Here is a 72,089-nt window from a genome sequence, read left to right as displayed (position 1 = left end):
AGGGGATTTGGGAGTTATTAGTATTCCTCTGAAGCCTGATGTGAATCCTATTAAGCAGAGGCCTTATAGAATGAACCCAAATTATAAGGAAAAGCTAATGGAAGAATTCGACAAGATGAATTGGACAAGATGTTAATGACTGTGATAATTAAACCTATTGAAGAGTGTGAATGGGTAAGTCCCATGGTAGTTCAAGAGAAGAAGGTGAAAGGGGAAATTACAATCTGTGTGGACTTGAGGAAGTTCAATGATGCATGACCCTTTCCCTACACCATTTACAGATGAAGTGTTGGATGATGTAGGAGGACAAGAGGCTTACTCATTTATACATGGATTCTTAAGGTATCATCAGATAAGAGATGCACCAGAGGACAAACATAAGGCAATGTTTGCCAAAAAATGGGGCTCCTATAAGTATATAGTGATGCCTTTTGGGTTCAAGAATGCACCTGCTATTTTTTCTAGAGTTGTAATTGCAACTTTCAAGGAATATATACACAAATTCTGGCAAGTTTACTTCAATGATTGGATATTATTTGGTCTATTAAAGAAGCATGTCATGAACTTAAGATTGATGCTCGATACATGTAGGTAGTATCATATATCGTTAAACCTAAAGAAGTGAATTTTTTTGCACCATTTGAAATAATGTCAAGACATGTGGTTTCTAAACAAGGATTGATGGTAGATCCGACGAAGATCATAGTCATTGTGAACCTACCAATACCAAAAATAGTAAGACAACTATGTACAACACTAGGACACATTATTTACTGCAAGAATTTTATAAAAGGATATGTACAGACAACTACGCCAATGGAGAATTTTTTGGAGAAGGATGTGACTTTCCAGTGGGATGAGGAATGTTAGAAGAGCTTGGATGTGTTGAAATAAAAGATGGTAACTCCGTTGATTCTAGCTTTCCCCGACTGGAAGAAAGAATTTCATGTGCATGTTGATGCATCTTTCATAGCTTTGGGAGTAGTACTACTATAACCGAGAGTAGGGATATTGATCATGCCATAGCATTTGCAAGTAGGAGTTGTCTAAGGAAAAAAAGAATTACAGCATGACAAAAAGGGAGGGGTTATCCATGGTGTATGCACTGTAGAATTTCATATAGTACTTGTTGGGAACATTTTAAAATGTTCAAAGATAATTCCATGCTGAAGTACTTGGTGAACAAGCTTATTTTAGGAGAGAAGATTTGTCGATGGTTGTTATTATTCCAAGAATTTGACTTCAAAGTTATAGTGAATATTGGTAGATTGAATGGTGGACCTGATCACCTATCCAGGATAGAGACATGAGAAGAACCTAGAAACATTGAATATAATTTTCCCGATGCACAAATCTTTGCAATTAAAGTCAAAGATGATCACTTCGGGGATATTATTTAGATTTTGTCCATAAGAATGGAGCCCGCGGAGTACACTACAAAGAAAAATAAGGAATTGGTGGTTCAAGCAATTGATTTTTTGCTGATTGTGGGACACTTGTATAAAATGGGACCGGATGAAGTATTGTGCAGATACGTCCTTGAACATGAGAGGAAAAACATTGTGATGAAAGGTCTTGGAGGAGTTGTAAGTGGGAATTATGCAAGAAATGCCACCGCTCATAATATTTTGAGAGCCGCGTTATGGTGGCCTATAGTGCATAAGGAAGCAAAATACTTTTTTCAAGCATGTGTTGTATCTCAAAGCATAGGAAAGCCATCTAGAAGAGATGAAATGTCATTGGTACCACAGGTGACTTTGCAGCCTTTTGATAAATGGGCAATTGGCTTAGTTGGACCTATCAGTCACCTAGGGAAAAGGACCAGTTAAAGATACATGATCGCCGTGACTGATTATTTGGCAAGGTGGGCTAAGGAAAAATCGGTAAATGATTGCAGCATAAAAACTATTGCAAAGTTAATTTTCGAGTATAAATTGTCTAGATTTAGCTGCCCAAAGATCTGGATGAGCGACCAAGGGATACATTTTTTGAATAAGACGATTGAAGCATTTACTAACGAATTCCAAGTTTACCATTAGAAGAGCATTCCCTACCATCCTCAAGCAAATGGGATAGTGGAAGATTTCAACAAGATTATGGAGACTGGATTGACCAAGGTGTGAAACATCAACAAAGATGACTGGGACTTGAGGATTCCAATGGTATTGAGGGCATAAAAAAGGGCATGCACAAAATTCACTAGGGAACACCTTTCAGGTTGGTATATTGAGAAGAAGCAGTTATTCCAATGGAATACATTATGCCAAGTTTAAGAATTGTGGTTGTTACATATATCGAAGACCTCAATATGATGAATGAAATAATTTCCTAGATACTAGCTTTAGAAAAAGATAGATTTGTAGAAGGATTCCATCAGCAAGTGCAAAAAGAAAGGGAGAAGGCTTGGTATGACAGGCACATCAAGAAGAAGATATTTTGCAAAGGGGACCTTATATTATTATATGACAGTAAGTTGGGGAAGTTCCCAGCAAAATTAAAAATGCATTGGTTGGGGCCATATATCGTCAAGAACATTTCAGATGGTGGTGACGTTCATCTCGCGAAGTTGAATGGTTAGATGATTTCAAGGTGAGTGAATGGTAGTAGATTGAATGATAGTAGATTGTATGATTCATGATTTCACGATTGCTAATTTTTTCTATAGTTGGTAGAGTAGATTAAACTCTATTGTTTTAGTAAATTACAATTAGTAGTTTGAATCTACAAGGAATTTCTACATGATATCAGAGTTGAAATCGCACTAGAAGAAAATAATATGAGTTTATCTTTATCGGTGAAATCAAATTTGCAAAATCATTCTTCAGAGCTAGTAGGATATCATTCAACGGATTAGGACACGAGTATGCCCTTGAGGGTAGCTAAAATTATATTGCTTGGAAGGACATGATGGGGGTATTGTTAGAAGGAAACATGTTGAAGGAATTCATAGACAATGATAGTCCTAAGCCTCCAACAATCAATGCCCAAGATCTGGTGAAGTGGAAGAAATGCGTGTCAAAGGTGAGGAGGATCTTACTAGAAGGATTTCAATATCGTATTGTCTCGAATCTACATGGGAATGATGCACCATATGCAATGTGGAAGCCTTGATAGACTCGTTTGAAAACAACAGTGACCACAGGAAGTTGCAATTGAAGGACAAGATTTGAAACATCAAGATGGAGAAGGGCAACACAATACCAAAGTACTTGAGCAGGTTCACCCAATGTGAAGATGAGCTTGGGATAATTGGTATTATAGTTTGTAAAGATGATTTGGTCAGCCTAGCACTTCTAGGCCTTTCCAGTAGCTCACACAACTAACAAGGTCCAGTAAATGGAAGGGAGAATCTACCAAAGTCGGAGCATTTGTGGTCCGGTATGGTGTAAGAAGAGATAAGATGGAACACCAAATATGGAACCTCATCCAAGAGTGATGGTGATGATAAATTTTCCTTGGTTGGAAAGGAAAAGAAAGGGAAAGTGAAAAAATCCCAATCCAAAGGAGATTATAGTTATGTAGGAAAGAACAAGGACTTGTTGAATATTAAATGTTTTCTCTATCATGAATTGGGACACTATGCCATGAAGTTTCCACTCAAGAAGGACGATAGGTAGCCCTCAGGAGGATCAATAGGTGAATCTCCACCTTCACAATTCGAGTTGGATTTATCCCTCATTATAGGTATAGTGACACCAATGACGGGTAGTGTGTGGTATCTGGATAGTGGAGCTTCATTCCATATGATCGACAACAAATAATTTTTCAATGACTTGGAGGAGAAAGACCTCCAGATATCAATATTGTTATGTTTCATACGGAGTCTGATGGAACGTATAGCACAACCAATATCGACACTATTACTTTTCAGAGGGAGTCGGGTTCTCCTCTCACATTAAAAGATGTCATGTATGTTTCGGGTCTTAAGAAGAATTTAGCTTCAATTGCTATATTGGAACAACATGGCTACGATGTGATATTTAGAAAAGGAAAGGATTTCATTCGTCACATAGCCATAGGAAAAGTGGAGCAGATCAAGGTTTGAGTGAAGAAATTTTACAAATTGGATGTAGAAGATTGTGCTTCTTTGAGCATGAAAGTAGAGAAGGTACAGAGCCAAGACATTAGTGAATTATGGCATAGAATATTGGGCCATTTTCACCATGGATATTTGAATATCATGCAACTTATTTCTACAAGACTTCCCAAGGGTGCACTAGAGGAGCGAGATACATGAAAATGTTGTACACTGGGGAAGTACACCAAGGCCACCTTTCATGATAAGGATAGTCGAGCACAAGTGATCTTTGAAAGATTTCACTCAAATGTGTGTGGACCATTCTTGATAACCTCCATGTCCAAACACATGTATTATGTCATATTTTTAGATTATTTATCACGTAAGTGCTGAATATTATTCATTCAAAAGAAATACTAGACATTCTCAAAATGTTGTGAATTTAAAGCACTTTTTGAGAAAAACTGAGGCAAGAAAGTGAAGGCTCTCAAGGGTGATAATGATGGTGAATATGTGTTGAATGAGTTCAAGAACTTTTATTCCATAAGCCACATTAGAATGGGGTTGCTGAAATAAAGAACAAAAGTATCGTGGGATATGTGGTGATGTTGCATTATCAGGGCCTACCATTGCACTTGTGGGCGAAAGCATGTAAAACAATTGTATATGTGTAGAACAATAGTCCTCATCAGATTCTAAATATGAGTACATCAGAAGAAGATTATTCAGGGAAGAAACCAGATGTGTTACACTTTAGGATCTTCGGTTCATCAGTTTAGTGTCATGTTACCAAGGATGCAAGGAAAAATCTAGAGTGGATAGTTGAGTTGGGAATATTTGTGGGGTAAACTGATACACCCCACAACTATCGAATGTACCTTCCATATCATAGGATGATAGTTGTTCATAGATATGTGAATTTCGATGAAGAGAAGGCCATGAGATGTTCCCTTGAGAGGGAGCTTCAATTACATGCAGATAAGGAGCTTTTAGCTCCAAAGGAAGAACCTCAGGATGATGTGAAGGAGCCACAAGTAGAGTGTTTCCGGGAAAACTAGTGTCTTTTCGATCTACTAGTCCCACTAGGATTGGTAGCTATCCTAGAAACAAACAATAAAAGCAATTTGTGATTTCCTTTATGTATGATAGGTAAGAGAGGAACAAAGAGACCAATCTGGATCTTCCACTTGATTCCTTGCTTGATTCCTCTCTCCCTTGATAGAGCTTTCACCTCTTCTCCTACTTATCCCGCTCAATGAATACCTATAGAGACAAAGTAACAAAACACCATCAAAGCATCTCGATCTATTATATCATAAACAATGTAGAATAAGAAGTACATTGATTATACAATGGCATTAAAAAACAACAACATTCACAAATACACGATTGTGTGGAGGAATACTAAAAGAACTTTATTAATAGTAGAAGGGAGAATTACAACCCAGTTGTCTCATCCAGCATCATCCTCCGAGCATCAAAGACCTCTTCACCTCATGAAAATCAAGATCACCCAACAATATAATGCTCTTTCTCAAAGATAAACTATCAGCACTTCCCTACAAATTACAAACTTCCAGCCTCTAGATCTCTCAGATTAGGGATCCATTTATAGATGTCTGCAAGGGTGTGAGTCATCTCTAGGTTTTTGATTAGTGTCATTCCACTTGTTTTTATTGGTTCCAGTTGGAGATTTCTTGTATCTCTTACTCACCCCTAGGCGAATTCAGAGAGGAAAGTTTCATAGGATAAGTTTCTGGAAGATTCGAGCATCCACTTAGCAAACTGTCTCGGACATTTGTCCATCCTCACCCATCGCACCCTATAGAAGGCCCCTTCAGTATGCATGGCACATGGCTAGTGTAGAAGTCAGTATGCATCACACCTTGACAGTGGGGCAGTCAGTATGGTCCAGTTTCGACCAGTTCTGAGTGGTCTTTCAGGTGGAACTTTTAGGGAATGATGTAATCAGTTGACAATGATCCTTTAGGGTATGAAATAACACTTTTAGGGGTTAAAGAGCCCTTGCTTTATCGACATATAGGACTGGAGTTTCAGTGCCCAAATATGTCTATAACAGTTGCCCCCTAAAGCATGAAGTTGTAAATATTTGGATGTTGGGTGAAATGCTTTATCATGAGGATCCAAGGTATTCGAACTGGATGGTGACCTGTATAAGATACAATACAATACATCATCATCATATTATTTTCATAATCTAGATGAGGCAAGCATTCCCATGCTCAACTTTATAAATTCATTTTCATGTACATAGGACAGAAAATCGTCTGCTGTTGCAGACTAGTGATTCTTCACATGAAGAGTCATCTTCCATGGCTTAGATGACTATCTATCCAACTTCTGTGTACATTTTATGTCTTTATGTTCCTGAATATATCGCAACCCGAATGGATGAAACTAGATCCGGGGTATTCAAAACTCGTCCAATCTCTGCCTGATGTACACTTCAAATATTAGCAATTCAAATCAAATACAATGACAAAAGTACAATCAACTATCTAGAGGAGGAAGACTCTACGACGCTCTTCTTTTTTACTCAGAATGACATTTACGACATTTTTTTGCATCAAAATGGCAGTTTAATTAAGCTACTTTTGACTAAGGATTGCAAATGATGGACAAATGCATAAAACATTCACTAATCCTAATTAATGGAGGCTGAATTATGTAAAGGAAGGAGGCTTCAGCAATGAGATACTGATCATAAGAAGAAAAACAACTGAATAGAGCTTAAAACAAGGAGAAAAATCCAAATTTCAAGGCAAGAAATAAGATTACTCAGTCATCGCACCTATGCTTCATAGAAACAGGGATGCATCTCATCTGTTACATGTGAGAGGTGCAATGCATACTGGCTTCCAGTGATAGATAGTGCAATGGGCCAGGGAATGAAACTGAGGTGGGTTTTCACTGAAATTTGTAGCTGAGTTTAGTGATTTAGGCTGAGCTATCATGAATAGTATAGAACAAAGTACAGTGGTCTAATCTTGGGAGGTTATTGAGCTACCAACAGGGAATCTAGGATGCTTGTAGGTCAGATGTTCAAATCATAAACTAAACAGGAGATTTAGTAAAGCAGCATTCATCTACTTTGCAGTTGTAGAGCAAAAGCGGTTCAAAGGCTATCTCGCTAACTTTAGGCTCCTTCTATAGTTTATAAAATAAGCAATCAATAGTAAACAAACAAACTATTCAATCCCCAACGGAGTCGCCATTTTGTTTCTAGGAAAACTAGTGTCTTTTCGATCTGCTAGTCCCACTAGGATTGGCAGCTATACTAGAAACAAACAATCAAAGCAATTTGTGATTTCCTTTATGTATGATAGATAAGAGAGGAACAAAGAGACCAACCTGGATCTTCTGATTGACTCCTTGCTTGATTCCTCTCTCCCTTGATAGAGCTTGCACCTCTTCTCCTACTTATCCTGCTCAATGAATACTTGTAGAGACAAAGTAACAAAACACCAACAAATCACCTCGATCTATTATATCATAAACAATGCATAATCGGAAGCACATTGATCATACAATGGCATTCATAAACAACAACATTCACAAATACAAGATTGTATGGAGGAAAACTCAAAGAACTTTATTAATAGTACAAGGGAGAATTACAACCCAGTTGTTTGATCTAGCATCATCCTCCCAGCATCAAAGCCCTCTTCACCTCATTAAAAGCAAGATCACCCAATAATACAATGCTCTCTCTCGAGCATAAACTATCAGCACTTCCTTACAAATTACAAAATTACAGCCTCTAGATCTCTCAAATGAGGGATCCATTTATAGATGTCTGCAAGGATGTGAGTCATCTCTGGGCTTTTTATTAGTGCCATTCCACTTGTTGTTCTTGGTTCCACTTGGAGATTTCTTAGATCTCTTAGTCATCCTAGGGAAAATTCAGAGGGGCAAGTGTCATAGGAGAAGTTTCTGGAAGATTCAATGAGGATCCACTTAGAAAATTGTCTCAGAAATTTGTCCATCCTTGCCCATCGCACCCTACAAAAGGCCTCTTCTGTATGCATCGCACTTGGCTAGTGTAGAATTCAGTATGCATCACACCTTGACAATGGGGCAGTCAGTATGGTCCATTTTTGGCCAGTTCTAAGTGATTTTCCAGGTGGAACTTTTTGGGAATGATGTAATCAGTTGACCATGATCCTTTAGGGTATGAAACAACACTTTTAGGGGTTAAAGAGCCCTTGGTTTATTGACTTATAAGATTGGGTTGCAGTGCCCAAATATGTCTATATGAAGAGGAGCAGAGAGTGGAAGTAACCACTAATGCAAAGACATTGAGAGATAGAAGGAAGCAAACAAGAGAAGCTGATATATTATTGCATGATTCTAGAATGAATTTCGAAGCACCCACATTATAGAGTAAGTAGAGGAGGTCACCAGATCGGCACACTGGCTACATGGCTCTGATAAGCGAGAGTGTAGAGAAGAAGCCATCCTCATTCGAGGAAGATGTGAAAAAATTAGTGTGGGTTGAAGACATGGTAGAGGAGTATTACTCTGTTATGAGGAACACTGATTGGGAAGCTATCCGAAGTCCAAAGGGAAATTCAGTGCTAGGTTCCAGGTGGATCTATAAGGTGAAAAAAGCAGCAAATGGGAGTGTTGAGAAACACAAGGCCAAATTTGTGGCCAAGGGGTGCTCTCAAGTTGAGGGAATTGATTACAATGAAGCATTTTCTCTAGTAGCAAGGTACTCTTCAATCAAATGTATTTTAGCACTTTCAGTGCATATGTGATGGAAGATACATCAGATGGATGTCAAGACAACCTTCCTCAATGAAGTGATTGAGAAAGAGGTGTACATTGAGTAGGCGAAAGGATTTGAGACCTTCAATAGAGAGTCGCATGTGTGTAGACTCAAGTGAGAGTTGTATGGATTGAAACAAGCACCCCATTCTTGGTACACCAGAATTAATAGTTATTTCACTAACTTGGGCTTCACCAAATGTAAAGCAGATGCGAGCATTTACCATATTGTGGGTGAAGGTAAATTATTTATAATAGTATATTTGTCGATGATTTAATTCTAAAAAGTGATGAGAAGTTAGTCAAATCTTGCAAAGAGGATCTTACAAGAGAATTTGAGATGAATCACTCATGGCTCATAAATTATTTCCTTGCTATGGAAGTATGGCAAGGAGATGAGGAACTGTTTGTCTTGTAGGGAAAGTATGCCAATGAGGTACTGAAAAAGTTCCACACGGAGATCAACAAACACATGGAGACTCATCTAACAGGAAATTGGAGGAAGTAAGACGCTACTTCAAGTGAAGTAGTGGAGGCTACTATTTATAGGAATCTTGTGGGTTCACTTATGTATTTGGTGAACACATGATAGGACATGTGTTTTGCAGGTAACGAGCTTAGTGAAGCAATGGTTAAGCCAACCAAACTCTATCTAAAGGAAGTTAAACATGTGTTGAGATACCTCAGAGGCACCACTCAGTTTGATCTTTGGTACAGACGAAAAGATGGAGTGAAGATTCAAGGATTCAGAGATGCATATTGGGCAGGGAGTCCATCAGACAAGAATAGTACCTTAGGGGGAATATTCAGTATTGGGCTAACAAGAGTTTCTTGGTATAGTAGGAAGCATAGATCTGTTGAACTCAATTCAATAGAGGCAGAGCACATGGCTACTAGTTAAGAAACTTCTTAGGCTATGTGGGTGAGGAAGATCCTCGTTGGGTTATTTGGTTAGAAGATGGATCATATAGTGATTTACTGTGAAAATAATAGTTGTATCAATTTCTCTGAGAATATAGTTTTTCATGATCGGTCCAAGCATATCGACATTCGTTATCACCATCTATGAGATTGTGTGTAGAGGAGAATGATGTTGTTGGAATACATTCCTACAGAGGAACATGTTGTAGACATGTTGACTAAAGCACTATGAAGAGGAAAATTCAATTTCAATAGAGGTAGGATTGGGATATGTGATAGTCCCTTTCTTAGTGAGAGGGAGTGTTGAAAATGCAACTAGAAAATCTTGATTTAATTTTTCCCTTGAGTTAAATAAGGAGAAAAATTGGAATTCCACATCACAAGAAAACTTGTACAAGTTAACTAAGTGAATTTGACTTAGTTGGTTCAGCTAATTCAAGTTGAGGGTCTAACTTGTGTCATGTAGAGTGGATCCTACTTTATAGGAGTCATGATTGAGATTACTTTTAGTTGTAATTAATTAATTCAGTTTAACTGAGTTAAAGTCAGTTAAACTAGTTCCAACTGTTGGAGGAACTAGTAGGAGGTCTAGGAGTGGGGTGCAGCTTTAGTGTTCAACCAATTAACTAATAATTCAACCATAAATAACTCATGCATGCATGATCTGAGAGTTACCCAGTTGAGACTGGAGTTCAAGAACGGTGTACTATCAGTTTTATAATCATCGAAATTGTACGGGTGGTGCATGCATTTAGAGGAAGGCTTGTGATGGATTGCACAATTGAAATTGGGGAATTTCCCTAATTAATAGGGGTTAATTCCAAAGGAAACAACACAAGGAATTAATGACTTGGGTAAGCATAAAATTTCCTAAGTATTGGCCAAAGCTTGTCTAGGAATCTGTGAGACAAATAGAGATAGTGTAGAGGTTGCTCGGGCTTGAGAAAAACAATGTAATATTCTAATATTTTCTGAGTAAACATAGTTATCGATCAAACGAGAAAATGACCTCGTACCTATTTTTTTGAGGTAGCAAAAATTCACTCGATTTTGAAAAATGGTGATTCAGAATACACCTTTTTTTTCTCGAGCATATTTTTGCCACTTCAAATTTTTTATGTATCAAGTATGAACATTTTTTTTAAATGTTAGTGATTTTTATGCTAATTTTGAAAAGTGTTGATGCAACACCAACACATTTTTCTAGAGGGTTTATTTTTGTTTATGTATCAAGTGTGAACAATTTTTTTAATGATTTTCATCTTGATTTTGAAAAGTGTTGATGAGCATCAACCCTTTTTGTTTAAAGCGCTTAGTTTTTACACATCAAATTTTTTTAATGAATTAAAGGTGGATATTTTTTTAAACGTTGGTGACTATCATGTGAGTAATAAAACATAAAAGTACAAATAAAAAACATGGCAAAAAAAAATTTCAAATAAAAAAATATATATATAAAAAAAAAAACTTAAAAAAACTAGAAAAAAAAACCAAAATTAATAAGTAAAAATAAAAAAATTAACCAAAAAAATAAAAATAAAATAAAATAATATAAAAAATAAGTTAAAAAATGAAATTTAATATATATATATATATATATAATTTTTAAAGAAAAATAAATTAATTAAAAAAATGTAATTTACATTTTTCTAAGTTAAAAAACAAATAAAAGATAAAACCTCAATAGGAAAAAAAAACTTTAGAAAATTACCCCATATATATATATATAATAATAATTTAAATAAACAAAATAAAATATAATAAAATAAAAATTTAAGAATCATTATTTTTAATTAAAATTATAAAAATAAAGAAATAACGTAAAAGAAAAGTATATGTCTGTTTTAACTAGCTCAAAGAAGAAAATTAATATAGCGAAACGAACTCTAATGAGCTCCATAGCAAAACAAGTCGTTGGGCAACTCCTAAAACACCATGGAAGGTCCATAGTGAAATAGGTCCTTGGGTAGTTCTTAAAACACCATGGATGGAAAGGATCTGCCATCTCTGTTAGAATAGGAACATCGAGGATGAAAACCACTTCCTGTTTGAGTGCCCCACGTACAACCACATTAGATCTCAGTTTCATAATCTGTGTCGCAATACTGACCTTCCTAGCCTTTTACAATGTCAAAATTATAGTGAGCTCTAGAGGCTTCTCCAAGCTTTTTGAGCATAGGAATACAATCTTAAATCAAACTAAATAATTTGTTTCTTTAAGTCTGATAGACCAAATTTTGGTCTCAGTGGATGATAACCACCACCACCATCATCATCATTATTAAGTTAATATTTATTTTTAGAGTAAAATATTTTATATCTAATTTATCCTTATCAATTTTTTAATCATTATTATTATTCATAATATTTTATACCGATATAAAATAGTTTAGTCTAAAGAGCCCACAGATTAGTCCCAAAAATAATTGAAATTCTCGCAAGATTATATATATATATAGATATCAAATTAATTTAAAATAAAATAAAATAAAAAAAACAAAACATATTAAAAAAATTAAAACAAAATACAAAATAAAAATAAAAATCAAAACAAATTAAAAAAATAAAAACAAAATTAGTTTAAATTAAAATTAGAAGATTTAATTTTGGAAAAAAAAGGGAAACAATAAAAAAAACAATTAAACAAAATATATATATATATATATATATATATATATATATATATATATATAACTTAAAAAAGAAAATTAAAAAAAATAAAAAACTCCAAAAAAAAATGGTAAAAATTATAAAAAAATAATAAAAGATAAAACCATTAAGAAAAACATTCAAAAAACCAATTAAAAAAAAAAAATTATAAAAATTAAAAAAAAAAAGTTCAAAACAATTAAAAAAAATATTGAATTGTAAAAATTAAAAAACACAATTAAAAAAAAGTTATAAAAATTAAAAACCAAAATTAAAAAAATAAAAAAAAATATTCAAAACGTATTAAAAGAAAATCAAAACAAATTAAGAAATTAAAATTTAAATTTAAAAAAATTGAATTTAAAAATTAATGATTTTCATCTTGATTTTGAAAAATCAACACTTTTTTATTAAAGGGCTTATTTTTTAGAGGTTAAATTTTCTAATGAATTAAAGGTGGATATTTCTTTTAAAATGTTGATGACTATCATGTTAGTAATAAAACATCAAACAAATAATAAAAAACATGGGAAAAAAAAATTCAAATAAAAAAAAAAAAAAAACAAGCTTATAAAAATGTAAGAAAAAAAAAAAAACCAAAATTAACACGTAAAAATAAAAAAATTAACCAAAAAAATGAAAATATAAATTAAAAATGAAATTTAATAATTATATATATATATATATATATATATATATATGAAAAATAAATTAAATAAAAAATAAAGTAAAAACATTTTTTAAGTTAAAAAATAAATAAAAAATAAAAACCTCATTAGGAAAAAAACTTTAAAAAAATTACCTATATATATGTAAATTAAATAATTTAAATAAACAAAATAAAAAATGCAAAATATAATAAAATAAGAATATAAGAATTGTTATTTTTAATTAAATTTATAAAAATAAAAAAATAACATTCATATATATATATAAACAAAATTTGAAATAAAATATGAAAAAAATCAAAACAATTAAGAAAATTTAAATAAAATGAAAAATTTTAAAACTTATTAAAACACAATTAAATTATAAACATTAAAAAAAAAATTCAAAACATATAAACAAAATTTGAAATAAAATATTAAAAAAAATCAAAACAATTAACAAAATTTAAATAAAATGAAAAATTTTAAAACTTATTAAAACAAAATTAAATTAAAAAAAAAAAAATCGAAACATATTAAAAAAATGAAAAAATCAACATAAAATAGAAAAAATAAAAAAAAAAAAAAAAAAAATTTGAATTATAATTTAAATTTGAAAAAAAAATGGGGGAAACAATTAAACAAAACAATAAAAAAAACAATTAAACAAAATATATATATATATATATATATATATATATATATAAATTAAAAAAATAATAAATAAAATAAAATTCAAAACAATAAAAAAATGAAAATTTGTAAACATTAAAAATAAAAAATAAAAAAATTCGTTAAAAAACCAATTAAAAAAAATAATGGAAAAAAAACAAAATTTAAAAATTTAAAAACAAAATTTAAAAAAATAAAAAAGTTGAAAACAATAAAAAAAAATATTGAATTGTAAAAATTATATAACAAAATTATAAAAATTAAAAAACAAAATTTTAAAAAATGAAATAAAATAAAATTCAAAACATATTAAAACAAAATTTAAAAAAAAAAAAATTAAAAATTGATTTTAAAAATTAAAAAAAAAACAAGAAAAAAAATACTTAACCATTAATATATATATATATATATATATATATATATATATATATATATATTAAAAGACAATTAAAAAAATATTTAAAAAAAACAAAAAAAAAAACCAACCCCGCCTGCTCCTCTTCCTCCCGCGTGCCTCACTCCCCCCCCCCCTCCACCTCCCTCACCCCCCTCCAGTCGCCACCATCTCCCACCCCCACTCCCCATCCCTCCCTTGCCCCTTCCATCTCTCACCCCCCCCCCCCCCCCCGGCTTATTCTCCCTCTCCATCCCCGCTTCACTGACCCTCTCCCCCTACCCCTCCCTCACCCTGCTCCCCTCTGAAAACTTTAAATTTCCAACGATTTTGCATCAGTGTTAGTGATCCTTGAACCCTGCCGCATCCCTCTCCCTGACCCACCTCCCCTACCCAATCAAGACCCCAACCATATGATCAGATATAAACCAATATAATACTTAGAGAAATACAAGGATAAATAACCTCATATTGATGATGAAAAATCTAAACCCAGGATGGGACTCCCACGTTTCACCCGACCATAGAATGACTGATTCAAATTTCATACCTTTTCTCTGCAATGATGTGATAGGATAATAAATCTATGAGAGGTTCTTGATGAACCTCCTGTAATAACATAGAAACCCCATGAAATATATCACCTCATCTATGTTTCTAGGAGCTACCCACTCCATGATGGCCCTTATCTTTTCTGGATCTACTACAATGCCCTCCTTAGAGATAAGATGTCCCAAATAATGTACCTCACTCTATAAGAAACTAGGCTTGTTGAGCTTAGCATACAATTCATGCTCTCTCAACAATCTCAATACTGTTTCTAAATGATTGGCATGCTCTTCCTCATCTTTTAGAATATATGAATATGTCATCAATGAACACAATAAGAAACTTATCCAAATATGGACGCAACACATTATTCATCAAGCACATAAAAGTAGCTGGAGCATTATTCAAATCAAATGGAACTACAACAAACTAATAATGCCCATAACTGGTCTAGAAAAATATCTTGTAAATGTCCTACTATTTGATGTGTACCTGATGGTGTCCAGATCTCAAGTCGATCTTAGAGAACAATGTTGCTCCCTTCAACTGATCGAACAAGTTATCAATCCTCAGTAATGGGTACATGTTCTTGATGGTCACTTTTTTCAACTGCCTATATTCAATGCTTAATATATGATTGCCATCTTTCTTCTTTACAAACAATACTGGTGTGCCCCAAAGTGATACACTTGGTCTAATGTTTCCTTTTTCCAACATTTCCTTCAACTCAAACTTCAACTCTACCAACCCAGGTGTGCCCATACTATAAGTTTCTTTTGATGATGGAGTTGCCCCTAGAACTAACTCAATAGAAAATTCTACTTCTCTGTGAGGTGGAAACTTTGAAATGCCCTCGAGAAACACATCCTATAATTTTTGTAGAACTAGCTACCTGCTGAAAACATTTGTATCCTCTACTTCCTTACCTTTGTCGCTAGAAATATGTAGGGAAAACAACACACACCCTTCCTACAACTACGCTTTTCCTGCATCGTTGTCACCATCCTAACTGATGTGCCTTTCTTCTTCCCTTGTAAGACTCTCGGTTCCCCATTGTCATCTACACACTCAATGGCATTGTGATAACAATCCACCGTGGTCCTATGAAGGTACAACCGACCCATGCCCAATGGCATACTGTATGATCCCAATGGTAATACATTCAAATGTGTTGCAGTAGGCATACCATTCAAATAAAATGCACAAGCTCTTACCAAATAATGACCTAGCTTCTTTGTACATGTAGCCAACTAAATTAACCAAAATTTTGCATGCAATTCCTTACTCAAACCACACTTATCCGCCAAGTCAGGACTAACATAACTATAATTAGATCCATGGTCAATCAAAATAGAAATAACTTGATCACAATCCTTACTTTCAATCTCAATGATAGATGTTTGATGGTCTACATGTTTGTTATCCAATGTCCCATAAATAGGAGGAACTATTTGACCAACATCCCCAACAGTTTGTGCCTCCGCCACACTATATGTCTAGGGCCTACCACCGTAATTCTATGGACAATATCTCTTAAGCTACTCCTTTCTGCATGCCCAAAAATCCAACTGACTAGTACCCTCACCTCTATGTTGTTGTTGTTGTGACCCATGTCCCTGTCAAGCTACATTGAACCTATTTTGTGGTGCCACATTTTCTTTCTCTTCTGCATTTTGAGGCCTTGCTCTTTTAGGTCGCCATTTACATTTACTTTTTTCTTTCCCTTTCCAACCTTGCTGAGATTGATTCTTATGCTTTGACTGTTCAGAAAAATGATTCAATTTCCCCATAACCTCCTCAAGTGACCAAGGCTCATCATACTCAATCCGATCTGTAAATTCTAATGGAAATCCAATGAAAAATCGTTGAAATTTAGTCTTCTCATATTTAAGATATGGTACATACCTCAATAGCTCCAGGAACTTAGTCGTGTACTCTTCATCTGCCATTGATCCCATATTTAGTTCATAGAATTATTTGAACTTATTGTCGTAGTACCTTTCCGACAAGTACTTCTTCCTGGAAAGCCTCTTGAACTCCTCCCAACTCAAGTCATCAGTTATGATGTCTCTAACCCAGTACACATATTCCCACCAGATGTCTGCTTTACCTCTCAGGCTGAAGATAGCTACTTTGGCCTTCTTATTATCTATGTAATTATGCAAGTTCTCAAAGAACTTATTCATCCCAAGTATCCAAGCCTCTGCATCTTCCAAATTCTTCAAATCTCCATGAAAATTAGGTGGATTTTCTTTCTTAAAATCATTTCGAAAGTATACCCTATCACTCCTCATGTAAGGATGATAACGATGATGATCATGACGCGTGTGAGAACCAAAACTATAATAATACATGTATCCATCACCTCTCCTATCCAAAGTATCCAACAACTGCCATCTCTAATAGTGTCATCTATATCCGACCTATAACAACCATGAGACCTACTTCCATATGCCCCATTAATATCGTCCTCCTGTACATGTCTGATCCGAAGTGGCCCTTCTCATTAGAAATTCTGACAAACTTTATAGAAGTATAGAATTAACCTCAGTTTGTTTCTCTTGTGCATGTATGATCCTTTCATTGTGTGCCTTACCACTCCTTATTTCTTCCTTCAAGCTTCTCAATGTGTGTGCCAAATCAGAATTGTGCCCCACACCACACTACTCATCTGATTCATAGGGAGATTCTTTGTAGTCTACCATCTTTCTAGTCATTTTGATCTTTCTCTTGCAAGGCACACTATGTTAGCTAAACCAAATTACAATAAACCAACGTATATTAGCAAAACTTCGGGGAGGATATCTGTTAGGCCCCTATACTACTAGTGTAACCCCTTATTGTTATTAGTATAACCCACTTATTATATTGTTGTACCCATGTAGTGCCCATATTGTTACTATTGTGCACCATGGAAGCCCACTATTGTTATTATTGTTCCCTTACATTATTATTGTTATGTCGGCTCTTATTATGTTATGACCCCTTCGACTCCTATATATAGAAAGGAGGTCTTTTCATTTGTATCACCCAAGAATTGTTCATTTATGTAATGTAAAGGAGGTTTCCCCCTCGAACGGGCTGAATTCTAAGGTGTTGATCTATCTTTTCTATCTTTTCTTGAGTTGGTTCCATAACATTTGGTATCGTGGCATTTTCGCTATAACTTTTTTTCTGTGATGTTTCAGAAGTTGCGAAAAAAACTCATTTGAGAAGAAATCGTGCTGAACCTTGGGTTCGAATTTCATAGGTTCTAATTTCATATCTTTTTGTGTGATATTTGCAGAGATATGATCTGAGGAAGTTGGTCTTTTTGCAGACTCCTGAATTACATTCAAAACAGGTCACCTGGGGTAAATTGTCATAACTTTTGCTCTGGGGATCGGATTGAAATTTCGTAAGAAGGTACAGAAATAGGATGGACTGTAGTTTTTCGTATATCTTTTCAGATCCAAAGGTCAAAACAGTGACACGTGGCACTTCATACCAGTTAGCTCTTCTGGAAAGGTCTATAATCAGGTCATCTTGGGAGATTGTGCATAACTCTTTCTTAGAGAATCCAATTTGGATAAGACCTGTGGCATTAGAAAGAGGACATAGAGGGCTACTAGAGGTCACAATTTCAGAACTTAAAGATCTGAAAGTACAGAGTTATAGTCGTTTCAAGGTCGAGCTCCTAAAATCAAGAAAAAGCAAGATGAGGAAGTTTGATGGCAAGGGTCCGGTAAATTGGATACTTCAGATGGAGCAATATTTTGATCTACATGGTGTACAGTTGTTACAAAAGGTATGTATTGCATCTTCATATCTAGAACCAGATCAATTTTTATGGTACGAAGGGATTTTTTCTCGTAAAAAACTTGTTACGTGGTCAATTTTCATGGAGGAAATGATAGCACATTATGAGGATACAAAGAGCAACACCTTCTTTAGAGCAACACCACAATAATTGGAAAGAGTAAAAGGGCTTTGTGACATAGTGGAAAGAAAAATTATGGAAACCAGGAAGCATACCACTCACAACTATAAAGATTGAAGTGTTGCTTGTCCTAGCCTTCCACAACCTACAAGGGTTACACCACAACAATTGGAAGAAAAAAGAGAAAAAGGGCTTTGTTACAATTGTGATACGAAATGCACTAAAGGTCATAAGTGTGCTCAGAAGAAATTATTTTACATAGAATATGAAGAGGAGGAAGAAAAGGATCAAGAAACATCAAAAGAAGAAGATATACGCCATGACCCCACCCTAGAGAAAGAAGAAATGAATCAGACCATATCTTGTAAAGCATTGGCAAGAATTACTACTCCTCAAACTCTCAAGATAGAAGGACATATCAAGAACAAAAATGTTCAAGAAGTGAAAGATCACATCGAGCATCAAGAAATGAATCCGACCATATCTTGTGAAGGATTGGAAGAAATTACCGCTCCTCAAACTCTAGAGATAGAAGGACATATCAAGAAGAAAAAGGTTCAAGTAGTGAAAGATCACATCAAGCATCAACAACAAGTTCTCCAACTTTTAAAGGATAACGCCTTTCACATCGAGCATCAACAACAAGTTCTCCAACTTTTAAAGGATAACGCCACTTCGGTGCAAAATCAAATGAAACAATAGGTAGATCAACATCATAGTGAAAAATGTTTTGATGTAGGTGATTGGGTGTTTTTACTGCTACATCTCAAGCGAGTTATTTATGAGAAGGAAATGTTGGCAATACTACATGCACTTAAAAAATGACGACCTTACCGAATGGGAAGACTCTTCAAGGATCAGGATGTGGAAGCATTGTTTTGTACTATTTCTATTATCCAACCAGATTGGATAAACGAAGCAAGGGATGAATGGAAGAATTACGAAGAAGTATGACCACTTATTCAAAAGTTGCAAAAGATCCCAATTCAAACAATATTGCCAGAAATTGAAAAGAGGAAGGAAAAATCATATTGGAACCTAGAGCAATCATAGAAACAAGAACCCGACAGCTATGAAATCGATCAACTTCAGAGTATCTGATCAAGTGGAATAACTTACCCACTGAAGATTCCACATGGGAGGACAAGAATTTTATACAGAAGCATCAAGAACTACTCAAGCATTGAGGACAACACTTTTTGAAGGAGAGGGGCATGTTAGGCCCCTATACTACTAGTGTAACCCCTTATTGTTATTAGTATAACCCACTTATTATATTGTTGTACCCATGTAGTGCCCATATTGTTACTATTGTGCCCCATGGAAGCCCACTATTGTTATTATTGTGCCCTTACATTATTATTGTTATGTCGGCTCTTATTATGTTATGACCCCTTAGACTCCTATATATAGAAAGGAGGTCTTTTCATTTGTATCATCCAAGAATTGTTCATTTATGTAATGTAAAAGAGGTTTCCCCCCTCGAAGAGGCTGAATTCTAAGGCGTTGATCTATCTTTTCTATCTTTTCTTGAGCTGGTTCCATAACAATATCTCATCTACAATATCGTCAAATCAACGTGATACATGTATAAACATAATCATAACAACATATAGACATGATACATAAGCATATAACCATGTAACCATTAGTGTAGCTAGAGTCCAATAATCAATGCATGACCATATCAACTACACACACCATGACATCATGCATGAAAACAACAACCATAATGATGTACACTGATAACATGCAAGCATAACAACATGTAACCAATCATATACTCATGATGACATACTTCATAACAACAACATCCTCTTCAACATGGCATCATTGCTATAATGATGACTGACACCATGCATATGTAATACACACATAGACCACACGAATGACCAATCACACATTAAAACGACATGAATGCATGACCAACACACCACCCATCGAATCCGAGGGGTGGACCATGCTCTGTTTCCACTTTGTAACGCCCTCCTCCAACATCTACCCAAGTAACCATCCAACTGGGGTAAATATGTTATGGGAGACTACTATTATTAGATTCAACCTCTTATGTGAAATTAAGGAAGTGTAATCAATGGAAACACGACATATAGGCATTCCACAAAAGCTATAACACTCCTAGGAACCATCCCAACAATTCAGATATCTAACAGTTGGGTCCCACTGATATTTTTGACCACTTGACCTTTGAATGCTCTCATGCTATAGGTCTTCTAGTGTCCAAGATGCTCTAGACTCTCTCATGACACGACATGCCAATGTCCAAGGACTATTTTTCTTATTGTTATGCCAACTTCCTTGAGATTTGAACCACTTTATAAGGCCCAGGGCCCAGGTCACTGCCTAGAATTGTATGACGCCTTCATATCAGTAAGATAGCAGTGAAAAAATGATGCAAAAGTAAATACTTGAACAAGCCCTTAACTTGACCCCTACTAGCCATGACAGCCATTTCTTCAAACATATCACAATTATGTAGTCTACAAGTGTAAACCACAGATTTTAGCATAGGTATCTCATACGTATCTGAGAATATCTAAGAACCATTATTCCCTAATATCATTTGTTGCATTATCATCTATAAGGTCATAGATACACTATCCATTCTTTTACAAGTAAAAACATGATGAGAGCCATACATAGCCACTATCATAAAAAACATACATAACCAACATGATAGAAACATAAATACCAATGAAATCACAACCATATAATCCACATATAAACCAATATAATACTCATAGAAATAGAAGTCCGAGAAATAACCTCATATTGATAATGCAGAATCCAAACCCATGATAGGAATACCATGTTCCACCGGACTATAGAATGACTAAGCCAAATCTCTCTTTGGCCAGTCACGGAGAAGGATAATTTTAGGGGTGAATGTTCGCCCTTTGGCGAAATTAAGGGGTTTTAAATTTTTAGTGGGCGAATATTTTGTATCATAGTACATTTTTACAAATCACCTCAGATAGCCCACCTTATTTTAAGGGAGAGGGTAAAAAAGGTTAATTTAGCCCTTGAAATTAGGACTTACAACCTTCCATTGGCCCATTTTCAAGAATAGGTTTTATTTAAGTGAATCCTATGGGCCAAATACCATATTTATAAAAGAGGTATGGTAAATTAATAAAAATATAAATAAATGAGAGGTATGGTAAATAAATAAAAATATAAATTAACTAGACGTATCATAAACAAATAAAACCTCTTTTTATATTTAGTCCATAAGCCTCGTTCTATTTATGAAGGCTCAAGAAAGAGGTTTTATTTAAGTGAATCCTATGGGCCAAATACCATATTTGTAAAAGAGGTATGGTAAATCAATAAAAAATATAAATAAACTAGAGGTATGGTAAACAAATAAAACATTTTTTTATATTTACTCCGTAAGTCAGCTTATATTTACAAACACTAAAAAAATGGGTTATATTTAGGTGAAACCTATGGCCAAAATACTATGGGACAAATACCATGGACTAGATTGTTATTAATACCATGCAAAAAACCATTATTAACCCTAATATTAGAATTAATAAAAATAAAAATGGCACATGGTATTGAACCATGGTATTCACCAAAATGACACATGGTATTGACCCATGGTATTCACCTGGAATGTAGCCTATTTAAATGGGGGAATTAAACCAGCATGTAGCCTATGCTAAGATTCACTAGGACTTTACAAAGTTTTATTATTTAGTGAAAGACTCGCCAAGATCTTACAAGATTTTATAATTGAGTAAAATATTCGCCATTCTTGGTGAGAGATTCGCCAAAAAATTATATATACATATTGTATTATTGATAAAATCACCTTCCATTTTTCCTATATACCATGGAGATTCGCCCATTTATTATATTTATAAATTTAGAGGGGTTCTTAAAATTTTCCCTGGTCACGACCTTGCCATATTCCAAGCATGAATGTGGGACTCAAACCAAAAAAACCAACCAGAGCATCCTAAGGCTAAAACACCTCACCCTCATCAATAGAAACCACGTTTTACCATAATCCATCCTGAATCACTAGGCCAATGTAATGAACATGTAATAATAGGCTTTACCTTAATCTCCACCAAATCGCTAGGCGAAATATGAATTGATGCCACCAAATTCCTACAGCTACACCATGAGTAATTTTCATGTCTCCTAGTCTCTCAGCCTTTACCGCAATCCACCACAGATCACTAGGTCCTAAACCGAGACCCACTCTCTAGTCTTTACCACATATCGCAACCCGATATTACTGGGACAACTAAAGAGAAATCCACCTCTTGGCTTTACCGTATATCCCGCCATTCACCAACAATGATTCTTAGGCCCACTGAGGCAAAACAATCCTAACTTTACCAAAACCCATTGAATGGCTCGGGGGTCACGACTCACTAGGCCAGTGGATTTACCCTGATCCACTCTCTGGTTCAAGGAACACTAGGCCATGTGTTCTATCATTCGGAGATCCACCTCCCTCAGCTTTGAATCCATCAGGCAATCCAGCTCAACCAAAACATGAGAACCCCATCATTCCATGGCTATCCAGAAATGACAAGGCTAGACTAAAAATATTGTCACACCTGGCAAAACCCATGCCATCACAACAAAAAAACCACATGAAATATAGCAAGGAAAATACACATGCAAATCGATACCTGCAAAGAATACTAGTGTAGTTGCTTGATCCTTTCTTCCTCTTGCCTTCTTTTCCTTTCTTGATCCACTGCAAAAGTGCTCCAAGAAAACTCTAAGTGTCCAAGAGTGAGAGAGAGAGCAAGAGAATAATGAGAGAGCTTCAAAACTGAACTGACAAAACGTTAAAAATTGATCCTCAGAAGCCTTTTTATAGATTATGGATCTATTTTATTCATTTTCCATTATTTTCCTTCATTTTATTCCTCACATGCAACCTGTGACCTTTCACCTTCCTTTTTTCCTAATTTCCATTATTTTCATAAATAAATGTGACAAAAATGCCATTTTTCCTTTCCAAAGCCTTATCCATTGCCTTTGCCAATTTCCTTAGCCATAACAAACCAAATTACCACCCACACTAGGATGTCTTGCCCAACGTTCAGCTTGGAATAAATGCCCCATCAACCGTGGCTATTATTTTTCCTTTATTAACTTTTATTACATGGAATTTTCACTAGGGTTGTTGCAATAGATATAATATGTGTTCCCTTAAAATATTACATCATAACCCTTAAAATATTACATCATAACCATGGTACAACAATCGACCTACATTAATGAGGTTATGCTTTAGATGTGGAATATAATAAACATTAGGTATGTAATAATGTTGATTTTATTTAGTAAGAATAGGGACAATATCTTTCCCTTAAGCTTTAATACAACAAGAATCTCCAAGAGTGATTTCGAATGTCATGGAAGCATCAAGATAAGAAAGCAGATTCTTTTTACCTCTAATATAATTGTTGCAGCCATTGTCCAACAACCAAAGTTCCTTGTTGTGAGGGTCTTTAGAAAGATGGCATGAAAGAAATGTGGTCTCAGGGGATTCTCCTTCATTATTGGAGAGGTGGACATTGCCTCTTTGTTGATCTCACTATTTCTTCTGCATTCATGTTCATAATGCCCAAATTTCTTGCATTATTAACATCGAACATTAGATTTTCTTCATGTTTTGCTTCTCTAATTTTGGTTTTGTGGAGGTCTTCACTGGTTGGCTGCACAATGATGTTCCAATTTTCCTTTGCCTCAGCCTCTGTCTCACTTTTTTCTACCTCTATATCCTCTACTCTACCTCTACCAAAAAAGATTTATGCTTTGAAATCTTATTCCATGGAATCTTCTGCCTAACTGAGTCCTATTTTTTGTGTTAGAAGTGATCCAGTCAACTGTTCAACTGAGAAATTTGTAAAATCTTTGGACTCCAAAATGGTTGTTACAGTCATGTCATATTTCCCGGGTAGGCTTCAAAGGACTTTTTCAACAATATTTTGATCTGTAATGGTTTCACGAATCAGTTTGATGTGATTGAGTATTCCCATGACTCTAGTCATGAACTGGTCCACATTCTTTGTGTCAGTCACCTTCAAGGATTCAAACTGAGCTCTCAATTTTTGCAATTTAATGGTCTTCAATGTATCATTGCCAGGATACATAACTTTCAAGATTTCCAAAGCTTATTTTGTTGTGGATGCACGAGTTATCTTGTTGAGATAGAGTCATCAACCGAGTTTTGTATCCAACATTTGGCTTTGTGCTCTTTCTTTCTTGGGTTGGCTCTACACAGTCATTCTGAAGTGTACCCGACAATCTTGGACTTGCAGAAATGTCTTCATTTTTAAAAACCAAAACTTGTTATTTTTTCCAAACAAAATCAAAGTCTTGAGCAATGAGATAAAGAAAAATTCCAAAACTAAAAAATATCTCCTTAAAAACAACCCAACCCTTTCCTTTCCTAAGTCAAACAATACTTAAAAAAAAACATTTTTATGTTGTAACGAATTTAAATAAAACTCTTTAACAATGACACCACATTATATAAGTTCTTCTTTTAATTTTGATTTACTCATTTGAAAAACGGGGGAAATTGAAATAGGATTTTCGAATGTTATAATGTACTTTTTAAATTGTAAATTGAAAAAAATGAGATATCACGTGCACTTTTGACTGGGTTCAACTTGTGCTCCTCGAGCTTCGACAAACGAATCTTTTCAAATCGGATCTTCAAAGGTTATCAGGTACTTTCTAAATTGTAAATTGAATAAAATGAGATATCACGTGCACCTTTGACTTGGTTCAACTCGTGAGTTGTGCTCTTTAAACTACGTGGAAGCTCCTTTGAATTGGTTTGACTGTCGAAAAATAATGAACCTATGAAAAGTCGTGGAGCCTTTTGTTGTGAGTTTTCCGTGACCTTTTCTAACCTGGGCAGTGCACTTCACAATTATGATGGGCAGTGTTGCATTGCAAAAAAGGAAACACACTTGGTCATTGTGGAGGGTCGGGGTTCATCTAACTAGCTTTTTCAAGAACGATTTTGGAGTAAATCATATGTAGAAAATATTTGCCTACACATTTCAAACCAACTAGTGTGGATCATCGTCAAGACAAGTTGAAGAGTCAGATCATGGTTGCATATTAAATAGGGAGAGAAGATCTTCCAAACGGCTAGGTGTGACCATCAACCACTATATAAAAACGGCTAGATTTGTAATATTATATTGAAATACTCTTATAACGTTAATCATGGGTTAATAAGTCAAAAGTTAATAACTAATATTAATAATTAATTTAATAATTCATATATTTTAATATAATTATATATTAGTATTTTATTCTATTTTATTTTATTTATATATTTCTATTTAGTTATTAAATTAATTTATTTAATTCTTTTTAATTTATTTATTCATTTAATATCCAATAGGGATAAGCTATACTCAATCTAGGTAAATAAGTCTACAAATCTTAATTCCTATTCATATTATCAGTACAAGGTTATACAGGTAAGACACGTAAAGGGGGTGTTTTATAATAATATTGATTTAATATAACTAATAATGGAATGGAATTCATAAATTATTATTGAATATTAGTTTTAAAAAATTGGAATTATGAAGGTAAGGCTAAAATCTTAATATCAAAATTATTAGTAAACTCATCTAATGGATCTAGGGATGTTGGTACAAGCCAGGATTGATAATATTAAGATATTAATATTATGGTATTAGTAATAAAAATATTATAACGAGAGACAAATTCTAAATTCAAGAAGGTCAAGAAAAGGACAATCAATAAAATAAATTAACTAGAGGAGAAACCCTAGGAGGCTCAAAGGAAAAGGATCCGGGATAATACGGGGAAATACAGGGAAACCTAGAAATCTAGAAAAGGTCAAAAAAGGGGAGAGGGGGGGAAGGGGAAGGCATGACTAGGAAGAAAGGGTAGGGATCCAACAACTATTGATCTTCCAGTCATCATCTCTATTGAGATTGTTTGGCCTTCTTTCAATTTCAATAGCTTCCCTGAATTTACGGTGATGGAATTGCACAACCTTGGCAATAACCTTGGCCTCTTCAATACACACATGATGCTTGGTCTTTTCTGCATGCTCTGCTAATGCTGAAGAATTGGTTCTCCAAACTAGCCTTTTCAAAACAACGGAAGCTTGTTCTCTTTCTCAATTTCTTTGGCGTAGTTTAACGAGGTGGAGGAGTTTCCCGGAAAGATATGGAAATTCCTGTCATATTTAGAGAAAATCTGGTGAGGATTTTTGTAAATCCAAGTTATAGTTGTTAAACTTCAAAATTTTAGGTGTCTTAGACATTCTGATGGTGTTGAATCAATTTCCACCATCAAAAACACGATTCAAACACTACCTCTATAAAAGAATTTGAATTTTTTTTCCTGGATTTCGGCCATTTTTGGCCGTCCGGGGAATTCCTCTGCCTCGTTAGATGACTCCGAATTTTTTGGTCTCTATTTCTCTTTCTGGAGTCTCATGTGAACTGAAGGTCTGATACTATGATTAAAAATGAAAACAAAAAACTGAAGCTTTAATCTATTGATGTTTGTATTTTTCTTCATACTATTTTTCTGTTTAAACTTCGATTATGAAGATCCTTAGCAAAACTGTTGATCTTGGAATAGACCATCGATCACTTCACTACTTGTTATTTTCAGGACTATATAGAACAGTACCCGATGCAAGCATTTTAGTTTTTAATCTAAAATTAATATATAACATTTAAAATATATTATGAATAAATAAAAATTTAATGTACGTCATAATGAAATATTTTAACATTTAGAGTTAATTAATATTGATTTATATTTAACAATATAATAATAATAATAATAAATTATCCCCAAAGGATAGTTTAATTGGTCCAGTTTAAGTACCTTGCCAATTGGGAGGTCATGGGGTCAAATGTCTTCGATGCCCTTGGGGATAGGCCCGGCCAGAAAAGTCGAAGGGTAGATCCCTTCGGGTGGATCTGCTCAAATTATTACCGGTGGATGCCGAGATTATTACTACCAGTCGATGTAGTGGCCACTCAGTGAAACACAGTTGAAAAATAATAATCATAAGAAAAACATTTTAATGTAAGCATTCTCTTACATAAATAAAATGTGAGTGACTATATTGAGTAAAATATTTTAATGTTAAGCATCCACTTGGCTTTAAAAACTATTTAGATATTATATAAAAGCTTGAAAATAGAAATTCTACTGTTAAAATAATTGAATTAGTGAATTTTACATTTTGGTCTAAAATTCTAATAAAAAATTGTTAGAATCAAAGTTTAAGCTATGTAGCCTACATAATCCAAGTGCTCAAGGGTATTTTCAAGGTGTTGAATCTATTTAGGTGTTAAAAAAAGTTGCTTAAGCAATAATATATTTCTATATATATATATATATATATAGATAGAGAGAGAGAGAGAGAGAGAGAGAGAGAGAGAGAGAGAGAGAGAGAGCTTGACTAGGCCTAATGGTTAAGAGCATGTGTATGAGATGATGCACTATATGTGCTGACAATAGATAAGTTATGTTGCCTGTTGCGTATAGTCTAGATAGTGAGTACTTCAAATTAACACTCATTCTACAAACTTTAATTCATTCATCACATAATTAATGAAAATCCACACGATGCTCAAACACTATAAATTGAATATTTTAAATTAGGTAACGAGTTCCTCCATTTATAGGCTCATGAAATAACAAGATGGACTTAACTCCATTTTGTGCAACTATTTATCTTACCCAACTCAATTCATTGCATTTAATTATTAAACAAGGCAATCAAAACTAGTGTCTATAAACTGAATATTTCAAATCAGGTAACGACCTCCTCCATTTATAGGCTCATGAAATAACAAGATGGACTTAACTCCATTTCCTGCAACTATTAATCTTAAGCAACTCAATTCAATGCATTTAATTATTAAACAAGGAAATCAATACCAGTGTTTGTAAAATGAATATTTTAAATCACGTAACGAGTTCCTCCATTTATAGGCTCATGAAATAACAAGATGGACTTAACTCCATTTCCTGAAACTATTAATCTTAACCAACTCAATTCATTGCATATAATTATTAATCAAGGAAATCAAAACCAGTGTAGGAAATAGTTGATAAGAGTATTCATTAGTGGCGCATGTAGGTGAATGGTGAGATCTCAAACCTTATCCTTCCTGTGCTTCAAACAATCAATCTTTAAATTTGTAACTCATATACAATTTAAACTAAGAAACTATCACTCATAAAGAAAAACTAGAAACACTAAACTATTTAATAACTTAAAAACAAAATAACTTGCCTTGATGTCGTCATTGGGCCCTTGCCAAGGTAGTAAGGTAAGCTTAAAAACTTATAGAGCTAAGAAGGAAGTCAACACACTGATCTTAACAATTGTTGCTCATATTTTTAATAAGAAAAAAGGATTACAACTTAACATTTCATCAACCTTAAAAATCTCAGAGCGTTGGAGAGATGTTTCTAATTCTTTGATTCTTCAACCTAATCTCTCTCTGAAGACTAAAATATTAAAATACTAAGAGATAAAAATATTATCTTAATTATTAGACAAACCTTTATTTTATAAAAAATATGGGAGTTACAATCAAAGTTACATGAGATAATCATCATATTTGTATAGTTAAACTAAATTTACATTTGTCACTTCATCCTCATGACATTAAGTGAATGAGGAGGAAGTGAATCTTGAATCACTAAGTAAGCAAGATGTCTTCAACAACTTTCTGATTCGATCGTAGACTATTTGTTGGTGAACTAAGTCTGGAGGTGATGTTTGGAACTAGAATCACATAGTAGAACACTAGTACCGAAATAGAATAAATGAACAGTCGGTACCGGAATCGAACTACTGGAACAAAACAATATAGCATGGGTAGCAGAGTTAAATGGTAGAAAAAGTGTTACCAGAATTCAACAATGGAGCAACTGGTACCAAAATAAAATAGTGGAACGACTAGTACCAGAATAGAATAATATGATGAGTGCAATAGCCAAGAGCTCGATCCACTGGTCAAGTGTCGGCTAGGTGCACGTGTGTGATGAGCATAATTGTTGAGAAGATGACTATTAGCAGAGTATTGGATGGTTGGACATGTATTTTATGAAGACTTGAGTGCCCTATTGCTGAAGAAGCTAGCCAATAAGAACAAGGTACCAAATCATTGAACTACCTGAGTACCAGAATGTTGAGCTCCATGAGTACCAGAATGTTGAATGAGTATTGGATGACTAGGAGTGGAAATCCAAAGATCTATGTGACCTAATAAGAGAAATTAGAGAGTAAAATATCAAATAATGTTATTTTTACTACAATAAAACATAGAAATTTCATTTTGAAATATAGATTACCTCATATAGACATCATAAGGCTAAAAGTGCATATACTTCAAGAAAACAGGAGAATAGTAGATATAGTTGAGGCAAAGTAGGTCAAAAATGGAGGTCAATTAGTGAATTATAAGTATCAAAATTGACACCCAACATTCCCCCATGCTCAAGTTGTTGCATGCCTTCATTCAAAAAAAGGATTGAATCAATCTTCAGAATTTCCAAAGATGAAGCCTTCCTTGTCGGGGTATCAGTTACTTGGTTCCAAGAACTTCACACCAGAGGCATCTTCCTTAAGTTCCCTGATAATGACCCTGGTAAAATGGACAAGATGAAGAACCTTCTTGTTATGTGGAATTTTGCATCTATGGATAAACACAATTTCCCTAGGTGGGTAGCTACACCTAGAACAACAGATTTAAAGCGCTTAACCTTTTTCTATGGATCTTGTCGCTCCTTCTCGAACTTAATCTGCTCGAGAAGTACCTGCAATCATCAACAGAGGACAAAAACCAATGAAATCAAGAGATCCATCTACTATAAGAAAATGGAATCATAATCATTTACACATATAATCGTCATACATAAATGCGAGAATATGGGAAAATGTGTAAACAACTTTATTAAGTAGGAGGAAGAATTACAACCATGAAGTTTGATCCATTATCACTCTTCTAGCTTGGGTTCCAACCAAAATCACATCAAAATCACAACACTCCGGCAACATAACAATACTTTCTTACAATCTCAAACCTCACACCAACAATATCTCCTTACAAATTCGCAAAGTCCAGCCCCTGATCACTTAGATGAGTTCTTAATTAATATAGGAAAATGGAGTTGGTTTGGTCATAAATGAGGGTATTAAATGGCCTTCCAAACATAGAGTTAGTTTCCATCGAGGAAGGGATGAGAGGATAGGAGGTTACTTAACCCATTCCCTATACAATTTCGAGCTCATAGGAGATGATAATTGTGCGAATCTTCTTGATGGCTCTAGAAGATAAGAATATTCCCAATACCCTATGATGATTTTGCTTAATATCGCCCAGCGCAGGTCAAAGTGGGCCTAAGTGCTCTGGAAAGCACCTTGACATTGGCCTACCTGCACTGAAGCGCACTTACCCCTCACCATGGTTGTACTGGTCCCTCAAGGAGGAATTTCTAGAGGGCTTCGGGCGAAGAAACTCTCAGGGAAGGAGGCAGTTAAAGTGATGAATTGTCTAGGGCATGTAGCAACTGAATTAGGGTTTGATGAGCCCTAATAATATTGATCTAAGTGATGGCATTGATGTGCCGAAATGGATCTGTAACAGTTGCCCCCTAAAGCATGAAGTCGAAAATGATAATGTCAAGTGACATGTTTTACGATGTGATGAGGAGGTTCCAAAGCATATGGTGACTGACATCGATTACAATACATGATATTTTGATTTTTTGATTTTTTCTCATGAATTGCTGAGGGAAGGCATAGCCATGATCAACATATAAACTTTCATTACAGGTACCTAGATAGTTGTCTACAGATATAGACTCATGATAGGATGACCATCAGTGTAAATCCATTGTACGGATGATTTGGTACTTTCCTGAAATGGATGAAACTAGATCTAGGGTTTTATATCTCTTTCAATCATCCTCTCAAGTATGAGTCTAATGATGTGAATATGTAATTTGAAGTCAAACATGGGAAGACACTGTCTGATTACCAGCCAATGATGTAAGTTGTTAACAAACTCAAGAGAAATCACCGATAATGGTAATGATCCTCAAGGTACTTCAATACATTATGCATGGTTTGAATGGATGTTTTGATGTCGAACACCATAAAATGTCTTTCGGTTGAAGGCTACTGATGTAAACCTATCACCAGAAGCAAGAATCCTACCATTGATGTATGCAAGCTTCAAGGTACTGGAAGGGTGTTTCTAAGTCAACTTCCTTGATAATGTGCTGATGTCAACAAGAAGTGACTCGTCACAGGAGGGCCTTGATGTATCCCACATCAACGACATGAAATGAGTGTAATGATTTCTGGAGATGAAATGTGATTGAAGACATAAGGTCCAGGAATGGAGGTCATGAAAATGAAGGTTTATAAGTATTGCAAAGGATGAATTTTTAACTCAGTGACTTCTATTGAACATATCAGTGACACTGAATGAATTGGCAGCATCGACCCAAAACCAAAGTAATGGATGATATGATAGACCACAGTGTGATGACCATCAATCAGATAACCCAACCCATGTAGTCACAATGATGAAGTTAAAGTGTCATCTTCAAGAGTGACCTGCGGCCATAAAGTGGTTTACCCCTTTTCCCATTTTCCCCAGTCATTGCTAACCAATACCTCTTTATTTTTTATCAAGGTTTAGGAGGATAACAGATGCTTGTTGTATAGTTCCACCCTTTAGGTGAATCCATTGCTATGTGATGTTTTAATAAGTCTATCGAAAGTGAAACTCGGTCTTGTCATGATGGACAATTTTGTCACTATTTGATGTTTTAACAAGTTTAACGACAATGATAACTCAGTCCTTCTCATGTTTAGAGAGTTCAAAAAGGGACAAAAAGAAAACTCCACAAGTTCTTTTTCGTAGATTTGTCTCTCAAGTCTGAAAAAGTGAAAGATAATATGAGAGAGAACCTATTGACCATGTTCGATCAACATATTCCTTTTTCGTAAATAATCTATCTCAGTTCTGAAAATGGTGAAAATTATATTGAGTATATGTTATTTACAATCCGTTTACGAGCTGAAAATGACAAGAGCCTGGAAACCTTTTCATGTTTCAAGAGTCTGAAAAGAGTTTAAAGAGGACTCTACCTAGAGGAAGGAGTGGTGTCTAGGAGATAAAATGGTTCTGGTGATGCTGGAACTTCTCAAAACATGTTGATTTATGTGAAGAGGTTGGTTAATAAGACCACTCATTGCAACTATTCCTCAAAAAGGGTAAAACAACCAAGTGAAAGAGTATGATCAACCAAGCAGATAGTGACGATGGAAGGAGAAAAACCAAGGCCCTTCTGATGGAGGAGGCTAATAGAATGGCAATCATGAGGGTTAAAATGCAAGTGGGTTCATTTTTACACAAACTTGAAACATAGGTAACTATGCTTAGATTCAGTTTCATGATTATAGAAGCTTGAAAAGAAAAAGTATGCTTGGGTTTAGTTTCATTTCTACACAAGCTTCAAACAAAAAACTATGCTTGGATTTAGCCTCATGTTTACGCAAGTTGGGTTCATTTTTACACAATCTTAAACCATGAAAAAATTATGCTTGAGATTGTCTTACATACCCCCAGTATGATGACTCGATTCTAAGTGCATGCCCCCCAAGCTTCATTACATTCACCTATGTAGACTACTTGTGGCTATCAGGTGGATGGAATGAAGGTTCATTTATGAGATCAAGTGAAAGACTTGACTAGGATTTTATGAGATCTAATCAAAGACTCGAATTGAAGCATTGCTCTAGGGGACCTTGTTTCATTTTTTAATGACCTTGACGCAAGACAAGGAACCCTGCTCAGATTCCTTGTTTCATTTTTAATGAGCTTGACACAAGACAAGGAACTATTCTCTGGAACATGTTTCATTTTTTAATGAGGTTGAAATAGTAAAAGAACTATCCTCATATTCCTTGTTTCATTTTTTAATGAGCTTGACACAAGACAAGGAACTATGCTCATATTCCTTGTTTCATTTTTTAATGAGCTTGACACAAGACAAGAAACTATTCTCATATTCCTTGATCACGACCCATAAGAGGTCATGACTTCCAAGAGGTTCTCATCAGAGTAGAAAGTAATCCATTAGAGAGATCTGGTTCCAGTGCCACCAGTACATGATGCACAACATCACGGAATTGATCGTTAGTTGATGTAGGCATGGAACGGGTTGCCACATAATTGACCCATGGAGGGGAACATACCATTGGGACAAAAGGACCATTTAGGGAATATGATTGACTGGAAGCCATATTTGGACCGGGAAATGAAAGTTGGTCAACAGTGACAATTCAGCCTTCATGCGAGAAACACATCACTCGAAAGAGTGTTGAAACAATAGCTCCCATGTCATAAACATAGTCGCACCCAAGAAGTAAATAATAATCTAAAGGGATTGGGAATACCATCACATTGAGACAAAAATATTTTCCTCCCAAAGTAATAGGCAACTAAGGAAGGATCCCTAATGGTTGAATGGTTCCTATGTTAAAATCCAATAGATTCTAGGTAACAGGAACAAGTGGCCGAGAACCGAGCGCTTGCCAAGCAGTGGAGGAAAGGATACTCACAGATGCACCTTCATCTAAAATAGTGCCAGATATAATCATTTTATAAACCGATTCTATGATTTACAAAGGCACATAAGAAGGAAGATGACATCCTTCGAGTCGATTCTAATCAAAGGAAGTGATTAGACTACATGGAGGGGGTACCGTTAGAATGGGAGAATTATCCCCTTGAGTTACGAGAAAGGGGGGATTTTCCTCTTGTGTTGATGGAATGGGATGGTTTCCTCCAAGCTCATTGGAATATGAAGAAATGAAAAGAACCTCAGTGGTATCATACTCACTGTCTAGGAGAAAGGTACGATTAACTGAAGGTGAAATCGGGTCAAATTCTTCCTCGACTTGTGATTGGTTAAGTACATACTCATGGGATTCACATTCAGAGATGGTGGGGTTGATCGATGGTTGATTTGGGTCAGTAACTTCATAAACTAGTGAAGGATTAAGGGAGAGTCTCCTATAGCCATATGGAAGTTGTTGCGGTGAAGCAAGACAGTTATCCAACACTTTTTGGCTTCATCGAGATAGGGACAAAGGTGAATTGGGTGATTTCCTTCTCATAACCTACAGGGAAACTTAACTTTACCCTTCTTTCCATTAACTTTACTACCACTAGTTGATGGTGTGTCACCAGCATGAACTCCAAAAGTTGATCAAATAGGATGATGTGAATGAGAAGACCATTCCTCTAATATCTAAGGAATACTAGAACAATTTCGAAAAAGATGGTCTCCTGTACAAAGTTTTCATGGATATCGAACTTTGTGAGGCTTATCGAACGGTTTCTCATCAGACGTTGCATTCGAAGCAATGGTTGCTTGGTTTCCCCATGTTGAATTTTCTTTTTATTTTTCTTCTTCCCTTTCTTATTCTTCTTAGCCACCTGGTTACTAGTGTCAATACTTTCACCTAGTAAAGAGGAAGAAGGGGAGGAAGAAACAACAGCTGAAGAAGGCAAAGGGTCAACTTTAGGATCAACTGGAGGATGATTTTTTCCAGTTGAAGGAATATTCAGTTGCGGGGCCAAGGAGGTTGAAAAAAACCATACTGGCAAGCCGATGGTAAGTCTCAGAAGGGACAATGTAGCCATATAAGGAGCACAAATATTTCCAAAAGGATGAAAAGGACTAGCATTCCCATCAAAAGGAATTCCTTGATCGGTGGAATCCAGAGTTGTTGCAATATGTCTCAACCTAAGATCAACTAAGGAGAGACATGGAGGATGTTATCCGTGGTCAATTAATTTTATTTTAATCAAAATAACGTAACAAAACAAAACAGAGATAATCTAGGCAAAAGGATTACCAAGTAACTATGGATTGCAATATACTGCCTCAGTAAACCAAGGACTTAACATACGTGCAAGAAATCTACCTGAATGATGTTTTTGGTGTATCACAGTGTACAAGGTGGCCAACTTGATTACCTAAGAAGGGACAACAACCTAATGTAGTCCTCCCATATATACTTGAATGTACATGGAGGCCCAATCCAAGTTAGCGCTATATAATGCAAAACCGCACAGTGAGAGCATTCCTTTATACTTTACATATTGTAACACTGCCCTATATACTCGAAGGTATGTGGAACAACTACGATATAATTACATACGTGGAATGAGGTATCACACTTGGAATGTATCACAGACATGTTAGCGACAACTGCTATGTTTAACGACACTTGAACTTGTCTCTAGCAGAGACCTCTAAATGTTATGCATTAAGTTACAATGCTCCATTAGGTTAATTGAGATAACTTTTAAGTTGATCTTCTTAAGAATTTTCCTTTCAAGGTTCACCACGTGATGTATGTTTGCAATTCCTAGAATTAAACTAACATGAGAAAAATTCTTTCATTCAATTTTAACAATGAAAACCTTAGCTAGTAGGGATAAAGCAACCAGATTATTTTATTCAAAGAACAAAGAGCACATCTAACGCAATTCCCATAAACTATTCATATGAGCACACACAAACTATTTCAATGCACAATGCAAGTTTTTATTTTCAATTTCCTTAATGTTGGAATGAACAAAAGGAAAATAATGCACATGCAATCAATCAATCTTTTTGAAAGAACGAAGACTTTACGATAGTTCTGTTTCGAAAGGAATGAACACTTTTATGACACTTTCTTTTGAACAAAGATTAATCGACTATAAACTAACTTTGACAATGTATTGATAGTGATAAAGAAATCGTTTAAGAAACACTAAAAAATCAAGGCCAAAGTAGGGCTAGCAAAGGAAACATAAATTGATTTTAGAGATGCAAGCATCATTGATCTTTCAGCAAGCAGAAACATAAGGAAATTTGGGAATAATCAAGTGGAAGGAGGGATTTTTTGACCTATGGAGGATCAACGTAACCTTGAATTGGAGACAATGCACTTCAGAGCATTGTCATCAAGCTAGGGGTGCTCTGGAGTGCTCTCTCTCTTGAGCAGACCTGTGTTGGTGCTAGAGAGGCCATCATAGGGGCTTGCAAACACAATTTTTACCAAAAAACACTTCAAAAAGGGTTGAAACAAGATCAATTGAAGCAAGTAAAGTATACTACGGTGTACTATGATGAAGGTAGACTACCTGGAATGATGATGATTCCCCAGCTGACTCGCCAATTTGTTATGTGGAATTCTGTATCTACGGATAAACATAATTTCCCTAGGTGGGTAGCTACACCTAGAACAACAAATTTAAAGAACTTAACCTTCTTCTATAGAAGATAAATAAGACAAGGGACCTACTTGTTATCTTTTGCTTTCCCTTTGTCTCCTTTGTATGGTTGACATTGCTCCTTCTTGAACTTAATCTACTCGACAAGTACTTGCAATCATAAACAAAGGACAAAAATCAACCAATGCAAATTATCTATCGACTATAAGCAAATGGAATTGAAAGAATTTACACATATAATCATCATACATAAAGACAACAATATGGGAAAAGGTGTAAACAACTTTATTAAGTAGAAGGAAGAATTACAACCATGAAGTCTGATCCATTGTCACTCTTCCATCTTGGGTTCCAACCAACATCACATCAAAAGCACAACACTCTGGTAGCATAACAATACTTTCTTACAATCTCAAACCTCACACCAACAATATCTCCTTACAAATTCGCAAAGTCCAGCCCCTGATCACTTAGATGAGTTCTTAATTAATATAGGAAAATGGAGTTGGTTTGGTCATAAATGAGGGTATTAAATGGCCTTCCAAACTCAGATTTAGTTTCCATGGAGGAAGGGATGAGAGGATAAGAGGATACTTAACTCATTCCCTATCCAATTTCAAGCTCATAGGAGAAGATAAGTGTGGGAATATTCTAGATGGCTACAGAAGATAAGAATATTCCTAGAACCCTATGATGATTTCTCTCAATCTCGCTGAGCGTAGGTCAAAGTGGGCCTAAGTTCTCTAGAATGCACCATTAGATGTGCCTACCTACACTTAAGTGCACTTACCGGTGATAAGGCTATGGTGGTCCCTTAAGGAGGCATTTCCGGAGGGCTTCATGCCAAGAAAATATTAGCGAAGGAGGCATTCAAAGTGATGACTTGTCTAGGGCATGTAGCAACTGAATTAGGGTTTTATGAGCCCTAATAGTACTGATATGGATGATGGGAGTGATCTGCCCAAATGGATCTATAACACTTCTTCAACTTAGTGGAGGCCTCATCACACTCCTCTTGCAACTTTTGGCTATTCTTCTTAAGCTACTTATTTTCCTTGTTTTCCTTTTGAAGTTTTTCAATCTTGGCCATCATCTGTTGCTTAGCTAAAGAAATATCTAGTTAAGGTGTTTTCTGTTTGGCCAATCTCCTCTTACGCTCTACTTCTGTTCTCAATTCTTGCAAAGCTTCTGTGAAAAGCTCTTATGTTTCATTGAGTGTCTCCTCTTGTACATGTTCTTCTTAAGGAGAGGCAGAGATGTCAATCAAATGTGCTAGAATAGGAGTAGTGGGAGTAGTTATTACCAATTTTTCCATACTTCTAGTGGTTCAAGGCAGGGTTGTGGATGGATCATTATCCTCAAAAAACCTTCTCTTATTTTCGTTTGATGATTGTACAGTCCTTGTGGCTTCCTTTTCTTGTGCATGTATATTCTTCTTTTTAGAAATTTGAGCCTTGTCATTGCCTTCACTAATTTTAGACTTCTTTTCTTTCTTAGCATTTGGTGTAGGAGTTTCTTCTTGGGGTAATTCGACAACTGCCTCTGAAATGGTACCTGTGAATTCTTCTTTGTCACTGCTAGCTGAATTTTTCTTCTTCTTCTCACTGGCTGAAATTTTGTTCAGAGTGGGTGAATAGATAGAAGCCCTATTACCCTTTGAAGACTTTATTGTTGATGCAGAAGTTTCTTTCTTGCCTTCAACTTCAAACTTATCTAACTTGTTTATAGAGCTCGATGGAGTGGGGCTATCAATAGCCTCCTTGGACTTTGATTTTTTCTTATGCTTCTTACTACTTTCTTATTTTTTGTCGAGGTCCTTAGCGCTCTCTTCTAGTAGGATTTCCTACATGTTTTGGGAACCTTCGGCATCAGAAAAATGTTGTGTTAGAAATGTCTTCCAGTCACTTCCCTATTTCTTGATTTCATGGACAACTAATAGTTTGATTAACCCATCATGGTAAATACTGGTTTCAATATTTTTAGAGGATGACTTAGTTCCTCTTGCCATCTTATTTAGGATTATCCATAGAAATTATGGAAAATTCATTTCTGGACCTCCCTTGAAATGCAACAAAAGTCTCAAATGATAAAGGAAGTTAACAAACTAATTTCCCTCACTAGTCACAAGCCATTGTAGACCATTGAGAATTAATTTATACTCTTATTTAACCCAACTTATCTAAATCCCTTTAGTCTAGTCTGGGTTCTACTGTTCTGGAGTCAAGAATTTGTGACAAAGCTTCTTGTTGATGACTGCAACTTTAAAATACTTCTCTCTTGTGGCTAGTAAACCCATGGCCTCTATTATAGTGGTCTCGATAAATTTAAATGGTGGTCTTGGTAACTTTAAACTGTAGACCTCCAAATTGAACGTTCTCACCATCAAAATTCTGACTAAAAGCGAGAGAGACACCTTCATGATACCCTTTAAATTTTCTAAGGAATGAAGTCCACCTAGCCTGCTTGAACTTATCACTACACAACTAATACTCCTCGGTGTCTCTGTAAGAACAAAATTCTAGTTCATGCCTATCCACCCCCATGTTAGCTGTAAAAACGAGTCTCGAACTTGAGACGGGTTTTGTACAGGAAATGGTAAACGAGTACTAGAAATGCTTGATAGAGGGTACCAAAAGTAATTTTATAGAGTACCAGATGTAATTGGAAAACACATTACTGGAAATGGTTGACACACAGTTTTAAAAATGGGGATATAGGGGTACTAAAAAATTGGTCACACAGCGTACTGAAGGCAAATCAAGAAAGGAAATAATGCTCATCTAGATGGAAAATCCATCGCGAGGGGAATTTATAATTCAAATGGAAATGATAACAACTACAATGTTTACCCAATTGATAACTGAGTGGTGTGTATGAAAATAATACATTAAAAGCAAAGATTGTTCAGAACTTATTTCCATGTCTAACATCCTATTTATGAGAATGAGTGTTAGAAATTATACATAGGATGTCACTGGTCGGGTACATAGGTATGACATAGTTCACATTACAGTACCCTTAGTCCTTATTGCAAAAATTCATCTTTACAGCTATGAAATACTGGGATCGTCGTTACCTAAACGACCCATGGAGGTGGAATAACAGATAATCATATAGTATACTTGCCTAGATTATGATCAATATTCAGTTAATCATACCCATAGCCATCCCACTCAATCACAGGAAAGGATTTTCCTTTGTTTATAGAGATAGCAATTAAAGGTAATAAAACTGAGGATAATCATATTTCATCACACAATTAATATGAATCCTTAATAGAAAAATGTTAAAATATTATCTCATGCCTCCATTACAAAATTATACATCAAACATTCCTTTAGTACCGGATGAACACAAAGAACTTCTTCACTAGTGGATGAACACAGAGAGCTTCTTTAGTATTGGATGAGAACAATGAGCTTTGTCAGTACCGGATGAAAAAAAATGTCTTATTTAGTATCGTATGAACACAAATGTCTTTTTTAGTACAGGATGAACACATATGTCTTAGTAAAATCTCCAAATTGAGATTTTGCAGGATTCCTCTTGAAACATAACATATTTTGATGGTCTAAATAGAGTAGATAATGATAATTGTTGATGTTGTATATGAATTCATTTATTGGAACAAAAAAGAAAATGAACAATACACAGTGGTGCAAGAATTCAAAAATTGCAATGGAAGTGGTGGATACTGAAGAAAAAGAAGTCATTGATCAGGTTCCAAGGTTCTATAATCGAAAGGAATGTTGTAGTTGGATACCTTCCTCTTCTTTTAATTAAGCCGACCTTTGTTTCCTATTTCCATTTCCATTCTATTGGAAAATCATCTAACTTCTACTTTTTTGTGGATTTTTCTCGAGCCCTTATCAATTAGTGATTGTTGGTAATATCAATTTTGAGGAGCCTAAAAAATTTAAAGAAAACTCCATTCACTCTCCCGTGCATTTTTTTCAAGCCCAGTCTAGTTCATGCTTGCCAGTATTTTCAATTTTTAGGAGTTTGAAAAACTTAAAGAAAACTCCCTTCACTCTCTCGTGGATTTCTGTCGAGCCCAGGATAGTTCATGCAGCCTAGTGTTTTCAATCTTTAGGAGCCTAAAAACCTTAAAGAAAACTCCATAAGCCCCCTTTTCCATAGCTAATCTACCAAGGTTGGATAAAGGAATAAACCTACACCTGGTAGATGTTCTCCTTATTCCTTATTTACATGAGAACACATTCAACTTTTGTTTTTGTTAGTAACACAAAATTCATCATATACATTAGCACACCTGTATACATATATGTAGAAAATCAAACTAATTATGCAATGAAACTTACAAAGTTGGATCAGTGAGAGGAGGGTTCCTCTTTCCGATCAATTAAATTTTAGAATTATGAATAACATGATTGGAAAATTTCTCTTTTGATAGTGGATTTTGATTAAATTTAAATACATGTCCATCAATTACAAAAGAGGTCTTCTCTTCGAGCCATCTGGTTGACAACTTCCCCTTGATGTTCTTAAACCTCCTGGCATATAACAAAGCCTAGTCGCCAGGTTGAAAAAAATTGTCTTTAAGGAACTTATCATGCCATTGGTTCCCTCATCTTGGACAAGCATTGTTCTTTCAAGTGCGTCTTGGCTCATTTCATCTAATTCATTCAACTCCATCAATCTTTGTTTTCGTGGCTGACCCAAATCCATTCCTAGCTGCATGGCTTTTCTGAAGGTTTTAATTTGGAACTCTATAGAAAGGAGTACATGTTTTCCATAAACCAACTCGTAAGGTGAGTGTCTCGTTTGGTGTGTCCAGGTTCTCCTATAGGCCGACAAAGCTTTAGGTAACCTATCGGCTCAGTCTTTGTGATGCAGTTGTACTATCTTGGTGAGAATGGCTTCAATAAATTTATTAGTGGATTCCACGGCCATTTTCTTGTGGATGATAAGGGTTGGATTTTCGGTGTCTGATTTCGTATTCCTCAGTAATGGATTTGACCAATTTAGAGGTAAATTGGGTTCCCTGATTAGTTACTATTTCTCTCGGTACATCAAATCGAGTAAATATTCCATCAAATAAGAAATCAACAACTTATTTCTCATTAGAATAAGATAATGCTTTCGATTCTACCCACTTGGTAACATTATCCATACATACGAAAATATACTTTTTCTTTTTAGGCATAGGAGTAACTGGACCAACAAAATCTAATGCGCATTTGTCAAAGACTAGAATAACTACATGTTCTTGAAGAGGAATTTCATTTGATGGGGTTGGTTTTCCCATACTTTGACAATCATCACAGCTAGCCACATACTTCTTTGCATCTTCAAAAATAGTCCACCAATAATATCTAGACTGTAACACTTTCTATGTGATCCTTTTGTCAGTGAAATGTCCACCACATGGCTCATTATGGAAATCTTTTAGGATGTCCTCCATTTCATCATCTCATACACATATTATAATTACAATATCTAGACCAATAAAGTACAAACAATAATCTTTCCACATATAATTAGCACTCAGTTGAATGATTCTTTGTCTTTCTCTTGACGATAATTTCTATGGAAGTTTTCTAGTAATCAGGTAGTTGAATACATATGGATACTAAGGAGTATAAGAGGAAATAGAAAATAAATTTTTATCAGGAAAATCATTAGCAACTAGTACACTATCACATATATGAAGAAGTCTAGATGATAAATCAGCAAAAAGATTATCTCTTCCTGGCCTATTAACAATAGTAATATTGAATTCTTGCAATAGTAGCAACCGTCTAGTATCTCGGGCATTAGTGATTGATTTATTAATTAAAATCTAATAGTTGAATGATTTGTATGTAGAAACACTTCATACCTGGTTATATAATGTCTAAACATATTGATGGCATGAACTACTGATAATAATTCCTTTTCTGTGACTATATAGTTATGCTCGATAGGGAAAATATTTTTTTTGAGAAAGTAAATGGAATAGGGGATTTGATTTTCCCTTTTTCCCATAACTGCCCCAAAAGTTATATCTAAGGCATCAATACAAATGTGAAACAGGAGGCTCCAATTTGTTCCTCTTAGAACTGGAGTAGTTGACAGTTTTTGTTTAAGAGTTTGAAAGGAAATTTGACACTGAGAATTGCACTGAAAATCTGCATCTTTAGTTATAAGTTTAAACATAGGATTGACTATTGAGGTAAAATTTGGAATAAATATTCTATACTATCCGGAATGACCTAGAAACATTCTAACTTCCCTTTGAGTGTTGGGAGTTTTGATTTGAGTAATTATTTCAATTTTAGCAGGATCCACTCTTATCCCAGTTTTAGAAATATGATGACCTAGCACAATACCCTCAGTAATCATCATTCTATATTTTTCATTGCTAAAGGCAAGGTTAGTCTCTTGAAATATGATTAATACTCTCTCCGTGTTGTCTAAACCTTGTTGAAAATTTTTATCATATACTGTGAAGTTATGTATATAGACTTCGACATAGTCTTGGGTTAGATCTAAGAAAATAATAACGGCAACCATTTGAAAGGTGACAGGGGCATTACATAACCCAAAAGGAAGAACCCTATAGGCATAAGTACCCCACTAAAAAGTAAAGGTGGTCTTTTCTTGGTCTTTAGGTGCAATTTAGATTTGGTTATAGGAACTAAATCCATCCAGGAAGGAAAAATATTTCTTCCCAGTCAAGGTATTCAATACCTTATCAATGAAAGGCAATGGGAAATACTCTCTAAAGGTGGCCTTATTCAGTTTCCTAAAATCCACACAAATCCTCCATTTACCATTTTTCTTAGGTACGATGACTAGTGGTGACACCCATTTGCTATGAGAAATAGGGTAAATGAAGTTAGCATTCAAGAGTTTTTGAAGCTCTTCTTTTACTAGATGTTTTAGGGTTGGGTTCATTCTCCTTTGATGGTGACTTACTCGTCTAATTTCATTGTTTGTATAGATATGGTCCATGTAGGTATCTCTGTGAATTCATTTCATGTCAGAGTAGTCCCCTGAAAAATCACCAGATTTCCTCCTAATCATTTGGACCTGTTTTTCTTGTTGTTCTATCACTAGACTAGAATTAATGTATAGAGAATTCCAAGGATAAATTTCAACATCATGGATAGATGACTTCTTTATTTCATATGTTGTTGTTATTGCAAGAAAGTAGAGGTAGAAAGATGACATGTTTCCTGAAATTCAAAAACTGGAAATATGCTCATATTCTTGGAAAGATTGCAGGAAATCATATCATCTCATTGTGGCTAAGAACAAGTTCAAAACTTCATCTTCAGTCTATTCTTGAAGACCTTTAGACTCTTCAATTCTTAACAATGTTTTAGCACATTCCTCCTCTCCATATGGGCTTTCTAACAACAAAGTAACTTCCGTAGCAAGTTGGGTAGGAGGAAATAAAACAATCTTTTGACTTTGACACCCATTAGAAATTGTCATCTCTCGAGACCTGCATCTAATAAAGGCATCAACATAGCGAGCCAAGGATGACCCAGTACTACTAGATGTGCAGGTTGGGAGGATTTTGGATGGATCGCAAATAAATCTACAGGATATTCCCAAGAATCTAGTACAATTGTTACATCATCCAGCATTCATGTAGGTTTAAGAATAGATTTTTCTGCTAATTCCAATAAGTTTTGAGTGGGCCTCTAGCCTGCTAGCTACAACGTTTGTGTGATATCCATAGTCATGAAATTTATTGTTGCACCTATATCAACAAGGGTGTTTTTTAAATATGTACAATTGATATGTATGGTCACTACCAAGTTCCAAAGATCAGTGTATTTACAAGGCATCCCTAACATGGTTTTCAATAATTGGCGAACTAGATTGATAATAGGGGGATCCTTCGTCTTTCTTCCTACCTTTTAATGCCAAGGTCCCTTACAATCTCAACATAAATGGGGATTTATTTTATTTCATGTAACAAGGGTATCCTCACTGACATTTAGTAGTTTGACCTCTAAGTCATATTCTGATGGGACCTTAGGATTTTTAACAAGCAACCTTTTTGGGTAAGTTGGCTGAGTAATTTATTGAGATGGTTTAGGTTGTGTAGTAAAATTTATTACTACTTTAGGAGGGTTTTCTTCCTCACCAAGAGAAAAATATTCCTCTTCATTTTCAAGAGGTGAATTTGTTGGTTGTTCTTCTTGAATAATGACTGCAAGTCCTATTTTATTTAATATCTTCCCTGATATTAACCTCATCTCATTGATTAGAGCTGAAGTGATGGTATAATTAGCGAAGGTCTATAGCTCCACATTCTGCACAGGTTGAGCAAGATTATTATTAGGGTTTGGAATAGGTTGTGCAGGAAATTGGGTAGGTCGAGGAGGATTCGGATTCAGTGGTACCTGTTGTTGACCCATACTCATGGGTAGAGAAAATTGTTGTGCGCCTGTGTTGATAGGCAACTGTTGTGAATTTGGATTCATGGGCAGTTGTTGTTCTTGGAACGAAGGTAAGAGCGGTGGGTTAAACCCTAGAAATAACTGCGAAATATTTGAAGGATATTATGTGTAGTTTGGATAAGATGGTGGTTGGTAAGGTTATGGAGGTATGTATCCATACACAATTCCCCTCTAGCCTTATTGCCAAGAATTCGCTTGTAGTGATTGGGGTCCCCATTGAGAATTAGGCACATAAGGGACCTATTGTTTTTGAGTGAACTACATGTAAGAATCTTGGGACATGGAGGGGTTTTGTTGCCTCTATGGTCTCCTAAAGGGATAGGATGAATATCGTGGTTCTATCCCCCCTTTGTATATAGCTTTCAATCCTCCTAACGAACGAAATTATTTGCTTCAGTTCTTATCGATTCAAATTCTACAAACCTCTAGGGTATTAAGGGGACATTATTTTTCAAGATGTTTCTTCCTAAAATGAGGAAGAAAGATAGCTAAAGTAACATTTTTCTTTTCTCTCTTCCTTTTTCCATTAAGAGAATCTATATGGTTAATAATGGTACTAAGGATATCACTTTTAAACTTTTCCAATAGATTCCCCAATTTTATTCTAGCTACCCCACTTGTGGTTGGTTGGACAACTCTACTTGTAAGTTCTCTAGGACATTTTCCAACTTGGGCTTGACTGTGGGAGTACTTTTTACAATATTCAAGAATCTCGACAAATAATTTTTCATAAATATCACCTGAAATCATAAGGTTAAGTACTTCTATGCAGTCATCCAATACTCATTTTAGAAAAATGGTCTTAACTATGTCTAGGTCAAGAGACACTTGTTTGGATTTTTGGTAGTTTGTAAAGAACCTTTCTAAATAGTCTTCTAGGCTTTCATCTTCATCTTACTGCAATCTAAAGATATCATTCCAAGCATCCTCAGGTCTATATTAGTCTTCGTATTCTTGTAGAAAGGTTGATTGCATATCATCCCAAGATGTAATATTATGTTCCCCTAGACTCATGGACCATCTTAATGTAGTGTTTTTTATGGTGGCTATGAAAAGTTCCAGTTTTTGAGCATTATATGTATAATTATAAATTCTACACAACATATAAAATAAAAACAAAAATGAATCCGGATCTTTGGATGTCATACCATTGAAATGAGGTAATGCTAACAAGGGAATGTTCCTCATATTGACATTCCTAGTAATGTCAAGGATTAGAAATCCAAATGTTTTTGGTTCAATGTTTTTTAGGTTGTCGAATCTTCCTCCTTCTCCTTCCATTATTCCTTCCCACACTTTAATGTTTGTGGCAGTTGGAGATGTATCACTTGCAGAAGATGATGGTTTAGTCACTGTATTATCTGTAATGTTCTAAGGTATTGTCCCCACTGCAGTCTGCACTTCCTCTACCACTTATTGGTTTCTATTGATGTCTCCTCTCCTACTATCACCAAACTTTCCTCCTTTAGTGTTTTCCTTGCATAATTATTAACAAAATTAGTCAGGGTTACAATTTTAGGATCATATATATTTTCTGCGGTTTTAGATGAAATGATTCTACCTTTCCTATGTCTAATCCTTTTCATAAAAACAAAACCATCAAACTCTAACTACATACCAAAAGAGAGGACGAATTAACTTTGGAGCGACTCCACCAAAGTGGATGCGTAGGTTCTTACCTCTTGTCTTACCATCTTATCTCCACCCTTAGGTCATCCTCAATATTACTCACAATCCATCAACAAATCTATCACCGTTTACGACTCGCCGACAATGCAGCCAAAAATAATGGGGCAATTATATGAGTATATATATATATATATATATATATATATATATATATATATATATATATATATATATGTGTGTGTGTGTGTGTGTGTAAGTTTTTTACTCAATACTTAATTATCGACAAGGGAATTATAAATTGTAGAGCTGATTCACTATATGTGCCGAAAATAAATAAGTTGCATTGACTACTACGTATACGGTAGATAGTGAGTACTTCAAATGAACACTTCATTCTACAAACTTTAATTCATTCCATCGCACAATTAATGAATAGCCACACAATTCTCAAACATTGTAAACTGAATATTTTAAATCAGGTAATGAGTTCCTCCATTTATAGGCTCATGAAGTAACAAGATGGACTTAACCTTGTTTCATGCAAGTATTAATTTGAACCAAATCAATTCAATGCATTCAATTATTAAACAAGGAAATCAAAACTAGTACAGGAAATAGTTGATAAGAATCTTCATTATTGGTGCATGTAGGCGAGTGGTGAGATCTCAAGTATTATCCTTCTTGTTCTTAAAACAATCAATCATTAAGTTTGTAACTGAAATACAATTTAAACTAAGAAACTATCACTCATAAGGAAAAACTAGAAACACTAAACTATTTAATAACTTAAAAAAAAAAAAAAAACTTGCCCTGATGGCTTTAGTGGGCCCTTTTCGAGCTACCATGGCAGGATTGAAAACTTACAGAGCTAATAATTAAGTTAACGCACCGATCTTAACAATTGTTGCTCATATTATTAATCAAAAAGAAGGATTACAACTTAACAATTCATAAACATTACAAATCATAGAGTATTAGTGCTCTGTTTCTAATTCTTTGATTCTCTAACCTAATCTCTCTTTGAACAGTAAAATATTTAAAGAATAAGAGATTAAAATATTAACATAATCATATTAAGACCCTTTTTTTTATAAAGAATATGGTTGTTACAATCAAAGTTACAAGAGATAATCATCAAATATGTATAGTTAAATTGAATTTACATTTGTAACTTCGTCCTCATGACACGAAGTGTATGAGGAGGGAGTGAGTCTCAACTGAATAAGTAAGGGAGATGTCTTCAACAAATTTCTTGGTTTCATTGTAGATTATTTGATGAAGTACGAAGTCTGGTACCAGAATCAGATAGTAGAACATTGGTACTAAAATAGAACAAAGGAAAAACTTGTATTGGAATCGAATAAAGGAACACTGGTACTAGAAAAAAACAATATAACATGGTTACCAGAGTTAAATGGTAGAAGAGATGGTACCAGAATCGAATAGTGGAACAACTTGTACCAGAACAGAACAATATGATAAGCACAATAGCCAAGAGATCGGTCCACTAGTCAAGTGCCAGATGGGTGCACGCATGTGGTGATCACGTTCATTGAGAACACGACTATTGGCTGAGTACTAGATGGGTGCACATAAATTTACGAAAACCCGACTGCCAGATTGTTGAAGAGGCTGGACAAATAAGAACATAGGTACCAGATCATTAAGCTACTCGAGTAACGGAATGATGAACTACCCAAGTGTTGGAATGTTGAATGTGTACTAGATGAATAGGAGTGGAGATCCAAAGATCTATGGGAATCAATCAGAGAAATTAGAGAGTAAAAGATCACATAATGTTATTTTTACTACAAGGAAACATAGAAATTGAATCTTGAAATATATATTACCTCATATAGACATCATAAGGCTAAAAGGGCATATACTTGAAGAAAATAGTTGAATAGTAGATATATTCGAGGCAAAATAGGTCAAAAATAGAGGTCAATTAGGGCATTATAAGTATCAAAAGGGAGACCCGACGTGGATGTTGATAGTAATGATAGTATACGTATAAGTTGCAATTGTGATATATATATATATATATATATATATATATATATATATATATATATATATATATATATATATATATATATATATCTCCCAAGATGCATACCTTGTTTCATTTTTGTTTTCATTCTGAAGCTAGCATGTCAAGAGAGTTGGTCCCTCTTGGCTCTTTCTAAATCCACAACTATAATGGATCATACTAGCTTATTATTTTGAAAATATAATTTTTCAACTAGATAATAATACATTCTTTATTTTCCTAAATATCTTTCTTTATAAAAGGGAAAATTTATATCTAGAAACATATTCTTAAAAATAATTTTGCAATAGTAATTTCTAAAACATTTATCCATATATTTTGGTTTAAGGGATCTTTCTTATAAATATTAATATAAGTATTTTCCTACATTCACATTTCCCTACTATATAGGAGGAGTCTTATTTAGAGAATTTATATTTTTAAAAAGTAGTCAATTTATATTGGGTAATCTATTTATAAAATATCATTTTAAAACATGTCTATTTTTAATGAGTGTTCTATCTATAATAGGTCCATTTTTTAGCAAATCAAGTCACTAATGCATGAGTTGCACACCAGTTCAGTTCTATGTACATGAGTTATCACTTATGCATGGCTAACTCCGTTTATTGCTAGCTTTAATTAGGACTAGCTACGTCGTAAGGCATTTGTTTTCAAACAACTCCCTTAGCTTCCACTGTGTACTGGATTGTTGTGTAGGATCGAATTTTAGAAGATTAAATAACCCTCTATTATTGGATTGAAGTGGTTATAGAAAAATTCCTTAGTTGGAGAAAATGATTAACGATTAAAGAATCCTCTACCATCGAATTGAAATGGTTATAGAGACCATCCCCGGTTGGACATAATGTTTAGTGAGAGATATGCATCACACAAGAGCCCACATGAGCCATACTGGCAATGATAAATCATTGTTCCTGGTTTGAAACAATAGGCATTGAACTTGAACATTGAATGGATCTTACAAAAGTGTGATGAGTCACATAGTTGCTCCATCCCTATTTGATTGGTAGCTTCAAGATTTTCCTCTTCCTCGATTCTTCGTTGGTCTTCCTCTTTTCTGGTTTGTCTTTTTTTATTTCTAAGAAAATAGAATAATATGTATTCATTTATTTATGTGGTTATTATTGTAAGAATTGTTCCTGATGCGCCAATATAAGTAGGTGTGTTCCAATAACCAGCATGGGTTATTTCCCAAGTTGACCTCTCTCTTTTACCGATGTTTAAAGGATCAAATATGGATGGAAGGTGATAGGGGTAGCCCCTCATTATAACAAAAAGGGTGGAACCTATCTCTAAGGCATACACCTATCTTTTCCATTCATCTATACAAATGATGATATACATTAACACCCTGTAAAAAAGATCCCTCTTTTTGAAAATTTGACATTTCAAAACTATACAGGGCTAAGCAATGTGAAAATTTGTGTGGCCAATCTCTAGTGTATGGATTTCAATGGAGTTGAGTGTGAAAGCTCAATGAGAGTTAAGTACCCAAAGCTGGTAAATGTCATAGTGCATAATTGTCTTTGGATGTCAACGTTTGAGCTCAAGCCTTATTTGTATCTGCATCTGTCCAAGATGAAGCTTGTTGTATTTAAAGGATTTATTGTTACAAACTCGCTGAAGAAAGTTTCCCTTCATGGGCTTGGTAGAAAATCACCTTTTCTTCCAATTCTCGAATGTTTGGTCACTCTTGAATAACTCTCAATAGAATGTAAATGTTTTAAGCTTAGTAATTCTCTTACTTATAGCATCATTGTAATAGTGTTTTGAACACAATAATTGTATTATATAGGGAGATTTATCATACCAAGCTTGGATTGTAGAACCACACAATAAGCCTCGAGGCATTAAGTTTAACCCCTTCACTCAATAGTTTGAAAGTTTTTTGCATGAACGTTTCCAAAATTGATAAGAAGAAAACTTCTCTAATAGGTTTCATGTTCATAAGTTTCCCTTTGTTGCAAAAAATGACACTTACCTTGCCAAGATGATCCCTATTTACTCATGAGAAGAGATTCTTAAAACAACTTCTTGGTTTGTAAAGAAGTAGTAAAGCATGTGTGTATATATCAAAAGAACATGGAGACTGCTGCCAGACATGTATTGGAGATGATTTACAAATGATTCATGATTGACTTTGTAATTGATTGAAATATGCCATACAAAGAATGAATTGATTTTTGAGGTCAAGATACATTCTCCTCTTTTGTTAAAATTTTATGGAAAATGAATTCTCCCATTTTGTCCTTCACCTACATATACCATACCAATCTTATATGGAAAGTTTTGTTAGTTATTAAGAATCATAGATGATGTCTTGTTGGGGGTAGTTTATTTTGTCATGGCTTCATCATTGTAAGTGTTGATCACTTTAAATCATATTTTCCTTCTCATCTTGTTCATGTGAAAGCCCACTTCATTCATGTAAGGCATCTGATTTATTCTAAAATTACATGAATCTGATTTGTTCTAAAATATTAATTTATTTCAAATGTACAAGCTCACTTCGCTCCAGATAGCAAGTTTGATTTTCATGAATATATCAAGAGATATTTGGATGCTGACTTCAATAGTGTGGTTGGAATCAGGTTAGTAATGTTTTCTGTGATCGCAAAAGCTTTTGGTCTGTGAAAGAATTATGTATACAAAATTTCCCTAGTTTCACCTTTCTTTGTAATCCTCCAGTTTCTTTTTGAAATCCTATTCTTGAATTTTAACTAACACAGACCCTTGATGCACTATTTGCAGTCCTCCTATGTGGGTTTTTTCTATAATCTTTATGCTTCTTAATGTCAATGGTAAAACTTCAGCACTCTACACTTCTTCTAAAGTCTTCATTCTACATATCCACAATTATTTAAACTATCATTCTCCTTATGATTGGATGGAATCCTTTGAGAAGGGTGGTATACATTCTTTTGGTCCTATGTAATGCTAGAGTAGTGACTCCCCATAAATTGAAATAAGAAACAATGTTTTTATTTAGAATTAAAGTGCCATTTCATAAGCTTAGGCCCTAAATTAGAAATAAATTATTTGTTTTTACTATACAACTATAGGTATCAAAATAAATGAACATAAGTAATAAATTCATTACTTCGAATGAGGGACAAGAGGAATTAGTACAACTCACCTCGTGAGTTGTCCTATACAACTACAAGTATGGAAATAAGTGAATATATATGGAAATTAGTGAATGTAATTCATCAATTATTTCTAATAGAACTCACCATGGGCAAGACAAAATAGTTTCTAGAATATTCTCATTTCAGTAAAGGTTTGAAACAATTGTGATCTATGTTAATGGAAAATTCTTATGGGTATGGATACTCAATCCAACCCTATCAAAACATTGACAAAGATTACTGCAGCATAAAATAGGTGGTTGTCTATAGGTGGTAGGTTGACTTTTGTAAAATATTCTCTAGAGGAATTTCCTGTTTATTTTTTCTCTATGTCCTATATCCTTGTTGGAATGTTGGAAGAGAAGATTTTTTATTTTTATTTTCATGGAAATGAAGGAGAGAAAAATATGGAATTGCTCGTCAATTGGGAGAAATAACCAAGGTCAACATTTTTGGTGTGTGGGGTTTAAAAGTATACATTAGTTTGGCAAATCATTAACTACTAAGATCTTTGCATAATGTTGTATTGCAAAAATATCTTGACCCACTGGCTTTTGATTGAATTTGGATCCCAAACACTTATTAAATCTATTGCTTTCATTATCTAGAAATCCCTAGTCCTATCCTTCTCTCTTGGGAAAATTCTTGCATGGATAATGTGGGATGAAGAGAAGGTAGTATTAGGGATAGATCCTTGGATGGGATGTGTGGGGAAACATCATCTCTTGTAGCACATGTTAAATAAATTGAATTAACAACGCATACTAGTACTATCTGATGTTGCAAATCCAACTATTACTGATATTTGGTCAGTGGCAAGAAGGATTGGTGGATTCTCAGTCTTTAGGATTGGAAGGTTTAGATGCAGACCCATAAGGATTACACTTAAATTTTGGATGAGAGTTCTATCAAATTGAGGGTGGAGGGTGATACCTTAGTATGCTCCAACAATCCTGCCATATGACTGTTGATAGCTAGCTTGTGGTGCAAGGATATCTTTGATGATGAAGCAGTAGTAGTAGATTGGTGGTGGGGAAGATTCAGAAAGTTAAATATTCAATGAGATCCAATATTTTTATTTGTTTGACCCTAACGAATAGTTTTTTGACGTGAGAGGTTATACAAAATAGGGCAAGGCAGGGTCCTAGAATTTTCACTCTATACAAATGTGAAGGGGAAAGAATATACAATGTGGTGGTTCATTTGTATTTTTTCTCGGGAGTTATGTGGTGCTATTACTCCTTACAATCTTTGGGTTTTTGCTTTTTCTTTTCAAATGTCTAGTGCTTCGATTTCATCAAAATTTTGGATATTGATATGCATGCGGTCCTGAATTGAAGAATTTGGATCCTTTCCTTCTTTTGGAAAAATTTGCAATTAAATTGAACCTAATTCACTTAGCAAGCAGATCATGAGATTCGAACTCTTTCCCTTCTAATGTAAGAAAATCCTTTGAGCTTGCTTGGGCCATAGTTGGGTTATGATAAACATGATCGGTCTTGATCAGACTGGAACATAAGTTTTCAATTTTGAGTTTAATGTTTTTCATTTTGCTAATGTGGTTTGTCAAGGGAACTATTTGTTTAATGCTAAATTTAATTTGGCTTGAAATTTCTCCTCTTGCTAGCTTTTCGAACCATCCTCACATAGGTACAATCTTTTTCCTTTTTAAAACTCAGTAACACTTTGATTTTTCCATTGTGTGTGTGGTATCTGCTATGGAAGCCTAGGTACTTTTCTTTTTCTTTTACGGAAAACTAATTGTATTTTTCTTTAGTTTTTTTGTTTAGATTTTGAGACTATCACATATATGCTCAAGGTAAACCCATCCAAGAGAAGCTTCATCTGCCAATACTTGGGCCTTTCATGGTTTCATCTATTTATTTACCAGATGTGGATATATTTTCTTCTGTATATTTTAGAAGAGGAAATGGTTGCCTTCTGCGTTGAGAAGATGGGGTAAGCACCCATACATTTTGTTGGTTACTAGATTATCTCAATAATCATGCTCACTATCATGCTCTGCTTAAATTTCTTAATGGGAAGGGAATTTATAGCATCACAGTTGACTAAAAGAAGTTCCATTTATAATGTTTGATGGTTTGTGTGGGACCTTGATCCTATTATTTGTTGATTTGAGAGCAAATTTCGTCAAATAACTTACAGGACATGGCTTGTCTACATGGAGCTTTTACACATCAAGATTTTGTAGGACATAAGGGTACTGTCAAAGCTAGTGATCGGCAAGTTGGAGAATTTTCATTCTCTTGTGGTTTTGATGAACTTTCTTTTAAGGTCAACAATTATTGATATAAGCGTTGAGTATTAGACCTAGGTCATTGGAATTTGTGATAACGTTCTAAGTAAAAGTTTATTATGTTTTTCAGTGCATGAAAACTAGAAGAGGTATAGTCCACTGTGAAATTCCAGCAAGAAAAGGGGCCCATATTAGCTCCCAACTTTTGGTAAATATTTCATCAAAAGACAAAATGTATGTACCTTTGTTTCTAACAAGATAATTTATTTAATATTTTCTATTTCTAATTCAGTTACCGACTTACAAGACATTGGTTTTTTGTATATGATTGAACCTACATATAAAGAATTGGAAGGTAAATATATACCAAAGGTTGAGAAATATGGTGTTAGAGCATTTGTTATAATTGGAGAAGCTTTGGGCATTAAGTCCCTTGCATACAACCAAACTCCAACAATGTTCTTGGATTTCACAATGAAGCCAGGAGTTGCTCTTCATCAACCTATTCGAGAGTGTTTGAATGCATTTGTCTATGTTTGATAAGGTGAGGCAATTTTTGGAGATCTTAGTTCATCAGCTATTGGTGCTCACCAAACTGCTCAATAAAGCTATGGCAATGGATTGAGTGTTTGGAACAAGTCAAATATTCCCCGTAAATTCTTCCTAATTGTGGTGAAGCCACTTAATGAACCAGTCATTCAATATGGTCCCTTTTTTATGAATAATAAACAAGAAATAATTTAGGCTCTTGAAGATTATCAATGTTCTAGAAATGGATTTGAGAGAGTTGTTGGATGGCGTCGTGACACTGTTGGGCTTAGTGATGCTGAATAGACAACATATTGAATTCAAAACTATGATACCAAAATTACTTTTGCTAACATGCCTTCGAGAGCATAAGAGATAATTCTTTAGAAGTACATTCACAAAGTTGCTTCCCTATATTTTTTTCTCTGAGTTCATTGAGTTATGTTCTATTACTCCTTCCCTACATTTCTAACATAGTGGAAACTTTAGGAATGCCCCTTTCAAAGGTAAACCTTGGATTCTGGAATGAATTTATTCAACGCTTCAAACTCTATGATCAACGACATTGGAATGAATTTTCTCAACCACTCAAAATCCATAGCCACCAACTTTGGCCTTGATAGCAACCTTAGCATATATAAAGAAAGCAGTTATAATTGGTAATCAAGACAAATATGATTTCCTCGAAACCCTCATCAAAGATTTGTGTAATGGAACAACTTTTAAGGAATTATTTACTACAACAATAAATCCATCCAAGGTATATTTTGCAGCTACTTGATCTTGCATAGCTCTAGTATATTTATATTTTTAGAGTAAATCAGATATGGCACAAATGAGTTTCTAAAGGATACAAATATGTACATATTTCTCAATTAGATTCCATTATTAATCTTCTCTTTTCTTATTATCTAGCAAGAGAATACACCATACATATTATTGATTTTCCACACCTTAATTGGCATGAGGCACACATATGCCAATTTAAAGGTCAACTAGATAGGCAATACTAAGTTCAACTAAACTATAGCATGGTCATGACAAATAAAATAAATTTTCACAGACTTGTCAAGTGCTTCAACTAAAAAGAGTTTGATTTATTTTAGAAGTGTCCTACCTAGTCATCCGTGGTAGATCCATATTGTCACAAACCCCGGTAACCTCGCATGTAATAATAGGGTGTTAGAATTTTTTTATACAAATTACCACAAGTAATTAACCAATTCACAGCTCCACAATTCATCATTAACCATTAGAGATAATATTCGTTAGTACAATAAGTAAATTGCCATCAAGACAGCAAGTTGCATAACCATTGCATAACCTACTATGGTAGTGTAATGACATAAACTGTCTCATGAATCCTTGCATCCATTTCTTGATATCCTTAGCCTTATTAAATAATCATGTACTAGGACATTATGGTTGTCACATTAAATAAAGAACCATCAACATCAAGGACTCATCATTATCAAATTGACACAAAAGGCAATCACACCATTTGAACACCAATTTACCCTGGAAACCCTGTAGGGTGAAAACCAGCAAACGTTTAATCTTATTATTAAACGCTCGTGAGGAATTTCACCCCTCACTCAATGGCTTATAAGGGATTCCATCCCTTAACCATTGTTATCAAATCATTACAATAAGTTATCATTAAGTTATCACATAACTAGCTAAAAGCTAATACATTTTCCATGTAATCTTTCACTTACATACCACCACATGCAACATTCCTTGTAGCATGATGGTTTTAGTAATGGACAATCCTGGAACTTGAACTCATCTGCATGGACCAATAATCCTTTTCCTGCCACCATGTTAAACCTCACTTTCCTTTGGCATCAACCACCATCGTTTCCTGTCAATGTAGTTGTCAACAAGCTTTGGCAACAATATTAGATACATTATTAATCAAGCAATAAGCAGTCTCTAAAAGTGATCTTTCAATGTCTACTCATGCACATCTACTCATCTTCATGAACAAGCATAACGTACTAATTAACTAGTACATATATTCAAGTAAATTCTTATTCTACTTTTCACAATGCTTATTCACACTAAAGCAAATCTCTCTTGAAGAGATCTAACCGTTAGTTTCACAAGTCCATGTTTCTTTTTTTTAAACATATAACACATTGGTCATGTTTACATACCAGGTAATACTATTGGTAATAACTATTGTTCTGCGCCCTTGCACATGCATTCCTGTCACATAGTTATTTTTCAAGAGTTTATCATAGTTTTTCTAACATGCAAAGAACACATACTTGAAGTATGCACTCTGTAACGAGACTTTCCAAACATAAAAAGCTGCCTGCTGCAGCAATAATAGACATCCGAGGGATTGAAGGGCTGGGAGTCTTGTACCAGCGGTTCATTTCAAAGTCAAATGCGCATGAGAATTTACCGGTTGTGCAGAGGAAGGACCATGCATGTCTCTTCTTGATCTTGATTTTTATCCATCTGGTATCTTCTCCTCCAATACCCGTCTGATAGGAACAGAGAGTTCCATTTTTTTGCACACACTCCTAAATTGGACGGTGCTGGCCAGAGGAAAGCACAACAAGATCCTTTCTATTACCTTCTTCTGGAAGCCCACTCCATGGCTCTGCTTTTCTAATTTCAGGCAAACTTCCGAGAGAAGTTGCTTGTCATTTTTGGGTTTGGACTCAGCATTATCTGTCTGCGTCACCACGAATGAAATTTGGTAAATAAATTTATCCACGAGTCTTTCACGTTATGAAAGAGATAAGATGGGATCAGAAAAACTTCATGAAAATGATCAAATTGAACTTAGAAGCAAAGAATAGTATCAAGAAATGATCGTTATTTGGAAAACAAGAAAAATATCAAGAAACTGATTTCAAAAACCAACAAAGATTCCATTAATGGTTGCGACAACATGAATCTGAGCACTCCATCGAGATGCTAATCCACAACATGGACTAACCCACCAAGCTACTGTTATAGGCCCAAAATGCATTAAAACAAATGTGCGAGCTGACGAAATCCTCCCTAACCTTAGAACAATGACTGCATGACCGAACAGACCGAGCAATGGCAAAGTCAAGGAAAAAATGAAACACAGAATGTGAAATATATAGCACATTCTCCTTGTATCAGATTAGGGGTAAAATAATAAATAAATAAAAAACATATGTTGATTCAAGATACCTAAGAAACAATCGTCCCCACGCCTCATGAGTCATAATATTTGCCGAGCATGAGTGGTCCAGTTTCGTGTATACTGTAAATCAAAGAAAAGATCGTGACATCCCTGTAACAGGGTTCGTCTGCGGGTTTAATGGACGACAACAGTCCACGTTAAGCAACAACCAGACCTTTTCAAAATACCAACTTTTACCAAACGCTCTAAAGTGCCTCCTCTTTTACTCTTTGCATCTAACTTCTGCAGAAAAGGAATCAATGCCAACGATAAAGAATCGAAGCTCCCAGGCATAAGACGGTGCAGTAGGCTAAACTCTTCCATGAAACCATGTCCACCGAACCTCTGTTCCCTAGAATGTAGAACTCAAATACACTTTCTAACCTTAACATATAATGGAATTGCGGCCACGCTTCTCCTTCCATTTTACCATACCGAGAATCGGTTCTCCATACCAAGAATCAGTTCTGGATACTAAGAACCAGTTCCGAAACTACCTATTAACTCTTCATAACTGATTTGTAATGATTTTTTTTATTTATTTTACCATGAGTTATTTTGGGGATGTTACATACTCCCCCCCTTAACAGGAACACCGTCCTCGGTGTTCATCACTTGTTGGAACTTGAGATTTTACTCATGATATAACCATCTAAATCACACAAAATGTGATCTTTCCTCTTTTAAAATTAAAGATTTCATTCCAAGAATGACAACAACCAAAATACTAATGATATAATCATAAGAAAGATCATTAGTTATAAGCATCAATAGTCATAAGCATCCATAATTGCAGAACTATGCAAGTTCTAATTTCCATTACTTGACCCGTATTCAATTTCATAATAAACAATTCTTTGTGTCAACTTACCATTACTTACCATCTATTCCTAAAAATCATGAATACTTTCATGTAAGCCTTTTAATAGTGGTTGGACAATTCTTCAACCCTTCATGGTAAGTAATTCCTGTAATATATGACTAACAAATTCAATTGCATTAGCCACTATATTTTGAGTCAAATGAAATACTTTTGACTATCCATCAATTGTGCAATGTCAGATGATTTTTAAATCGCAGTACTTTTACAAGTACTTAAAGAGCACTAACACTAATCATCAAATGATAAATCACTGCTCTACATGCACACTGAACGAATTTTCACTAAAGACATCCACAATGTACTTCTAGAAGTACCAAAAGAGCACCTAGCTCTCTAATCATCAAAACAGTCAATCACTGCATCATTTGAAAAGGGTCTTAGCCCCTACTAAGACTTTCACAAGATTAGTAATACAACAAAGGAATTAAAACTTCCAATAACCCCTTATTGAGTACTAAATTCATTTCCTGTTAAACGTGCATAACATATTTTACACAACTATATATAGAATTCATCTTTAACATATCATATAGTTGATTCATTAATTTCTTTAGCTATGAGTACCATAATAAGCTAAAGAATTCCCAACCCATGGGAACTAGTTTCCACAACCAGATCGAGTCATTTTCACATCCAGACAGTTTCTTTGACAGAGACCTTACTAGGTCTAACATGGGATTCCACTGGCCAACCAGCTCAAGACTTCCAATGTCCACATAAAATATTTTCCCTCATTGATATAATTTATCTCTAGGGAGAGGAAATCCAGGCAGACAAGTACCATCAACCCTTCTGGGCAGGTAACTGTCATCAACCTAAGGCATATCCGGGTAGACAAGTACCATCAACCCCTCTGGGCAGGTAGCTGCCATCAACCCAAGGCATACCAGCCTTTCACAATCCAGGCAGACAAGTACCATCAACCCCTCTGGGCAGGTAACTGTCATCAACCCAAGGCATTCAACCCTTTCTCAATCCGGGCAGACAGGTACCATCAACCCCTCCAGCCAGGTAACTGTCATCGACCCAACTATCCGCAACTGTCTGGCATGTTAAATTTCTCTTTTGTTACTCTTTCTCAAAGTAATTTACACAATGAACCATATGAACATTATTATTAGCACAACAAACATGCATGTACACCATGCATTTACACTTAACCCTCAACATGGGTCCACAACATCTAGATTGATGGGAACCATATCTATCATACACGTTGTATACATGCAAATTTTCCAAATAACATAATTCATGCATATCATATAACATCATTCTTTCTCATTTATGATTGCATTTCACATTGCAGCTATTTATGTGATGAGTTTTTTTGTTGCCATTAAGCTACCACTACTTAATCCCATCAGCAACGTTAGTTATAAATATGCATCAGTTAACACGTATTCAATTTCCAAGAATGTGCATGCTTACAATATTGTCATGTATAAAAGCATATGAAAATACTCATTAATGTATAAATGTCAACAACAGTTGAGTTAATACTCTCAGCATTCCCAATTTTGCCATAGTCTGTTGTTCCAATTCAAATCATCATTAATGGAGTATTATCTTACGCTTACTATGGCTAGCTTGGGTCATGCATTGTTAATGTAATTAAACATAATCTCTCTAACATACAAAGATCATAACTCTATATCACAATGACTAATCTTTGTGCATACCATTGCTTATCATATAAGCCTTTCACTAGAATACTACCATCATTTCATACAACAAACTACATACCTCTTTATTAAAGGAAGTCATTTTAACCTCATTCTACTATCTTCCCTTTCAGGGAATTATCAAACATATCCATCTTTATATATAAAAATCAAGATACAGAACAAGATTTACTTATCCATCCAAAATCAAGAAATCAACACAACTCATCTAGCAAGACAATCTCTTCAAAATATTATTGTCTTCAAGAAAGTTAACATGATCACTCTCTCTATGTACACACAGAGTCATAGTTCCAAAGTCACAACAGCTACCATTATGCAACATGTGTTCTCTAACACAATTACTTTACTTCAATGCACATAGTTCTTTTCATGAAACAAGTAAGGATTTTGGTTCTTGTATGAACACTATTCTAATGTGTCTTTAAGGAAAGAACCTCTATTTTTATTTTCAAGAAAATTCTCATAAAATCCTTCATCTTCATACATGAAGTATGCACACTCTTCTAGAATGAAACTATATTTAAGTATATATATAATACACTCTTTCTTCAAGAAAGTTAGAAATGAATATCTATGTGCCTAGAAGCACATCTTTAGCTATCTTTATCATGCATGTAATGCATAATCATTTCACTAGAACTTAGAAACTAACTAGAATCATAATGCAATTAGCATATATATATATATATATATATATTTGCAAGAAGATTTTATCAAATAAAGATACATATTTTAATTCAAGAAAACATGGCCACCGTCCATGCTATGTCCTCAAGACATTTATATGCCTCATCCTCTTTTCTCAAGAAGATACTTTGGCTATATTTAGCAATGATTTTATAGACAAGAGACAAGCATTTCACACACAAGACTCACGTGGAGTCTTTCTAATAGGAACTACCTATTTTCTTTACCAAGAAAACATACAAAATAATCAATCTTTAACTGCATGCCTTAACACATTTTCTTTACCAAGAAAATCTATAAAAGAACCATTCTTTTATTGCATGCATTCAAATACTTTCTCTACTAAGAAATCATATAAAACATTCATACGTGTTCTTCAAGAAAGTGAGCAAGATACTTATCTTATCCTTGGATCAACATTCATAACTAACAAATTAAACCACCCTTACCAGAAGCAATTACTCTACTTATGCAATTAGAAGCATAATCTCCAAAGTGTCACACATGCACCAGAGTTACCACTTGGTGCTATATGTAACAACTATCATAACACTACTATGTGACCATTCTAGAATAATGACTTCAAGGAGACATTACGAAAATCATTATCATCAACACACTATAGTTATCATTTTCCAACTCCTTAAGCATGGTCAAGGGAATACTCACATGCACATCGAGCGCTATCTGGTCATCACCAGATTTAGCATCTTCTACAAGATTCTGGCACTCGAAGCTTGCGTTATCTGGTCATCACCAGACTTAGTGATTCTTTTTTCCCATCTCCGTCTGTCCTTACAGCACGGTCTTCTTCCTTCTCCTTGCTTCTTTTCCTTTGGAAGCATCTATAGTTGGGGAAGGTAATTAGAGTTTACTGACAACTGTATTAACAAAGGTAGTCTATTTATGAATAATTATTGCATGTAATTATACCATGAATGGGTCCTAGAAATGTTACCCACTAAACATGCCTCTACAATTAACTTCACCCTGGAATGCAACATGCATAAGAAATCCATCATTCCCATAGTAGAGATAAATTCAACCATCGTTAAATCAAGGCTCCAATGGTTTTTATTTCCCAACAAGTAATGATTAACATAAACACATACCATGCTAATGGATTTCACTTAATTAGAGGGTAATCATCATTAAATCTATTAAGACATAAGCATATACTATTCATCATGCATTCTCATGGTGAATAAAATTAAGAACTCTTCTCATAAACAACTGGAACTATAGCACAGAGAGAGTAAAAATCTTCATACACACACTCCATGCATGTGACATCAATCAACCTTCACTTGTTTTCGAATTTTAATAATCTTAAGTCCAATTCAATTAATGCATATAAGTTCTATGGGTTAGTCATACAACACTAACCAATCTCAACTACCAATCGTCTTCATGCATCCATTACAAGACTGAATCAAAAGTTAGTTATGAAAATCAAGTCTCGCTACTTGACTCATTGCATGTTTTCAATATCTAAGGGGGTTGTTCTAATGTCCTTTTAAAACAATTTTTCATCCTATTCAAGGATGTTCCCCATAATTTATATTCATGCATTGACTCATTAAGTTTTGTTCATTGTAACTTCAATTTTGTTTTTAAAAAAATGAATCATTGTTATTGCCATATTTGCAAAGTAAAAGTTGGTAGTTGATTGTCACCTTCCTCAATGAGTGTTCAATATTGTTCTAAGTGTGACAAAAGTTTCAATGTATTTTATCCTCATCAGGAATATAATGTCATGAACATAGCTATGCAACAACTTTATTACTTACTACTCAAAACAGTTTAAACATGAATCACACTTATCATACCAGAAATAGTGTACTATGTAAATCAATATCTGAGTGATTAAACTCATACCTGAGTTAATTCTCACTGGTGGCATACCTCCATCTATTTCCCGCTTACCAATTCCCAAAGGCGCCAGTGCTGCAACATTTAGCTCTGATACCACTTGTCACAAACCCCGGTAACCTCACATGTAATAGTAGGGTGTTAGAATTTTTTTATATAAATTACCACAAGTAATTAACCAATTCACAGCTCCACAATTCATCATTAACCATTAGAGATAATATTCATTAGTACAATAAGTAAATTGCCATCAAGACAACAAGTTGCATAACCATTGCATAACCTACCGTGGTAGTGTAATGACATAAACTGTCTCATGAATCCTTGCATCCATCTCTTGATATCTTGAGCCTTATTAAATAATCATGTACTAGGACATTATGGTTGTCACATTAAATAAATAACCATCAACATCAAGGACTCATCATTATCAAACTGACACAAAAGGCAATCACACCATTTGAACACCAATTTACCTTGGAAACCCTGTAGGGTGAAAACCAGCAAACATTTAATCTTATTATTAAACGCTCGTGAGGAATTTCACCCCTCACTCAATGGCTTATAAGGGATTTCATCCCTTAACCATTGTTATCAAATCATTACAATAAGTTATCATTAAGTTATCACATAACTAGCTAAAAGCTAATTCAATTTCCATGTAATCTTTCACTTACATACTGCCACATGCAACATTCCTTGTAGCATGATGGTTTTAGTAATGGACAATCCTGGAACTTGAACTCATCTGCATGGACCAATAATCCTTTTCCTGCCACCATGTTAACCTCACTTTCCTTTGGCATCAACCGCCATCGTTTCCTGTCAATGTAGTTGTCAACAAGCTTTGGCAACAATATTAGATACATTATTAATCAAGCAATAAGCAGTCTCTAAAAGTGATCTTTCAATATCTACTCATGCACATTTACTCATCTGCATGAACAAGCATAACGTACTAATTAACTAGTACATATATTCAAGTAAATTCTTATTCTACTTTTCATAATGCTTATTCACACTAAAGCATATCTCTCTTGAAGAGATCTAACCGTTAGTTTTACAAGTCCATGTTTCTTTTTTTTAAACATATAACACATTGGTCATGTTTACATACCAAGTAATACTATTGTTAATAACTATTGTTCTGCGCCCTTGCACATGCATTCCTGTCACATAGTTATTTTTCAAGAGTTTATCATAGTTTTGCTAACATGCAAAGAACACATACTTGTAGTATGCACTCTGTAACGAGATTTTCCAAACATAAAACGCTGCCTGCTGCAGCAATAATAGACATCCGAGGGATTGAAGGGTTGGGAATCTTGTACCAGTGGTTCATTTCAAAGTCAAAGGCGCATGAGAATTTACCGGTTGTGCAGAGGAAGGACCATGCAGGTCTCTTCTTGATCTTGATTTTTATCCATCCGGTATCTTCTCCTCCAATACCCGTCTGATAGGAACAGAGAGTTCCATTTTTTTGCACACACTCCTAAATTGGACGGTGCTGGCCAGAGGCAAGCACAACAAGATCCTTTCTATTACCTTCTTCTGGAAGCCCACTCCATGGCTCTGCGTTTCTAATTTTAGGCAAACTGCCGAGAGAAGCTACTTCTCATTTTTGGGTTTGGACTCAGCATTATCTGTCTGCGTCACCACGAATGAAATTTGGCTAATAAATTTATCCACGAGTCTTTCACGTTATGAAAGAGATCAGGTGGGATCAGAAAAACTTCATGAAAATGATCAAACTGAACTTACAAGCCAAGAATAATATCAAGAAATGACCGTTATTTGTAAAACAAGAAGAATATCAAGAAACTGATTTCAAAAACCAGCAAGGATTCCATTAATGGTTGCGACAACATGAATCTGAGCACTCCATCGAGATGCTAATCCACAACATGGACTGACCCACCAAGCTACTGTTATAGGCCCAAAATGAATTAAAGCAAATGCGCGAGCTGACGAAAGCCTCCCTAACCTTAGAACAATGACTGCATGACCGGACAGACCGAGCAATGGCAAAGTCAAGGAAAAAATGAAACGCAGAATGTGAAATATATAGCACATTCTCCTCGTATCAGATTAGGGATAAAATAATAAATAAATAAAAAACATATGTTGATTCAAGATACCTAAGAAACAATCATCCCCACGCCTCATGAGTCATAATATTTGTCGGGCATGAGTGGTCCAGTTTCGTGTATACTGTAAATCAAAGAAAAGATCGTGACATCACTGTAATAGGGTTCATCTGCGGGTTTAATGGACGACAAGAGTCCACGTTAAGCAACAACCAAACCTTTTCAAAATACCAACTTTTACCAAATGCTCTAAAGTGCCTCCTCTTTTACTCTCTGCATCTAACTTCTGCAGAAAAGGAATCAATGCCAGCGATAGAGAATCGAAGCTCCCCGGCATAAGACGGTGCAGTAGGCTAAACTCTTCCACGAAACCCTGTTGTAATGACCCCAGACGATGTAAATGTGAAATTTTACTGTGGTAAAAGACACTATGACAGTTGTTGTTTTATGTTTAAAAAACAAAACTTTGACAAACTATTTTATTAAAGTAATTTAAATATTTTCTTGAAATGCTGGCAGCCTCTAGGAGGTGGATTTCAAAGAAAGAGATCAGTTGTAATAACTGATTGAAACTACCCTCCCAAACAGGAAAAGTCCTGGCTGTAGGGAGGAAGTTCTGTGCTGTTGGGACAGACAGAAGAGATCTTTTCCAAGGAAAAGGAAAAGGAAAAATACAAAGGAAAACTGGTTAAGTCTGGTAAGGACCAGATAACCAGGCACAAGGTGCACAGATCTTGTTGAGGGCTTGAGGCCTGCAAGATGGCTCGGGGGGAGAATTCCGTCTGAGAGATGGATCTCATGGCTGGGTGGAAGAGCAGAATCAAAGTACAGGTGACTTGCTTGAGTACCTATTTATGACTCTGGTGAACCAGGTATGGTTTCAAACCGCAGAGTCTCTGTTGAATTTAATGAGAAATATACAGTGAACTTACAGTAGTCAAATAAGTCTGTGTTTCATTCTCTTAGAAACTGTCATATTATTAATGTAACTGCACAAGTGTAGTATTAAATTAAAGGACAGATTATCAATCGATAGACATGACCTGAAAACTAGTCATGCTGTTAATAAAGCTACATAGGTGTAGTTTGATTCAAAGACCGATTATTGAATGAGAGTCATGGCACGAAACAATCAGAGAGACAGAGGTATTTTAAGTAAAGAAAAGCTACTAACGAGACAAACAGTCCCGAATACCTTGAATATAATCAAACTGTTAATATAATGTGCCAACAAGAACGAGACTAGAAAACCTCAGAGCCTAGGTAGAAACCACCGGCTGTAGTCAGATTCTAAACTCGTCGACAGGAAGGAGAAGAATCTATTGTGATTTATAAGGAACTGTTGAAATGCGAAGATTAAACATACTGTTCCAGACAAGGAAATTTATTCTGTAGTTGTACGAGATGGAGAGAGAGCCATACCGTAATCGGTGATAACTAATGTTATCAAACCACAGTGCTCGCAGATACAATAGCAGAGGTACCAGTTCATTAAAGAACAATAAAGGAAAACCGAGATATCCAAACAGGAACCCTGTGCATGCTACATCAGAGAGGAAAAACTCCAGACATGTGTATATTCCGACATTCTTATAAAGAAAGGAAGAAGTATGGTATTGCTAATATAACTAACCGAGAGCATCCATTGAAAAATTAGCAAAGACGAGAGCCGCATAGAAATTCCAGAACGCATGACTCGAAACGATAAGCATAACTTGAGTAAATCTATGAGCTATGTCGTCGCTGAGATGAGCAACTTATCCATAGTGAAAGGCAGAAACCAATGATAACAAAGTAAACAACCATGCACTGTATTAATAATGCTAAGTATACAGACTATATTAACAAATTGCGCAAAGCGTAAGCTGCCCTGAGGGCTCAGACAGAGTAACATTTTCATATATAAATTACAAAAAAATAATACCCGGTTAGTGTAATCTTGGAAGGGTAACAACTGTACATACAATGATAAACGGAAAACTTCAAAATAGAGCCTGATTCCGCTAACCCCAGAACTGAGCATTACGGCCAGATCCGGTGTCGTATGTCTTATATCTAATACAGAAAACCAAAACTCTGGGTATGCCGCAAGGGCAGTTATACAACAAAAATTAATCCATAAATACATGAAATAGAACACATGAGTTCCGCCATGGACGATAACTCATCAGGGCAGGTCATTGACTCAAACCAGACAATAAAACATAAATGTAAACCATGAGGGTCCTCCTTGGAGAATACCTCGGCAATCGAAGCAAAGAAACCAACATATGAACGGTGGTCTGCAACAAACCATAATGCGAACAGCTCAAGATCAAGGAACTCTGAGCTCTCGTATGCATGGGAAAAGTAAATAAGAGTTGAGAGCTTACCTGTAGCCGTCGAGAGGGTTGAACCGTCAAGATTAGTCACCTTGACACCATCGGAGGGGTTTGAATAATCCCATCTGCACGCGCTACCAGCGAAAAGGATCAAATAAGCATGAATCGCTACAATTAACAATAGAACTGTAAACACAAACCAGTAAATTTAGACAGAGGGTTATTACCTGAGTAAGCCTAATGCTGGGCACTTCACGGCTTCCGGAGAGGTTGCAGGTTGTGCAGACGACACTGGGGGTTTCGAACCAGCGTCTGAGCACCGAGGCAGAGCCAGAAGGGCAGTGCGAACAAATAAACCCTGAGCTTGCTCCGATGAGTTATGTAATAACTTAAAACCCTCGCACACATCCCAACCCTTTGATCCAAGGGTGAGATCTCGACCGTCCAAGCAAAGCGGGAAAAGGAAGCGAGAAGGCCGAGAAACCCAAACCCGAGGTGTCATATGGCTGGATGGGCAAGCCATGCCACCTGCCCTAGTGTGGACTGAAAAGTCAACTATTCATAAAACATATTATAGCGTAAACATGGTACCATGATAGCATACGCAATTTAGATTGCAAAGTAATTAAGCGTTAGGCTAACCAGTGTATTATTACAATGATGCATGGCATAAAGTTTTTGTCTATGCGGCATGGAGTTTAAACATGCGGCAATGCACAAAGTATAAAGCATATAGTATAGCGAAGCTTATATGTATGGCATACATTAATTTTTTTTTTTTCTGTGTATATGTGAACAAGGTTGTGACAAATTGGTATCAGAGCCCAGTTTCAACACTGTGGCCTTAAGCATGACATGTTTCACTGTGCAGAAGCTTATACCATGCATACATATGAAAGCTAATAAATTCATTAACTGTTGTTCTGTCTATTTAGGGGTGAAATACATAATTATAACAGCTAATAGTTAAACCAGAAAAAGTAACGAAATGCAAGGAGCTTGCAGCAACCCTTGGGAAAACCCAGAGCTGTGGGTACAGTTGGGTGAGGAAACACGAAGTACCAATCTTGCAATACTGGAAACTGTTCAGGAGTTGAAAAATGAGATGGCACGATTGCGAGAAGGCAACGCGCGTTTGACGGTAGAACAAGAGAGAATTCTGAAGAGTTTGTCGGACAGGCAAAACCCACCCTTATCTAACCCCAGCGTGGAATAGCAGAGGATGACAGAAGGACAAGACTATCAGATTGAACCTGAAAATTCAGAAGGCAAATAGGATCATTCTGATAATGTACCAGAGTAGCAAACCTCAAAACGTCAGAGAATGGAGCTGCAGGGAGAATTTCGAAAAATTAAACCCCCACATTTCGATGGAGAACAGGAAGAAGCAGTTGAAGCATGGTTAATAAATATGAATAAATATTTTCAGTTGTACGAGTATGATCATAACTTGAAGGTGACACTGGCTATCTTCAAGTTACAAGGTAAGGCAACCTTGTGGTGGGAGGAAATCAAGATTGTGAAGGGGGTAAGTGAACGGACCATTACATGGGAGAAGTTTCAGAAATACTTCAAAGAAAGGTACCTGACCGAGCACTTCTACGATGAAAAGGCAAGAGAATTCCATGATTTAAGACTGGGGCAACAGACTATGGACGAGTTCATTAATCGCTTTACCTCTCTGCTACATTATGTACCTTATATCAAAGAGGAAAAAGCCAAGGTACAAAGGTTTGTGAGCAGCTTACCTTCATATATAAGAGAGAGGATTGAGTTTGACAATCCTAGGACCATCGATGAGGCTATTCGTAAAGCAAGGATCTGCTACCGGCAGAATAAACAGAAGGGGGATGCTTCAAATAAAATATGGAATGAAAAAAGGAGTAGTCGGATGGTTGGAAGCAGCAAAGGAGGTCGCAGCAATGGAGGTAAGGGAGCTGGTAAAGGATTAAACAGTAGAACTGTAGCAAAGAGTGCGCCCCGAGCTAGGCCAATAAGTGAATCTAGAGTAAGTGAGCAGCCTGTTAGGCCAGAAGGTGAAGGGATGACCAGACCCCCAGTTCAATGTTGGGGCTGTGGAGGACCTCACTATGTTAAAAACTGCCCACAGCGAAAGGGGACGGACCAGATTTCCCAAATTCATGAAGCATCGACCGTTGGGGACGTGGCACGTAGTGTACCAAGAATTAACGCAGCCTTGGAGGACCGCCAAGCGGAATACCAGCCGCCTATGCTGGAATTTGAAGGTAAAATTTCAAACCTTTCTATAGCTGTTCTTATTGATCCAGGAGCTACTTTAAGTTATATTAGCCCAAAGATAGTAGAACAATGTAAGTTAAAATCTCAAAAATTTAGAAATCCGTGGTTGGTCCAATTAGCTACAGGAGCCAAGAGACGGGTCTTGGCAAAAATAAATAATTTCTCTTTAACCATAGCAGGACAGCCAATAGTGGCGGACCTAAACGTACTACCCTTGGGTTCATATGACATTCTGATTGGGATGGATTGGCTGGAGAAACACTGGTCCTTAGTGAATTGCAAGACAAAAACCATTTACTATAAGAATGACCGTGGTGAGCAACAGGAACTGCAAGGAATCAAGCATCCCGTACAGATTCGACCCATTACAGCATCTCAGTTAGCTAAATGCATTAAAAAGAAATGTCAAATTTACGTTATTCAGGTGGGTTACGCAAATCAGAAAAATAAAACTGCTATGCTGGGCAACATTCCGGTGGTACAAGAATTTGCAGATGTTTTTCCAAAGGAAGTACCGGGATTACCACCTAAAAGAGATGTGGACTTTACCATTGAATTGATTCCGGGGGCAGCACCCGCGTCACGGGCACCATACCGAATGAGCGTACCAGAACTAACAGAATTAAAAATGCAACTGCAGGAGCTGCTAGCAAAAATTACATCCGTCCCAGTGTATCACCCAGGGGAGCCCCAGTGTTATTTGTCAAAAAGAAAGATGGGACTTTTTGGATGTGTATTGATTATCGTCAGCTGAATAAGCTCACGATCAAAAATAAATATCCTTTGCCCCGGATTGACGAACTTTTTGATCAAGTGAAGGGGGTAACGGTGTTCTCTAAGATCGATCTTCGATCTGGTTATCATCAGATTAGAATTAAAGAGGAGGATATCGCTAAGACAGCTTTCAGAACGCGGTATGGGCATTACGAGTTCGTGGTGCTACCTTTTGGTCCGACCAATGCACCTGCTACCTTCATGTGTTTGATGAACAGTGTGTTTCATAGGTTCTTAGATAAATTTGTGTTGATATTCATAGACGATATTCTGATTTACTCCTGATCAAGGAAGGAGCATGAGGAACACCTTAGAGTGGTGTTGCAAACTTTGCGAGAACATCAGTTATATGCAAAGTTTAGTAAGTGTGATTTCTTTCGGGAGGAGATACAATACTTAGGCCATGTAATCACAAAGGAGGGGATTGCAGTAGACCCTGAAAAAATCAGAACTATAATGGAATGGCCCATACCAAAGGACGTGGCAGATATTAGGTCCTTTATGGGGCTAGCGGGTTATTATAGAAGGTTTGTGGAAGGCTTTTCAAGGGTAGCATACCCTATCACCTCCTTACAAAAGAAAGGGAAGGTATTTAAGTGGACCTCAGAATGTCAGCGGAGCTTTGAGCAGCTTAAGCACTTACTCACCACGGCGCCCATTTTGAGTATAGCTGATCCTAATAAGGATTACGTGGTTTGTACTGACGCGAGTAAAGAAGGTGTGGGAGAAGTGTTGATGCAAGAAGGAAGAGTAATTGCATATGAATCAAGGAAACTGAACGAACATGAGCAGAAATACTCTGCTTACAACTTGGAGTTGGCAGCTGTTATCCATGCACTGAAAATGTGGCGACATTACCTATTGGGAATGAAATTTCTGTTGTTGACAGACCATCACAGCTTAACAAACTATTTCAGCCAACCCACCTTAAATACGAGACAAGCTCTTTGGGCAGACTTCTTAAGTGGGTTTGATTTTGAAATTAAGCATTTAAAGGGGAAGGAGAACCGGGTAGCTGATGCATTGAGTCAAAAGGTACAATGCGTGTGCAGGATTTCGGTCAGTAAATGGTAGAGTACCCTACTTGAAAGGATAAAAATAGCGGCTGATCAAGATGATGTTTACCAGGAAACTAAACAGCAGGTACAACAACTTTCTGGTAAGGAAACACAACAGGGATATGAGCTGGATGATGCCGGAATGCTATATTTTAATAAAAGGTTGTATGTACCCAATGAAGATAGTCTTAGGAAACTGATTCTGGACGAATTTCATATCAACCATTATACTGGGCATCCTGGGTACCAGAAAATGGTCACCGCACTTCGGAAGGAATACTACTGGCCAAAAATGAAGAAGGAGGTAGCTGAATATCTAGCGCGATGTCTAGAATGTCAACAGATTAAGGCGGAGCATTTGCATCCAGCAGG

General features: G+C 35.4%; 1 pseudogene; it reads left to right on the top strand.

The window, feature by feature from the left end:
* Nucleotides 1-53,456: 53,456 nt before the first annotated feature.
* LOC149154314 (pirin-like protein) lies at nt 53,457-55,225 on the top strand (annotated as a pseudogene).
* Nucleotides 55,226-72,089: the final 16,864 nt, after the last annotated feature.

The sequence above is a fragment of the Pinus tabuliformis genome, chromosome 9 (assembly GCF_031772625.1).
Source record: "Pinus tabuliformis cultivar Carrire ecotype Pingquan chromosome 9, CPIR1, whole genome shotgun sequence".
NCBI classification, from domain to species: Eukaryota; Viridiplantae; Streptophyta; class Pinopsida; order Pinales; family Pinaceae; genus Pinus; species Pinus tabuliformis.
Note: the sequence above shows the minus strand (reverse complement) of the source record. Positions and strands in the feature narration are given on the sequence as shown.